Source organism: Triticum urartu, chromosome 4A (assembly GCF_056163025.1).
Source record: "Triticum urartu cultivar PI428250 chromosome 4A, HENAU_Tu73, whole genome shotgun sequence".
Taxonomy (NCBI): Eukaryota; Viridiplantae; Streptophyta; class Magnoliopsida; order Poales; family Poaceae; genus Triticum; species Triticum urartu.
In genome coordinates, this window is record NC_141876.1 from 98881623 (window position 1) to 98953711 (window position 72089).

The 72089-nt window shown below is 46.6% G+C and overlaps 2 protein-coding genes and 1 long non-coding RNA gene across 4 annotated transcripts; 2 read left to right on the forward strand and 1 right to left on the reverse strand.

Moving 5' to 3' along the window:
* The first annotated feature begins 9114 nt into the window (after positions 1-9114).
* LOC125550884 (transcriptional corepressor SEUSS) lies at positions 9115-17282 on the forward strand. 2 transcript variants are annotated; one of them, XM_048713993.2, is made up of 10 exons: positions 9115-9568; positions 9927-11166; positions 11276-11395; positions 11594-11642; positions 11720-11934; positions 12072-12140; positions 12256-12350; positions 13751-13844; positions 13967-14036; positions 15781-17282. In XM_048713993.2, exons 2-10 carry the CDS (start codon positions 10066-10068, stop codon positions 16761-16763), a joined length of 2796 nt encoding a protein of 931 aa, XP_048569950.1. In that variant the 5' UTR covers positions 9115-9568; positions 9927-10065; the 3' UTR covers positions 16764-17282. The 2 variants fall into 2 exon arrangements, with proteins under 2 accessions (XP_048569950.1, XP_048569951.1); XM_048713994.2 differs by having other exon boundaries at positions 9115-9515.
* A 1243-nt stretch (positions 17283-18525) lies between these two features.
* LOC147974972 (uncharacterized) lies at positions 18526-21028 on the forward strand. The gene is made up of 3 exons (XM_087520219.1): positions 18526-18907; positions 19004-19183; positions 20871-21028. Exons 1-3 carry the CDS (start codon positions 18526-18528, stop codon positions 21026-21028), a joined length of 720 nt encoding a protein of 239 aa, XP_087376345.1.
* Positions 21029-36715: 15687 nt separating this feature from the next.
* Positions 36716-40219, reverse strand: LOC147974973 (uncharacterized). The gene is made up of 3 exons (XR_015600438.1): positions 39824-40219; positions 38349-38420; positions 36716-37038 (listed from the first exon to the last, which is right to left on the reverse strand). It is a non-coding gene; the product is annotated as an uncharacterized LOC147974973 (long non-coding RNA).
* Positions 40220-72089: the final 31870 nt, after the last annotated feature.

Here is a 72089-nt window from a genome sequence, read left to right on the forward strand (position 1 = left end):
GACAAAGACCCGAACCCGAGAAAATAAAATAACTTAACGCCGGAAACGGCAAGAGTTGGAGTACAAATTGGGAAAGTTACATCCGGGGTGTTACATAGGTCAATTTGTCTCACCACCCCGGAGGGAAAAAGGATCAAGTACGTATCTAGGCATGCGCCAAGAAGTAGCCAAGTAAATACCCTCACGGGAGTTGTTCAGGAGGAAGTGCTTGTAGTAAAGGATTACCCGGATGTTTTCCCAGAGGAATTACCAGGCATGCCACCGGATCGAGACATCGAGTTTTTGATAGAGCTATTGCTAGGCACAGGGCCAATATCCAAGAGACCTTATCGGATGCCCGCGAATGATCTGGAGGAGATTAAGAAAAGGAGTTATTGAAGAAATGTTACATTCGACGGAGTTCATCACCATGGGGAGCCCCAGTGCTTTTGGTTGAGAAGAAGGATAAGTCCCTAAGAATGGTTGTTGATTATCGAGCCTTGAATGAAGTGACGATCAAGAACAAGTACCCATTGCCGATGATCAATGATCTGTTTGACCAGCTGCAAGGAGCCAAGGTGTTTTCGAAGGTCGATCTGCGATCAGGATACCATCAGTTGAAGATACGAGAGAAGGATATACCAAAGACAGCATTCACCACACGGTACGGGTTATATGAATATACGGTCATGTCGTTTGGACTGACTAACACCCCTGCCTACTTCATGAGCATGATGAACACAATATTCATGGAATATTTGGATAAGTTTGTTGTGGTGTTCATTGATGATATAATGGTATATTCAAAGAACGAGGAGGAGCACGAAGAGCATTTGCGATTGGTTCTCGAGAAACTCAGGGAACATCAGTTGTATGCCAAGTTCAGCAAATGTGAGTTTTGGTTGAAGGAAGTCGGATTCCTTGGACATGTTATATCAGGAGAAGGTATAGCAGTAGAACCCACCAAGATTCAGTCAGTCACTGAATGGTTGGCACCCACTTCAGTTAGTGAGATCCGCAGTTTTCTTGGACTCGCAGGATATTATCGGAGATTCATTGAGAATTTTTCCAAGATTGCAAAGCCAATGACGGAGTTATTGAAGAAGGATACCAAGTTTAAATGGACGGAAGATTGTGAGGAAAGTTTCCAGGGGCTGAAGAAACGTTTGACTACAGCCCCAGTGCTGACACTGTCAGATATACGTAAGGATTTCCAAGTGTATTGCGACGCCTCTCGCCTAGGACTTGGAAGTGTGCTTATGCAGGACGGAAGAGTTGTCTCATATGCCTCACGACAACTGAAACCTCACGAGTTGAATTACGCTACGCATGATTTGGAGCTAGCAGCCGTAGTGCATGCGTTGAAGACCTGGAGGCATTACCTTATTGGAAACCATTGTGATGTGTACACGGATCATAAGAGTTTGAAGTACATTTTCACACAGAAGGAACTGAACCTTAGGCGGAGGAGATGGTTGGAGCTCATAAAGGATTATGACATGAAGCTTCACTATCATCCAGGAAAGGCCAATGCCGTAGCAGACGCTTTGAGCCGGAAGAGTTATGCTAATACCCTAGAGAGCACGGGATTGCCGAAGGAGTTAGCAGAGGATCTCCGGGAACTTCGATTGGAGATTGTTCCTAGAGGTTTTGTTGCAACAATGGAGGTTCAGTCTACATTGTTGGGAAAGATTCGAGAATCTCAGAAGGATGACAAAGAGATTGCCGAGATAAAAGAGAGAATGAGCGAAGGAAAGGCCAAAGGTTTTCGTGAGGATGAGCACGACACCTTATGGTTTGAGGACCGAGTTTATGTGCCCAATAACACAGAGATCAGGAAGTTAATACTTCAGGAGGCTCATGACTCACCATACTCGATACACCCCGGAAACACCAAGATGTATTTGGATTTGAAGGAACGTTTCTGGTGGACAGGGATGAAGAAGGATATCGCCGAGTATGTAGCCGTATGTGATGTATGCCAGAGAGTGAAGGCAGCGCATCAAAAGCCAGCAGGATTGTTACAGCCTATGCCGATACCCGAATGGAAGTGGGATAAACTTGACATGGACTTTATCACCGGATTACCCAGGACCAAATCAGGATATGATTCTATATGGGTAGTAGTTGACCGCTTGACCAAAGTGGCACACTTTATCCCGGTAAAAAACAACTTATACTAGTGCAAAGTTGGCCAAGATATATATGACCAGGATCGTATGTCTGCATGGAGTTCCGAGGACCATCGTATCAGATAGAGGGACACAGTTTACCTCAAAGTTTTGGCATCAGCTACACCAGACTTTGGGAAAGAGATTGGAGTTCAGTACAGCATTCCACCCGCAGACCGATGGACAGACCGAGAGAGTCAATCAGATTCTGGAGGATATGTTGAGAGCCTGTGCGCTAGATTATGGATCTAGTTGGGATGACAATTTGCCTTACGCAGAATTCTCATACAACAATAGTTACCAAGTCAGTTTGAAGATGGCACCGTTCGAAGCCCTGTATGGACGAAGGTGCAGAACCCCATTGATGTGGGATGAAGTTGGAGACCGACAGTTGTTTGGACCAGACTTGATCAACGAGTCTGAGGAGAAAGTTAAACTGATTCGAGATAGACTGAAGATAGCTCAGTCCAGACAGAAGAGTTATGCAGATTCGAAATGCAAGGAGGTAACCTATGAAATTGGAGATAGAGCATATCTGCGAGTATCACCTTTGCGAGGAGTGAAATGTTTTAGAGTTAAGGGAAAGTTAGCCCCGAGATGTGTAGGACCGTATCGTGTTTTGGAACGGATGGGAGAAGTTGCCTACAAGTTGGAGTTACCTGAAGGACTGTCAGGAGTTCACGATGTGTTTCACGTTTCCCAGTTGAGGAAGTGCCATACTGAGATGGCCGATATACCGCTAAGAGATACCGTACCCTTGGAGGCGATTCAGTTGGACAATGATTTGACTTATGATGAGAAGCCAGTCAAGATTTTGGAGTTTGCCAGTCGAGTCACCCGCAGCAAGGTTATCAAGTTTTGCAAAGTTCAGCGGAGCCACCATACCGAGGACGAAGCCACCTGGGAACGAGAGGATGATCTTCGCAAAGAACACCCACACCTATTTTCTAGCCAACCCGAATCTTGAAGGCGAGATTCATCTTAAGGGGGGTAGGTTTCTAACATCCCAAATTTTCAATTTGGAATGTTATACATAGATCATTCTTGCATATCATATTTTATTGCATTTCGCCTCGCGATCCTCGAAATCCTAAGAAACTCAGGACCCTCGGAGAGAGTTGGGGATTTCCCCGGTTTTCAAATTTGATTTTATCAAATTTTGGAACGAGGATTTTTGGTTTTAATTATTTTTCTCTCCGAAAATATTTCATATTAAAGTATATGAGAGGAGATAATATGACTTCTCCAAAATAAATGAAATATAGGAGGAAAAATATTAAAATCAAATATTTGTTTTATTTGGATTTTATTGCAATTTTATTTGCATTAGAAAAATTGCACGTTTTCAAAGTTGCATTTTAGGGCCAAGAAAATGTTCATCTCGTTATAAATATTTTATTTAGACGGTGAAAAATTTGTTTTGGCATTTTTAGATTTTTATTTTATTTTCTAAAATTTCTTTTGTTTCGGCGGAATTATTTAAAAAAAAGCGTTGCGCAGTGGCTAACTAGGCCGAAGCCCAGCCGCCAGCCCGCCTCCCTCGCGACGTCGTCTCCCTCCAGGAGACCGGCACCACGTCGCGCCGCCTTGGACCAGGAGTCCGGCCAGGACTCCGCCTCCGCCGCCCTTGCCCCCTCCCCAAGCCACCCCCTCTTAAATACCCAGCCCCCCCACCGCCACCACCACTCGCCACCGCCGCCCGCAGCCCCGCCCGTGCCTCGCCGCCCGCTGCCGCGCCTCGCCGCCGCTGTCGCGCCGCCCCGCCCCGCCTCGCCGCTGCCTTGCCCCGCCGCATCTTGCCAGACCGACGAGGTAGCCGTTGCCGCCGGGTTTTTTAAGAAAAACAGATCCGTTTTTTTAAGAAAACCCTAGTTTGTTTTTTTTATCGCCATTTTTCCCGGTTTTTCTTTTTAGTGGACGTTCGTCCGTACGTTCGTTTTAACGAACGATTTTCGCCAGTTAGTTACAGACAATGAACTCTCGTTCGTTAGCCTGTTTGTCAGTTTTCTTTTATCGAATTTTTCCGCGATTATTTCTGATCGCGATTTCTGATCTGATTTTCGTTTTTGTTTTTCTTTTCGCTCGTTTGTCGGAATCAGGCGATTCAAGCGCCTAGATCTTCGTCTCGAGACCCTCTTTCTGTTTAACCAACTTGAACAAGCTTTTGCTACTGTAAAATTAGACCTAGGTCCAGATTAGTAAATGGGTCTTGTTTCTTTCGCCGTTTGAGTTTTGTTGCTCCGTTTGATTTGATTTTTTTTGCTAACTGGAGTTCTTAAGTTGAACTTTCTAGTAGATCTTCTTATTCGAGATTTATCCGTGCTTCTTTGCTTGATTGCTTATGTATGCTATTGTTTGTTTGTGATAGAATTCCCGGAGTGCGAAGCGTGTTATTTGGAGTCCCTAGGTTTCACGGATCGTCAGCAAGGCAAGTAACACTTTGATCATATCCCTTTATCACCCAGTTTTTATGCATTAGCTCCAATCCTCAAACATTGCATGGTTAGGATGTCATTAACATGTGGGTTGGGAAGTAGTTGATGAGGTAGAACCTATTGCCCTGTTATATTCAAACCTTGGGAGTTACTCATACGAATTGCTTATACTGCTATGCTATGCTCGTAGACGTGGTTTGGGTGAGTGAAATCCATGACAGATGTGAGATTGTTAATTAATGGTTCAACTTAAGGTGGCAACTTGAATACACATCTGGGTGGATTGAGGCACCTCGAGTACCCAGTGTTGCCTGTATTTTTGGAAATCCCGGGGTTCCGTGTGATTTTCCTATGGACCGCCACCCAGGCTCAAAGGGAACTGAGATGATTCATGCTAGAAACTTCTGTGTGCAGCCACAAGCTATTATGGGCTCTAGCATAGTTGAGTAAGTTACGTGAAGCTCTTGAAGAGGTGGATCAGCAGGTAGTGGGTTGTAGGTTTGGTATGGTCTGCCCGGAGTAGAGAGTTAATGTTTCTGAAAGACTGTGTCTCGGTCATCCGTTTCTCAAACATCATGTAGTGCGAGAAATCCAACGGAGGAAATCGAGTCTTGCGGGGAAAAGTGTGCAAACCTCTGCAGAGTGTACAAACTAATCATGGTTAGTCGTGTCCCCGGTTATGGACAATCTTGAGTATCTAGTACTTGGAGTATCTTAAGTATCTCATCACTTTTAACTTAATACTGTTGGGTTGATAATTACTTTAATTTGGGATTGAGTTGGAGTAACCTTCTCAATGATGTTTCAACTACCATGATAGTTAAATTAAAAATCTATTCCTTTGTTGTAGGAAAAAATTGGCTTTTCGCAAAAACTATAACCATAGAGCTTTCCACCAGCCAAATATGCATGTAGTGATAGCATTATTCTGTTCTTGCTCTACTATGCTACTTTGCCAGCACATTCCATGTGCTGACCCGTTTTCGGGCTGCAACGTATTATGTTGCAGACTTTTCAGACGAGGAGTAAGGTTCGTTAGGTCGTTGCCGTGCAACTCAGCTATGTCGTTGGAGTTGATGGACTCACTTTATCTTCCAAGCCTTCCGCCGTTATCGTATCAGATGGCCTTAAGCCATATTTATTGTAATAAGTTCTCTTTGGAGACATTTCGATGTAATAAGTGTGTGATTGCTACTCTGTTATAAATCCTCGAGTACTATGTGTGTCAGCATTACCGATTCAGGGATGACACTGAAGCACAGAGACTTGACCTTTTGAGGTCGGGTCGCTACAGAAAGTCATGGAGTAGTACCAGCAGAGGCAGAAGAGGAGGCGGGAAGAAGTCGAGGCCAATCGATTAGAAGCAGAGGCAGCAACAGAGGTGGGAGGCGGCACTCGTCCTGCGAGCAGGTGGGTGGCGGCGGCCAGAGGAAGCGCGCCGATGGAGGAAGCGCACCAGCCAGAGGAAGCGCACCGGCGGGAGCTCGGGCGTGACTCCTGTACGCCGTCTTTTCAATGGGTGGCATTACCTGTGCTGCACAGAGGAGAGATGGAGGCCGGCGCCGGCATAGGAGATGGAGGTCGGTGGTGGGGGGCTCCGGCGAGGTGGCGGAGGCCGTACACGTTATGCAGAGGTGATGCAGGTGAGCGGCGGCGGCGCAGGTAGGCAGAGGCGGCGCAGGTGGGCGGTGGCGCTTCTCCTGCGAGCTGGGCCGGCGGTAGCGCGCGAGGCCTGACGGCGGCTCCGCTTGGGGAAGCTTTCGACGGTGCCGATAGGGAAGAAGAAAGGTGGAGGCGGGGTGATTTGCACGAGAATTATATCCCTGAGGGGTTTTTTGCAAAAAAGAAAGTTGAACTACGGCTGGACAACTTTTTCCGGACGAAGGGAGTATTTTATATGATTTTTGGGACTAACCTATTAACCTAGAGCCCAGTGCCAGTTTTTGGTTTTTCCTTGTTTTAGAGTATCACAGAAAAGAAAAATCAAACGGAGTCTGATTGACTTGAAACTTCACGAAACTTATTTTTGGACCAGACGAAGCCCACATAGTATCGGAGATGGACCAGGAGAGTCCTGGGCTGCCCACAAGGGTGGGGGGCGTGCCCACCCCCTGGGCCCGCCCCCTGCCTCGTGGACAGCCCGAAGATCGACCGACGTACTTCTTCCTTCTATATATACCCATATACCCTAAAACCATCGGAGAGCAGGATAGATCGGGAGTTCCGCCGCCAGAAGCCTCCGTAGCCACCGAAAATCAATCTAGACCCATTCCGGCACCCTATCGCAGGGGGAATCCCTCTCCAGTGGCCATCTTCATCATCCTGGCGCTCTCCATGACGAGGAGGGAGTAGTTCTCCCTCGGGGTTGAGGGTATGTACCAGTAGCTATGTGTTTGATCTCTCTCTCTCTCGTGTTCTTGAGGTGATACGATCTTGATGTATCGCGAGCTTTGCTATTATAGCTGGATCTTATGATGTTTCTCCCCCTCTACTCTCTTATAATGGATTGAGTTTTCCCTTTGAAGTTATCTTATCGGATTGAGTCTTTAAGGATTTAAGAACACTTGATGTATGTCTTGCATGGGATGCCCGTGGTGACAATGGGGTATTTCCATTGATCCACTTGATGTATGTTTTGGTGATCAACTTGCGGGTTCCACCCATGAACCTATGCATAGGGGTTGGCACACGTTTTCGTCTTAACTCTCCGGTAGAAACTTTGAGGCACTCTTTGAAATTCTTTGTGTTGGTTGAATAGATGAATCTGAGATTGTGTGATGCATATCGTATAATCATACCCATGGATACTTGAGGTGACATTGGAGTATCTAGACATTAGGGTTTTGGTTGATTTGTGTCTTAAGGTGTTATTCTAGTATGAACTCTATGATAGATGAACGGAAAGAATAGCTTCGTGTTATTTTACTACAGACTCTTGAATAGATCGACCAGAAAGGATAACTTTGAGGTGGTTTCGTACCCTACCATAATCTCTTCGTTTGTTCTCAGCTATTAGTGACTTTGGAGTGACTCTTTGTTGCATGTTGAGAGATAGTTATATGATCCAATTATGTTATTATTGTTGAGAGAACTTGCACTAGTGAAAGTATGAACCCTAGGCCTTGTTTCAACACACTGCAATACCGTTTGTGCTCACTTTTATCATTAGTTACCTTGCTGTTTTTATATTTCTAGATTACAAAAACCTATATCTACCATCCATATTGCACTTGTATCACCATCTCTTCGCCAAACTAGTGCACCTATACAATTTATCATTGTATTGGGTGTGTTGGGGACACAAGAGACTCTTTGTTATTTGGTTGCAGGCTTGCTTGAGAGAGACTATCTTCATCCTACGCCTCCCACGGATTGATAAACCTTAGGTCATTCGCTTGAGGGAAATTTGCTACTGTCCTACAAACCTCTGCACTTGGAGGCCCAACAACGTCTACAAGAACAAGGTTGTATAGTAGACATCACCCCCGTGCACCAAGGACCGCCGGGCCACCTGTGAACGCCGCCGGACTACGTCGACCTTGTCAGTAACGACGACGACACCATCGGCTACTGAAGACGGCGACGGCCACGGCATGGACATGCGCAACAGGAGCGCGCGGGCAGCCTTTTGTTTTTATGTTAATTATGGAACTGGGCCGTTTAAGTGGACCGTCAAACTGGGCCGTTTTGTGGCCGTGACCCCTAAATATGTTTTAAGTTTTTTAACTGCGTTTATTTACTTTTTAGGCATTTTATTTAACTTTTTTTGTTTTTTATCCACATCCACCTCGGACATGATTTGGGGTGCGGCCGCGCGTTGAACGCACCCACGACCCAACGGACAAACACGGACATGAGGAACATATTGCCGCCCTAAAGAGACAAAATCCGGTCAAACCAGACGTCCGTTTGGGATCGTGCGGTGGAGTAGGCCTAATTTCAGGAATACATCACATAAGACATCCATCTTTTCCACAACGAAAAGTTGAGCGAAAGATAAACTTCACGTGTTCCATCAGTCTGTCCCTTTTAACTCATCAATATTTTTTCTTACATGAATGACAACTAATTGTAAAAACCTCTGCATTGTTTAGATGCTTTTATTTACTAGACTAGACTAGAAAAAAGTCGACCTATAGTATACTAAAGAAAGTCTGACTCGGAGTTTACTAAAGCTCCACCTGCGTTTTCATCGCAACGTGCGTGACAAGAGGAGGATATCCCTGGGCGGTGCCACACCGTTGGCCATGGCATGGGCACGGAGCACGCGCTCCATTGACTTCTTTTAACCTCAGCAGCGCATCACACAACCAAAACCGAAAACAAAACACCCGAGCAGAAAGAAAAACACCATCCTAATCAGACCCAGCTCCACCGCACCCACCCACCTACCCTCTCACCACCCCGCGGGCCCCCCGCGGGGCTGGCCCTACGCTTCGGCGACCGGAGCATGGAATCCTCGAGGTCGCGCCCCCCGGATCTTAATCAAATCGAATGGGAATTTTGACGTCCGCAAGGACAAAGCCTCAGAATTTTCTGCTTCCGCCTCCCTTCTCTCTCCCTCTCTCCTGTTTCGTCTCGCTTTCTCTCTCCTCCTCGCTCCGCCTCCCCTCCTCCCTCCCTCCTCCAGTCCACAGACCCAAATCCCGTCGCTCGCACACAGGGACGAGAGGGAAAGATTTTTTTAACGAACTGAATTTTTTTATCCCGCTGTTATCTCCCTCCGAGCGGCAGCGCAGCGGGGAAGCCTAAACCCTAGCCGGAGCGGAGCTTATCCGGCGCGGCGGCGGCGGTGGTGGTAGTGCTGCTCCTCGCGGCAGTGCGCGGCCGACGGCGCGTCCCTGCGGGCCTCGCCGCGCGATTTGGCGCGGGTTCGAGCTCTGGATCGCCGGATTCGGGGCGGACTGGATTTTGCTGGCTGGTTGCGCCGGTGAGCGGCGTCGGGTTCCGGCGTGTTTCGCTCCGTGGGTTTTCGGTGACGAGGTCGCTGTTGATGCTGCTGCTCCTTAATTGTTTTCTCATTTTGCGTGTTTGCGCTCGGGATGCTGCGATCTAGTCGGGGAGTTGGGGTTGCTTAATTCTGCTCGTGTCTGGTGCCTTGCTCGTTTTTTTTTGTGTGTGTTGGGTGGGGGGGGGGGGGGGGGGAGTTGGATTTGGTGCTGTTTTCTTTGCTTTAGTCGTGGCGGATTTGAGGAGTACAAGTTTGCTTTGGATGCTCGTTTATGTTCTTTCTATGGTTGATTTTGGGTGGTGTGGATTGGTGCTCAGTAGATTTGTGCTGGAGATACCACTCTAGATCCAATGCTTGTGTCCTAAAGCTGTAGTCTCTGGTTGTTTTCAGGGTTTGCTGCCTTGTTCCTGCCCAATTTTGGCGGATCTTGCGGCCGTTCCGTGCTGAAAGGATGGCGAGGTGAGTGGTGACGCGCTCGATCTTGGGAGTAGTTTCTGCTGAGTTCCTAGCTCTCCCATTGCCTGCAACGATGGTATCGTCAGGGCCGCCGAACCCAATGGGGCCTGGGCAGCCAGTAGGCGGTGCCTCACTTCTCCGGACAAGTTCTAGCCTGCTCAGTGGTGGCCAACAGGGAATGGGTGGGGGTGGCGGCATGCTTCAGTCGCAGTCCCCGTTCTCATCTCTCGTCTCCCCAAGGTCTCAGTTTGGTGGAAATGGCTTGCTGGGAGCAACCTCTAATGTCTCCTCCCTGCTTAATCGGTCATCGTTTGGAAATGGGAGCCCTGTTCCAAGTCCAGGACAAATGCCAAACGGTGGGCTTCCGATGAATACCCTTCAGCAGAGAGGGGGCCTTGATGGCGCTGGTGATTTTACTGGCACTGGAGGATCCGATCCTATGTCGTTTCCATCCTCCTCCTCGCAGGTTAGTTTGGGCAATCACCTAGGTTCAGATATCCTGCAGCAGCAGCAGATGGATGTGCGGGATTTGCAGCACCAGCAAGAGCAACAACATCAACAACATCAACTGCCGATGTCTTACAACCAGCAGCAGTTGCCGTCACAGCAGTCGCAGCCGCAGGCTGCAGTGAAGTTGGAGAATGGTGGCAGCATTGGTGGAGTCAAATTAGAACAGCAGATGGGGCTGCCTGACCAGAATGGCCCAGCCCAGATGATCCGCAATGCTGGAAATGTAAAATTTGAGTCGCAGCAGTTGCAAGGGTTGAGGGGTTTGGGTGCAGTCAAGATGGAGCAGTCGAGTTCCGACCCATCAGCATTCTTGCAGCAACAGCAGCAACAACAGCAGCACCATCACCACTTGTTGCAACTCACGAAGCAGAACCCTCAAGCTGCTGCGGCTGCCCAACTGAACCTCTTGCAACAGCAGCGTCTTTTGCATATGCAGCAGCAGCATCAGCAGCAACACCAACAGATTCTAAAGAATCTGCCTTTACAGAGAAACCAATTACAACAGCAACAGCAGCAGCAGCAACAACAGCAGCAGCAGCAGCAGCAGTTACTTCGTCAACAGAGTCTAAACATGAGAGCCCCAGGAAAGCTGGCTCCTTATGAGCCAGGTACCTGTGCAAAAAGATTGACCCATTACATGTATCATCAACAGAACAGACCACAGGTAAAAGATTTTGTTTGTCTGTTTGTTTGTTTCGAACAAGTAATTTTGTGCTCCAAGCAAAAGGCATGTACTTACAACTTAGGGTATTTACCCATTCCTTTTGATGCAGGATAACAATATAGAGTACTGGAGAAACTTTGTCAATGAGTATTTTGCTCCAACTGCTAAAAAGAGGTGGTGTGTGTCTCTCTATGGAAGTGGTCGTCAAACTACTGGAGTTTTCCCTCAGGTGGTGTCTTGCTCCGACTGCTAAAAAGAATATGCATCTCTTTCTCTTCTGTTCTCCTATATTTGATTTATGCAAGTAAATTCAGTTCTATTAGTTAGTCATAGCCTTAGAGAATTTGGAGTAACACATAGGTGTTTTGAGTATAATTTGCCTTTTAAATTCTTATTTATAACTTTCCTTATTTGTTTGCACCTCCAGGATGTCTGGCACTGCGAAATATGCAATCGAAAGCCTGGCCGGGGCTTTGGTAAGCATCATTTAATTTTGTGCATCCTCCTCTCTTACTCGTGTTTCTGGTTTGATCTTATGTTCTTATCTTTACAGAGACAACAGTAGAGGTCTTACCGCGACTATGCCAAATCAAATATGCGAGTGGTACATTGGAAGAACTATTGTATATTGATATGCCACGCGAATCCCAGAATGCATCTGGACAGATTATTTTGGATTATGCAAAAGCAATCCAGGAAAGTGTCTTTGATCAATTGCGCGTGGTACGTGAGGGGCATCTAAGGATAGTTTTTAATCCAGACCTCAAGGTACTGTTATTCAATTTTGTACGTTGTTCTTCTTCCTGTCATTATATCGGTTCTTCTTATGATACTATTCTTGAATAAGTGGTGTCTTTTGGACTAACATATATTGCACAATCCTGTACCATTTCCTTCGATTGAAGATTGCATCTTGGGAGTTTTGTGCTAGGCGTCATGAGGAACTGATTCCGCGGAGATCAATAATACCTCAGGTATGATTTTTTTTATCGCTAGACATATTTTTACTCACAGGTCATGGATCTTGTTATTTATATTCAATTTGGATTGAACATCTGCTATATTTTTGCACTGTGGTGTTTAATTCAGGTTAGTCAGCTTGGCACGGTTGTACAAAAATACCAGGCTGCTGCTCAAAGTTCAACGAGTTTAACGACCCAGGACATGCAGAATAATTGCAACTCGTAAGGAGATCGGCTCTGATGTGCTTAATATTTTTCATCTGAAGTTCTTTCCTGAATTCAAATTTACATATTCTCTTGTCATTTGGTTTAGCCAAACTGATGCTGGTGCTATCTATTATATTTTCGTTAATGGTTTGTCCACTTCTTTTCTTCATGTATACGTGTCTGTTCTGTTAAAATTTATTATCTGCCTTCCCTGTAAAGGAGCCATTTGTTCGGTGGAGCTAGTTTCCACAGTGAGTTGTTTTAGATGCATTGGACGTCATGGCAAGGTGAGAGCCAAGATAATGCGGACCTTAGTCCAAAACAAGATAATGTGGGTAGGGTAAAGGTCTGAAGACGGGCAAAGGCACTTGGTTTCAACAATCCCGCGGCATTGCTTGTCCCTGACGTTGAAGAGTGTCTCAGAGGCCTATTAACACCCATGCTATGCACGGACTGGGGGTACCTCTTTACTTTTTAGCCCATAACACAAGATGTATACATGTGGTAGCTCCTCTTGAGCCATTCAGTATTTTTGACTGCCATAGTTGACTTGGTTTTTATCATATCACCCTTTATGATCAAACCAAACCAACTGGATTTACTGTTTTAAGCAAAACAGGATGAAAAGGCTAGTGCTGTGTGCCAGCTTGTCTCAGGTCCTAAGGGCTTATAGAAGTTGTCAAATAAGTTCCTCTTGCCAAATAGGCACATGACTAGTTAAGTGTGCCCGGTGAGCTTTGCAAAAGTAAAGGAGTTGGTAATTCATCTCAGTCTTGGCGATGAGCACCCATGATCCAAGTGTTTGAAAGGGAGGACGACTACTGCAAACCTACATGCTATAGCTAGGTGCTACAATAACCCTTATCATGTGCACACGGGCTTCATCTGGCTAAAAATCGCATATTTTAGGAACCAAATAATTGATCATTATGATTATTTTCTATATTAGATATTTTTATTTTCATTTGTCAAGAATTTTTTTCTAAATATGTGCATTCTCTTGCTTGATGCGATGGAGGGGTTACCCAGGGTTTAAACCATGACCACCACCACAGCTCAATGATGAGATCTCAAGCACCTGGGCCTGTCTGACACAGCAGCAATAAATCAGGCCATAATGTAGAAAACTAGAAACACCACGTTAGAGATTATAATGATTTGTTTATATATTAGATATTTCCTTTTAGTTAGTTGCTATCCTTTTAGTTTCCTACTGAATATTACCTTTCACCAACTCCCATCAATTTTCATTGTACTTTTCAAGTTCATGCTATATAACAGGACACTTGTTCAGTTGTTCTTACTTTCCTTGCTGACTGTTTCTTTGAGTAACTATTACCTTTCACCAACTCCATCAATTTTCATTGTACTTTTCAAGTTCATGCTATATACTTATTGCAATCTTGTACAATTAGGTTTGTTGCATGTGCGCGCCAACTGGCTAAAGCCTTGGAGGTGCCTTTGGTAAATGATTTAGGATATACAAAAAGATATGTCCGCTGCCTTCAGGTACACTCTAATCTGATATAGTTTCCATTCATGTGTTATATTTTCTAAATTGTTTCATAAGTATGCACTTTTTTCTGACCATAAGCTCCTATTTTTTTCATGCAAAACGTTGATACTCTCAGATTGCGGAGGTGGTAAACTGCATGAAAGATCTGATTGACTATAGCAGGCAGACTGGATCTGGACCAATCAGTATGACATCTTAATCATTTTACTTTGTTGATTTATCACATCTCATATCATCAGGATGGCGCAAACTCCCGCATACCACTCTACACTCACAACACCGGAATTAGTGTTCTTTGGGCTCTATTTTTAATTACCATTATTTATTTAGTCAAGTTTCCTTGTGGTACATTTTCTACATGTGTAGGCATGCCTCTTAAATACTCCCTCCGTCTCAAAATGCAAGATCATTTTTGACACTAGTGTAAAAAATGAGTGTAAAAAATGATCTTACATTTTGGGACGGAGGGAGTACCTTAGGGTAGTTATAAGGTAGGTGAGCATTCGGTTTTGGTGAGAAATCACTGCAACTATCGTTTCATGCTGCCGTTATTCCATTCATCACTATAAAAGGCTACATTGGTATGCCTGGGAAAGAGTGGTGCCTGGCTTCAGCCTGTGATGTTGATTATTTTGCCTTGACCCATTAACTGGATTAGCCTGGGGTATAAGTGTTTGTTTGGTGACCTGGGCATGAAAGAGTACTGAGCGGTAACAAACATGGCGGGCTTTATGCCGATCACATCATTATATGTGCAGAAGAATTGTGGTTGGTAAGCCAGCTGCACAAAACCAAGCAATTAAGGAATGTATATGACAGTCATTAGGAGTTGAGATGTTAGGAAGTTAAGAGTCTTGCAGGGTACTAGCAGGTCCACCTAATTCATAGGGACCACCATGCTAGATATATATTATATACAGATAAGAGTTCGAGTTGGTTAGTCTATCCGCATGCATCCAGTTTTTGAGTTAAAGTCCAGTTTGGTTGATCAAGGAGTCTAGTACAGTCAAGGCTGTCTGACAAAGCGAGCTGGCATTGTGAATGTTGGATCAATCAGTAAGATAGCAAAACTTCTCAAGACTCGGAGCCTCTCTTCCATTTCAGGGATGAGAGATCGAGTGCTCTATCCCCTGTCTTTGGACCCTTTAACCTGCCCAATTAATCCACAATACCTACTGTAATGGCTCATAAACATCCTAATTGACCCATAACTCGCTGAGCATAACGAATAAAATATTCCCAACTACATCAACATGCGGCATGAAGAAATCCCAAATCTGCAGTGATAGGCATCAGTGGTGGGCCAGCCTCTTGGTGGCCGGATGGTCTCTCGTCGCAGCCTCTTGATGAGTGCTGGAGCTCGTATGCGGCAAAGGCAGGCCCTATAACGACAGAGCTTTGATGCGGTGGCGGCACACAGCTTGCTGCCATTGCTCATCTCTCCCATCTGCCTTTGTTAGGTCGGTATTAGCTCCCAGGCTGCAGCTGCCACACTCAAGGTGCTCAAACTCCTCAAGCACCTGAGCCAGGCTATCCAGGTCACCAGCCAAACACCTCCCACGCAGGTCCCATGGATGCTCTTTGCAAGGCATGACGTGGCCGGTGATTTCAAGTTTTCCAACCACTTCCGTAGGAAGGAAACTGTAATCACCTGATTACCATATAAACTATATAGTTAACATTGCATCTCCGGTAGGAAACAACTTCTAAATACTCCTAGACCATTGGTGCCTGCCCCTGATCCTCATGGGAATGGCTGGGGAACTGAGTTGCCTGGTTCCTGCTGATTTAGTTCCTAGTCACACAAAACACAGTAGCATGTTGGTATGCCATTCAGCAGCCTGTGATTTCTCGTCGTATTATGGCCTTCTATTTGCTAATTTATGTTTGTTTGGCCATATGTAACACTTGCTGTTATTTCTATTTCAGATAGCCTTCATAACTTTCCTCGGAGGAGTCCAGCAGGTATTAACCCTCTTCAACCACAGCAGCAACAGCCTGAAGAGCAGCAATCTGTTCCCCAGAGTTCAAACCAGAGTGGCCAAAATTCTGCTCCTATGGCTGGTGTGCAGGCTTCTGCCTCTGCCAATGCAGACGTGACATCAAATAGTTCTTTGACGTGTGCACCCTCTACATCTGCACCCTCGCCATCTGTTGTTGGGCTCCTCCAAGGTTCAGTGAATTCTAGACAAGATCATCCAATGGGCACCGTAAACGGTCTGTATAACAGTGGAGATGATGGCGTGATTCCCAAGGTGAACTCTACAAGTTCATTGCAGTCAAATCCGTCTCCCTCTTTCTCTTCCCAGGTGCCCACATCATCCAATAACAACATGATGCCCGCCCCTCAGAACACAAACCAACTCAGTTCCCCAGCAGTATCATCATCAAACTTGCCTCCAATGCAGCCACCTGCAACTCGGGCTCAGGAACCTGAGCCAAGTGATTCCCAAAGCTCGGTTCAGAGAATCTTGCAAGAGATGATGTCATCACAAATGAATGGTGTTGGCCATGGAGCGAATGACATGAAGAGACCAAACGGACTTGCCCCTGGTATTAATGGGGTTAACTGCTTAGTTGGTAATGCGGTCACAAATCACTCAGGAGTGGGAGGAATGGGATTTGGGGCCATGGGTGGATTTGGTTCAAATAGTGCAGCTAGTGGACTGAGAATGGCAATGGCAAACAATGCAATGGCAAACAGTGGGATGGCAATGAATGGCAGGATGGGGATGGGGATGCATCACAGTGCACATGACCTATCACAGTTGGGCCAGCAGCAGCAGCAGCAGAACCAGCACCAGCACCAGCAGCATCAGCAACAGCATGACATAGGAAATCAGCTGTTGGGTGGACTTAGAGCTGCAAATAGCTTCAATAATCTTCAGTATGACTGGAAACCCTCTCAATAGATTGATCGGAAATACAAGTTCAATATGATGATGGTGCAGCTGCCCTCACTGGGCTCATTGCTTATGGAGCGTCAATCGCTTGCTCTCTTGTGTCCAAGCATTGGTGCTTTTGCACCAAGGGTGCCATGGAAAGGAATCATAGGCGATGGCAAGCATCTCAGCTCGCGGCTGTATGTTGCAACAGTAGTTGGTTCCCTGTGTATTATGCAACTATGGTACTGGGCTACCTGCCTCGGTTATCTTACCGAAAGATAGAGTTAAAAGATTAGAATCTGCCTGCACTGGGCATGGTCGGTGTCAGTGTTTGGTGTTATTTCTCACCCGGAAAAGAAGTTTTCCCTCCTTTTTTTTCCTTAACGGATGACATCCGAACTGTAATTTATCACCGCCCTTGCTGTAGCAATCATATGTGCTGATATCTTCGCCTGAGAATTCTCTCGTTGTAGCCTTACTGTACTCTGTATAAGCTGTCATATTGACTCGTGGAAAAAGTATCAAGAATGTTTCTGTCGGGTAAAAGGTGCACTCTTCTATCCCAGATGTTTCTGTCAGTGATTTGTTCTTGAAATAAGTAGGCTCCACCATTTTAATTTGTTATGTCATAAGGTAGCTCGCTGAACACCTAGCGTGCTTTTCTGAATATTGTCTGGCGTGTTTGGCAGCACGGGATGTATAAGTTTTTTTCTTCTTGAATAGCGGGGCATAACGTGAACTCCAGTGCGCGACCTATCCTGTCCGGGTGGGATAGACGGGATAGAACGGATGAATAGTGTGGGCCAATGCGCGACCCCAAACGGACAAATGTTTGGATTTCGTCCGTTTTCAACCCATCATCGGTCTAAACTTGTGCCGAGTATGGGGTGAAATGGACATCACGCGGACGGGGTTGACGCACGCCCTTGTCCCCCCATGGCCCGCCTGTCGGGGACACTAGCAGTCCTTTTGCTTCCAACGCTTCCATCCTCTCTCCCCGCCCCACCCCGTCGCCGGCGCCGCCACTATTCTCCGGCTGCCTCCTCACTGTGCACCCCCCGGCACGCCCTTGCCCCCCCCCCCCGTGGCCCGTCTGTCGGGGACACTAGCAGTCCCTTCGCTTCCAACGCCTCCACCCTCTCTCCTCGCCCCACCCCGTTGCCGGCACCGCCACTATTCTCCGGCTGCCCCCTCACTGCGCACCCCCCGGTCGTCCATACCAAACCACATCTCGACATGGCTGCCACCACGCCTGCGCTTTCGCCGTAGTTTTGGCCGTTGATTGGAGGAGATTTGGCCGTCGCCGTAGTTTTGGCCGTCGATTGGAGGAGATTTGGCCGTCGCCGTCGTAGCCGGTGGAAGAGGGGATATGACCGCCGGTGATGTACCACGGCGGCCACGGCAGCTTCCGATGAGTGCTCCAGAGTAGCCAGTAGTCGGCCGCCAACCACCCTTGTTGCACCGAGGTGATCATCGCGGCCTCTTTGCCACCACGACCGCAAGGTGTTCGACGCTTTGCCCACAAAGGTATGGACAGTGGAGATGAATTTTTCTTCCACCACTTCATTTATTCATCGGACGATTCATCGTTGGATGATGAAGATCTTGTGGTGGCTGCACTGGTCGTTCAGGACCACATTGAATGACAGCTTCCTCAGTATAGGGGTCACTCCCTGGCCGTGCTCCTAACCTGAATTGCAACAGGGAGAGAGGCCACACCCTGCTCTATGCCGATTACTATGCGAACACCCCGCTCTTCAAGCCGGATAAATTCCGTCGCCGTTTTCATATGACAAGGCATGTGTTCAATCATATCCGAGAGGGAGTGGTTGCTCATGACCCATACTTCGAGTGCAAGACGGATGCCCTTGGCAAGCTTGGATTCTCCTCTTGCCAGAAATGCACCGCGGCCATCCGCATGCTTGCATATGGAATTCCAGGCGATCTGGTGGATGAGTATGTGCGTATGAGTGAGTCCACATGTCTGCTGTCACTATACAAGTTCTGCAAGGTCGTGGTGGCAGTGTTTGGCCCTGAGTACTTGAGGCAGCCAACTGTCGCTGATACAAAGAGATTGTTGGCAACCAACGCAACTAGGGGCTTTCCAGGCATGCTTGCCAGCATCGATTGTATGCACCGGGAGTGGAAGAGCTGCCCATTTGCTTGGCAGGGTCAGTACAAAGGGCATGTCAAAGCGTGCACTGTCATATTAGAAGCAGTGGCTTCGTAGGATCTTTGGATATGACATTCTTTCTTCGGCATGGTAGGTTCTCACAATGATATTAGCGTGCTGCAGCGTTCTCCAGTCTTCGTAAGGCTTGCAGAAGGCCACTCCCCATCTGTCAACTTTGAGATCATCGGCCACCAGTACAACCAGGGATACTATCTAGCTGATGGTATATATCCTCAGTGGTCAACTTTTGTGAAGACAATCTTGAACCCCCAAGGTGAGAAGAGAAAGAGATTTTCCCAAATGCAAGAGTGCTAGAAAGGATGTGGAACGTGCTTTTGGTGTGCTTCAATCCCGATGGGGTATCGTTCGAAACCCTGCACTGACATGGGATGAAGGGAAGCTTTGGGAGGTGATGACTGATGAAGATATGTACCTAGGGTAGGGTCATAGGCCTGACCTAGACACCCTCCCCTAAGACGTAACCCTAAAACCAGAAGCGTTCGAAGAGGAGTCATCATCCACTCGACCATGAGGACTTCCACTCGGAAGACTTGAAGTCACTCGACCGCGGAGACTGTCACTCGACCACCAGAAGGTCTAAGGTCGCCCCGGACTGCAACGGTCGGACATCACCTCATAGCTTTAATGATCATTACGTCTCTTTATTTACTAGTGTCACCAGTAACGTCTCCCCTTTAATGTACCTTAAACCCTTTGTAACATGGGCCGGCTGGGGTCCTGGCGCACTCTATATAAGCCACCCCCCTCCACAGGCATAAGGGTTCGCATCTTTTGTAAACACACACACACACACACACACACACACACACACAATACAGTCGACCGCCTCCGGGCACCGAGACGTAGGGCTGTTACTTCTTCCGAGAAGGGCCTGAACTCGTAAAACTCGTGTGTACAACTACTCCATAGCTAGGAACTTGCCTCCTCATACCTACCCCCATTCTACTGTCAGTCTTAGAACCATGACAGTTGGCGCCCACCGTGAGGCAGGCGTCTTAGCAGTTTATTGGAGAAGTTCGATTCTTCCGATTCCCATCATCATGGTTTCAGGTGGAGGATTGGCTGAAGGCCGCGAGATCTGTCTCGGCGCGCTCGTCTTCATCGCCGACGACTCCGCTTGGCTCCACGAGGCTCCACTCGACATCGGGGCGCTCCCCGTCCGCGGGGCGACACACTTCCACGCCTGCGTCCGCGGTGTCCTTCTTCGACAGTCGTCGACTCAGTATCGGTCGGCTCCTACGGCATCCTCGCTTCCCGTTGTTCGCCGGTGCCAGCGATCCGGTCGGTCGCGGCTTCAGCGGTGGGTGCCGCATGCGGTGGCTCGCCAATCGGCCACCCCACAAATCGCGGCAATCGAGCCCGATGAAACTCTCTACGGCCTGTTTGACTGGCTCCGTCGAGACAACATCCGAGTGCGACAGCAGCGACCCCGCGGCGGAAGTCTTGATGGTCAATGGACCACGCAGTCGTCCTGGCTTCACCCGTGAAGACGGTGGCGATGGCGTCAGCGATCCATCACATGTCCACGAGGAGTATCGCCCTGAACCCATCTCTTCACAGCGGAGGGAAGATCTTCGCTGCCGCAATATGGATGCACTTCACACTCCTATCGTTGGAGAAACCCCCGAGGCCCAGGCCTTGGAGGAGGCGCACCTGGCCAACTTGGCTGAGCGCACTCGACTGGAGAACCTCCAGCGCGCACTCGACGAGTGTGCTCGACAGCGGATTCCCGAGTCCAGTCGACGACAACTTTTTTCGCCTTCGACTCAGGTATACCGAACTCCGATCCAGAATCTCACAACTGCAGCTCGAATAGCAGAATCAATTCAACCTTCCCAGTCAGAAGCTGGCCGAGGTTTAATGCAGATCCGGGCTTTACTCCAGGCAGCGGGGGAGCAGAATACAACAGTATCTCAATCACGGAATATGATTCATAGCAGGTCTGTGGTGGCGGATACTGTCCAATCTGCTCACAGCCCAAGATCGCCTTCGCGGCGTGAGGGACGTGGATACCAGCAGGATCAGTACAGGAACCGTGGGCAGTATGATCATCGACTCGACCACGATGACCGTCGTCGATGTTGGAAATATGCCCTAGAGGCAATAATAAAAGGATTATTATTATATTTCCTTGTTCATGATAATTGTCTTTTATTCATGCTATAATTGTGTTATCCGGAAATCGTAATACATGTGTGAATAATAGACACCAACATGTCCCTAGTAAGCCTCTAGTTGACTAGCTCGTTGATCAACAGATAGTCATGGTTTCCTGACTATGGACATTGGATGTCATTGATAACGAGATCACATCATTAGGAGAATGATGTGATGGACAAGACCCAATCCTAAACATAGCATAAGATCGTATAGTTCGTTTGCTAGAGTTTTCCAATGTCAAGTATCTTTTCCTTAGACCATGAGATCGTGTAACTCCCGGATACCGTAGGAGTGCTTTGGGTGTACCAAACGTCACAACGTAACTGGGTGACTATAAAGGTATACTACGGGTATCTCCAAAAGTGTCTGTTGGGTTGACACGGATCAAGACTGGGATTTGTCACTCCGTATGACGGAGAGGTATCACCGGGCCCACTCGATAATACATCATCATTATGAGCTCAAAGTGACCAAGTGTCTGGTCACGGGATCATGCATTACGGTACGAGTAAAGTGACTTGCCGGTAACGAGATTGAACAAGGTATTGGGATACCGACGATCGAATCTCGGGCAAGTAACATACCGATTGACGAAGGGAATTGTATACGAGATTGATTGAATCCTCGACATCGTGGTTCATCCGATGAGATCATCGAGGAGCATGTGGGAGCCAACATGGGTATCCAGATCCTGCTGTTGGTTATTGATCGGAGAGCGATCTCGGTCATGTCTACATGTCTCCCGAACCCGTAGGGTCTACACACTTAAGGTTCGGTGACGCTAGGGTTGTAGGGATATGTATATGCAGTAACCCGAATGTTGTTCGGAGTCTCGGATGAGATCCCGGACGTCACGAGGAGTTCCGGAATGGTCCGGAGGTAAAGAATTATATATAGGAAGTGCTATTTTGGCCGTCGGGACAAGTTTCGGGGTCACCGGTATTGTACCGGGACCACCGGAAGGGTCCCGGGGGTCCACCGGGTGGGGCCACCTGCCCCGGGGGGCCACATGGGCTGTAGGGGTGTGCGCCTTGGCCTATATGGGCCAAGGGCACCAGCCCCAAGAGGCCCATGCGCCAAGAGATAAGAAAAGGAAGAGTCCTAAAAGGGGAAGGCACCTCCTAGGTGCCTTGGGGAGGAGGGACTCCTCCCTTGGCCGCCGCCCCCCTAGGAGATTGCATCTCCTAGGGCCGGCGCCCCCTCCCTAGGCTCCCTATATATAGTGGGGGAAGGAGGGCCTCTCAACCCACGCCTTTGGTGCCTCCCTCTCCCTCTCCAACACATCCTCCTCCTCCATAGAGCTTGGCGAAGCCCTGCGGGAGTACTGTAGCTCCATCACCACCACGCCGTTGTGCTGCTGCTGGAGCCATCTTCCTCAACTTCTCCTTCCCCCTTGCTGGATCAAGAAGAAGGAGACGTCACGCTGATCGTACGTGTGTTGAACGCGGAGGTGCCGTCCTTTCGGCGCTAGGATCTCCGGTGATTTGGATCACGTCGAGTACGCCTTCCTCATCCCCGTTCTTTGAACGCTTCCGCGCGTGATCTACAAAGGTATGTAGATGCAATCCGATCACTCGTTGCTAGATGAACTCCTAGATGGATCTTGGTGAAACCGTAGGATTTTTTTGTTTTCTGCAACGTTCCCCAACAGTGGCATCATGAGCTAGGTCTATGCGTAGTTCTCTTTGCACGAGTAGAACACAATTTGTTATGGGCGTAGATGTTGTCAACTTTCTTGCCGCTACTAGTCTTATCTTGCTTCAGCGGTATTGTGGGATGAAGCGGCCCGGACCAACCTTACACATACGCTTACGTGAGACCGGTTCCACCGACTAACATGCACAAGTTGCATAAAGGTGGCTGGCGGGTGTCTGTCTCTCCCACTTTAGTTGGAGCGGATTCGATGAAAAGGGTCCTTATGAAGGGTAAATAGAAGTTGACAAATCACGTTGTGGCTTTCACGTAGGTAAGAAAACGTTCTTGCTAGAACCCTTTTGCAGCCATGTAAAACTTGCAACAACAATTAGAGGACGTCTAACTTGTTTTTGCAGCAAGTGTTCTGTGATGTGATATGGCCAAAGTTGTGATGAATGATGAATGATATATATGTGATGTATGAGATGTTCATGCTATTGTAATAGGAATCACGACTTGCATGTCGATGAGTATGACAACCGGCAGGAGCCATAGGAGTTGTCTTTATTTTTTGTATGACCTGCGTGTCATTGAGAAACGCCATGTAAATTACTTTACTTTATTGCTAAACGCGTTAGCCATAGTAGTAGAAGTAATAGTTGGCAAGCAACTTCATGGAGACACGATGATGGAGATCATGATGATGGAGATCATGGTGTCATGCCGGTGACAAGATGATCATGGAGCCCCAAGATGGAGATCAAAGGAGCTATGTGATATTGGCCATATCATGTCACTTTTATTATTTGATTGCATGTGATGTTTATCATGTTTTTGCATCTTGTTTACTTAGAACGACGGTAGTAAATAAGATGATCCCTCATAATAATTTCAAGAAAGTGTTCCCCCTAACTGTGCACCGTTGCGACAGTTTGTTGTTTCGAAGCACCACGTGATGATCGGGTGTGATAGATTCTAACGTTCACATACAACGGGTGTAAGACAGATTTACACATGCAAACACTTAGGTTGACTTGACGAGCCTAGCATATACAGACATGGCCTTGGAACACAGAAGACCGAAAGGTCGAGCATGAGTCGTATAGAAGATACGATCAACATGAAGATGTTCACCGACGTTGACTAGTCCGTCTCACGTGATGATCGGACACAGCCTAGTTAACTCGGATCATGTTATACTTAGATGACTGGAGGGATGTCTATCTGAGTGGGAGTTCATTATAATTTGATTAGATGAACTTAATTATCATGAACTTAGCCTAAAATATTTACAATATGTCTTGTAGATCAAATGGCCAACGTAGTCCTCAACTTCAACGCGTTCCTAGAGAAAACCAAGCTGAAAGACGATGGCAGCAACTACACGGACTGGGTCCGGAACCTGAGGGTCATCCTCATAGCTGCCAAGAAAGATTATGTCCTACAAGCACCGCTGGGTGACGCACCTGTTCTCCCTGCAGAACAAGACGTTATGAACGCTTGGCAGGCACGTACCGATGACTACTCCCTCGTTCAGTGCGGCATGCTTTACAGCTTAGAGCCGGGGCTCCAAAAGCGTTTTGAGAGACACGGAGCATATGAGATGTTCGAAGAGCTGAAAATGGTTTTCCAAGCTCATGCCCGGGTCGAGAGATATCAAGTCTCTGACAAGTTCTTCAGCTGTAAGATGGAGGAAAACAGTTCTGTCAGTGAGCACATACTCACTATGTCTGGGTTGCATAACCGCTTGACTCAGCTGGGAGTTAATCTCCCGGATGACGCGGTCATTGACAGAATCCTTCAGTCGCTTCCACCGAGCTACAAGAGCTTTGTGATGAACTTCAATATGCAGGGGATGGAAAAGACCATTCCTGAAGTATTTGCAATGCTGAAATCAGCAGAGGTAGAAGTCAAAAAGGAACATCAAGTGTTGATGGTGAATAAAACCACTAAGTTCAAGAAAGGCAAGGGTAAGAAAACCTTCAAGAAGGACGGCAAGGGAGTTGCCGCACCCGGCAAGCAAGCTGCCGGGAAGAAGCCAAAGAATGGACCCAAGCCCGAGACTGAGTGCTTTTATTGCAAGGAAAGTGGTCACTGGAAGCGGAACTGCCCCAAATACTTAGCGGACAAGAAGGCCGGCAAAACGAAAGGTATATGTGATATACATGTAATTGATGTGTACCTTACCAGTACTCGTAGTAGCTCCTGGGTATTTGATACCGGTGCAGTTTCTCACATTTGTAACTCAAAGCAGGAGCTGCGGAATAAGCGGAGACTGGCGAAGGACGAGGTGACGATGCACGTTGGGAATGGTTCCAAGGTCGATGTGATCGCCGTCGGCACGCTACCTCTACATTTACCTATGGGATTAGTTTTGAACCTCAATAATTGTTATTTAGTGCCAAGTTTGAGCATGAACATTGTATCAGGATCTCGTTTAATACGAGATGGCTACTCATTTAAATCCGAGAATAATGGTTGTTCTATTTATATGAGAGATATGTTTTATGGTCATGCTCCGATGGTGAATGGTTTATTCTTAATGAATCTCGAGCGTAATGCTACACATGTTCATAGTGTGAGTACCAAAAGATGTAAGATTGATAATGATAGTCCCACATACTTGTGGCACTGCCGCCTTGGTCACATAGGTGTCAAACGCATGAAGAAGCTCCATGCAGATGGACTTTTAGAGTCTCTTGATTACGAATCATTTGACACGTGTGAACCACGCCTCATGGGTAAAATGACCAAGACTCCGTTCTCAGGAACAATGGAGCGAGCAACCAACTTATTGGAAATCATACATATTGATGTGTGCGGTCCAATGAGTATTGAGGCTCGCGGTGGCTATCGTTATGTTCTCACCCTCACTGATGACTTGAGTAGATATGGGTATGTCTACTTAATGAAACACAAGTCTGAGACCTTTGAAAAGTTCAAGGAATTTTAGAGTGAGGTTGAGAATCAACGTGGCAGGAAAATCAAGTTCCTGCGATCAGATTGTGGAGGAGAATACTTGAGTCATGAGTTTGGCACACACTTAAGAAAATGTGGAATAGTTTCACAGCTCACGCCGCCTGGAACACCTCAGCGTAATGGTGTGTCCGAACGTCGTAATCGCACTCTATTAGATATGGTGCGATCTATGATGTCTCTTACCGATTTACCGCTATCTTTTTGGGGATATGCTTTAGAGATTGCCGCATTCACTTTAAATAGGGCGCCGTCGAAATCCGTTGAGACGACACCGTATGAATTATGGTTTGGGAAGAAACCTAAGCTGTCGTTTCTAAAAGTTTGGGGATGCGATGCTTATGTCAAGAAACTTCAATCTGAAAAGCTCGAACCCAAATCGGAAAAATGCGTCTTCATAGGATACCCTAAAGAAACTATTGGGTATACCTTCTACCTCAGATCCGAAGGCAAGATCTTTGTTGGCAAGAATGGGTCCTTTCTAGAGAAAGAGTTTCTCTCGAAAGAAGTAAGTGGGAGGAAAGTAGAACTTGATGAAGTATTACCTCTTGAACCGGGAAAGGGCACAACTCAAGAAAATGTTCCTGAGGTGCCTGCACCGACTAGAGAGGAAGTTAATGATGATGATCAAGATACTTCTGATCAAGCTCCTACTGAAATTCGAAGGTCCACAAGGACATGTTTATGCAACTTGTGCATGTTAGTCGGTGGAACACAAAATAGTCGCCCAAGAAACCAGAGGAGGGAATTCCAGTCGGAAACAGAAGCGAAAAGCCGAACCAGCTGCTCCTAGTGAAGCTTTAGCTATTACCCAAGGAAAGTTCAAAGGAAAGCCCAAAGGGCCTTGGACTCCCAAAAAAGTTAAGGATAAAGATGGGAATGGCGTGTTGGATTTACCATGCCATATTCATACCAAAAAAGATGAAGAAGGGAACATCATTTACCCTAAACACACCACTCGACAGTGTCGTTTCATGACCCAGCAGTTTCGAGAGAAACAACCCAAGGAAAAGGAAAAGGAGTCGGACGGAGGTGAGGATAGGGAAGAAGATGATGATGGTTTTCCCAATGTCAATTCCACACTGATGATTTTTGCTGATGTTGAAAGCAAAAATCGATTGAAGGTTATTAACAGGGAGGTGAACATGGTTGCTCCAGCAACACCCAGTTATTTGAAGTGGTCCCAGACGGCCATCACGTTTGACCAATCGGACCACCCAACGCATATAGCCACCCCTGGGAGGCAAGCACTGGTGGTCGACCCAGTAGTCGAAGGCACTCGACTGACTAAAGTGCTGATGGATGGTGGCAGTGGCCTGAATATCCTTTATGCTGAAACCTTGAAGAGAATGGGCATTCCGATGTCCAAGATTAGTGAAAGCAACATGAGTTTCCACGGTATTATACCTGGCAAGAAGGCTCAGTCACTCGGCCAGATAGCCCTTGATGTGGTTTTCGGTGATTCTAAGAATTACCGCACGGAAAAGTTGATGTTTGAGGTAGTGGATTTCAAGAGTGCTTACCATGCCATTCTGGGGAGACCCGCTTATGCACGTTTTATGGCTCGACCATGTTACGTGTATCTCAAAGTAAAGATGCCTGGCCCCAGAGGAGTAATCACTATCACTGGCAATCGGCAAAAGGCAGAAGAGTGCTTCCAGAAGGGCTCAAAAATTGCCGATGCGCAGATGGCAGTAGTGGAACTGCAAGAGTATCAGAAAAACACAGATCCGAGTGATTTGCTGCGAGCCAAGAAGCCTGCGACAGACTCTGCATTTCAATCGTCAGGGGAAACGAAGCCGATTCATATTCACCCGACCGATCCCAATGCTACTCCGACCCATATCTCGTCAACACTCGACAACAAATAGGAAGAAGCGCTCATCCAGTTCCTCCGTGAGAACTGGGACATCTTTGCATGGAAACCCTCTGACATGCCGGGTGTACCCAGGGAACTGGCTGAGCATCGTTTGCGAGTCGACCCGAAAGTAAAACCAGTCAAGCAACATCTCCGACGGTCCGCCATCCAGAAGAGAAAAGCAATTGGCGAGGAGGTAGCTCGGCTCCTGGCAGCTTAGTTCATCTGAGAGATTTACCACTCCGAGTGGCTCGCCAATGTTGTCATGGTCCCCAAGAAGGATGATTCGCTTCACATGTGCATTGACTTCAAGCATATCAATCGGGCCTGTCCGAAAGATCATTTTCCTCTTCCCCGCATCGACCAAATTGTCGACTCAACTGCGGGGTTTGAGCGTTTGTCCTTCTTGGACGCCTATTCCGGTTACCATCAGATCCGACTGTATGGACCCGATGAGATAAAAACGGCTTTCATCACTCCATTCGGATGTTTCTGTTATGTCGCTATGCCATTCGGCCTGAAGAACGTCGGAGCCACATTCATGAGGATGATCCAGAAGTGTCTGCTCACTCAAATCAGTCGGAATGTGGAAGCATACATGGATGACATTGTAGTCAAGTCACGTACAGGTTCCGACCTGTTGGCTGACCTTGCTGAAACCTTTGCCAATCTCAGAAGGTATGATATCAAGCTTAATCCATCAAAGTGCACATTCGGAGTTCGTGGTGGAAAGTTACTCGGTTTTCTCGTTTCCGAACGAGGAATCGACGCTAACCTAGAAAAAGTTGGTACCATTCTTCGGATGAAACGCCCCGTGCGTGTGCACGATGTCCAGAAGCTTACCGGTTGTTTGGCCGCCTTGAGTCGATTCATTTCTCGTCTCGGTGAAAAGGCACTGCCTCTTTACCGACTGATGAAGAAGTCTGATAAGTTCGAGTGGACTCCCGAAGCTGATGCATCGTTTGTAGAGCTCAAAGCCCTGCTTTCCACCCAGCCGGTGCTTGCTGCACCAATCAGCAAAGAGCCTTTACTTCTTTACATTGCAGCCACTTGATAAGTTGTCAGTACAGTACTCACGGTCGAGCGGGAAGAAGAAGGAAAAACTTATAAAGTTCAGCGCCAGTATATTACGTTTCTGAAGTTCTGACTCCATCAAAGCAAAGATATCCCCATTATCAAAAGCTTGTTTATGGAATTTACATGACCACAAAGAAGGTTGCACACTATTTCTCTGATCATTCTGTTACAGTCGTCAGCGATGCTCCATTATCAGAGATTTTGAACAACAGAGATGCAACTGGTCGAGTGGCAAAGTGGGCGATTGAACTCCTTCCCCTGGATATCAAGTTTGAAGCAAAGAAGGCTATTAAGTCCCAAGCAATAGCTGATTTCCTCGCCAAGTGGATCTAACAGCAACTTCTGGCCCACATTCACTCGGAGCATTAGACCATGTTCTTCGATGGGTCCAAGATGCTGAATGGTTCCGGTGCTGGAGTGGTTTTGGTCTCCCCCCGTGGTGACAAACTCAGTTATGTTCTCCAGATTCACTTTGACTCCAATAATGAGGCTGAATACGAGGCACTTCTGTATGGATTGCGTATGGCCATTTCACTCGGCGTCCGTCGCCTCATGGTCTATGGCGACTCGGATTTAGTGGTCAATCATGTGATGAAGGAGTGGGACGTCAGAAGCCCAGCCATGACTAGTTATTGCAACACAGTAAGGAAGTTAGAAAAGAGGTTCGAGGGGTTAGAGCTCCATCACATCCCTCGACTAAAAAATCAAGCAGCCGATGATCTGGCAAAGATAGGCTCCAAGAGAGAAGCCATTCCCAGTAATGTGTTCCTGGAGCATATTCATACCCCTTCAGTTCAAGAAGATCCCTTCACCGAAGAGCCCCCACAGCTAAAGAGTGCCACCGATCCGACTGAAATCGAGATTCCAACCGTGGTCGACTTGATCATGGAAGTTTTGGTCATCAACCCTGATTGGACAATAGATATATCACATACATTCTTAGAAGAGAACTCCCAGAAGATGAAGAAGAGGCTCGACAGATCGTCCGTCGATCTAAGGCCTTTACTGTGATAAGAGGACAGTTGTTCAGAGAAAGTGTGACTGGAGTTTGCCAGAAATGCATAACACCTGAAGAAGGTCGAGTGATCCTCAATGATATCCACTCGGGGACCTGCGGCCACCATGCGTCCTCTCGGACCATTATGGCCAAAGCATACCGAGCGGGATTTTACTGGCCTCGGGAAAATGAGATGGCACAAGAAATAGTCGACAAATATGAAGGTTGCCAATTTTACTCCAACATGTTTCACAAGCCTGCGTCAGCCCTGAAGACCATTCCACTCGTCTGGCCTTTTGCTGTTTGGGGGTTGGATATGGTTGGACCTTTGAGGACTGGCAGGAGTGGATTCATTCATGTGCTTGTAGCAGTCGACAAGTTCACTAAGTGGATTGAAGCCAAGCCTATCAAGAACCTTGATGCCAGTACTGCTGTCGGTTTCATCAGAGAGATAACATTCAGATATGGTGTTCCACACAACATCATCACTGACAACGGGTCAAACTTCGATTCTGATGAGTTCAGGACTTTCTGTGCTTCACAAGGTACTCGAGTCGACTATGCCTCAGTCGCCCACCCCCAGTCGAATGGGCAAGCTGAAAGAGCAAATGGATTGATTCTCAAAGGACTGAAACCCCGACTGATGCGCGACCTCAAACACGCAGCAGGAGCCTGGGTCGATGAACTTCCATCAGTATTATGGGGATTGAGGACAACTCCCAATCGGTCGACTGGTAGAACCCCATTTTTCTTGGTTTATGAAGCCGAAGCTGTACTTCCGAGTGACTTGCTCCACAATGCACCCCGAGTCGAGCTGTTCACATAGGAAGAAGCAGAACAAGCAAGGCAGGATGCAGTTGACCTCCTGGAAGAAGAAAGAGAGATGGCCTTGATCCGATCAACCATCTATCAGCAAGACCTGCGTCGATTCCATGCCAAAAATGTGAGGGGTCAAGCATTTCAAGAGGGAGACTTAGTTCTCCGAGTGGATCAACAGAAACCACACAAGCTTGCTCCCTCTTGGGAAGGCCCCTTCGTGGTCACTAGAGTGCTCCACAATTGAGCGTACCACCTCTACGACGTCGAGCACAAGAAAGACGAGCCGCGCGCAGCAAGACCTGCGTCGATTCCATGCCAAAAACGTGAGGGGTCGAGCATTTCAAGAGGGAGACTTAGTTCTCCGAGTGGATCAGCAGAAACCACACAAGCTTGCTCCCTCTTGGGAAGGCCCCTTCGTGGTCACCAGAGTGCTCCACAATGGAGCGTACCACCTCTACGACGTCGAGCACAAGAAAGACGAGCCGTGCGCCTGGAATGCGGAGCTGCTCCGCCCCTTTTATACTTAAGCACTCAGTCTGTTGAGATGTAATAAGACCTTTATAGTTTGTTTATCAAAGACAAGAGTTTTACAGTCTTCTAAAAAGATTGTCGATTGTTTACGTTTGTTTCTGAAATCCCCCAGTGGGTGGCTTAGCTGCGAATCCGTTTCGCCTAAGTTTAAAAAATCCTACCGAGTTATGGACAAGCCTCTCACTCGGGGGCTTAGCTGCGGATCCGTTTCGCCTAAGTTTAAAAAATCCTATCGAATGATGAGCAAGCCTCTCACTCGGGGGCTTAGCTGCAGTCCAGTACTCGCCTAAGTTTTAAAAAAATCCTACCGAGTGATGAGCAAGCCTCTCACTCGGGGGGCTTAGCTGCAGTCCAGTACTCGCCTAAGTTTTAAAAAATCCTACCGAGTGATGAGCAAGCCTCTCACTCGGGGGCTTAGCTGCATTCCAGTACTCGCCTAAGTTTTAAAAAAATCCTACCGAGTGATGAGCAAGCCTCTCACCCGAGGGCTTAGCTGCAGTCCAGTACTCGCCTAAGTTTTAAAAAAATCCTACTGAGCGATGAGCAAACCTCACACTCGGGGGCTTAGCAGAAGTCCAGTACTCGCCTAAGTTTCAAAAACCCTACCGAGTGATAAGCAAGCCTCTCACCCGGAGTCTTAACCACGAACCCGTTTCGCCTAAGTTTCAAAAATCCTACCGAGCGATGAGCAAACCTCACACTCGGGGGCTTAGCTGAGGCTCGTGGAACACGGCGGCCGCGGGATCGACGGCGGCACAGAGAGGACCGCGCTCGGTTGTGAGCGAGGAGGGGGGAACGAGCATGGGCAGGGGATTGTGAGGCTAGGGTTTCACCAATGGGGAGAGGGCGCACAGGGGGTGGCCTTATCCATCCGCCGAGCTGCGGGATGGCCGGCACGGCGCCACCGGCGGCACGGATGGGCGCCCCGCCATCCCCCTGTACAGGAGGAAGGAGATGAGGAGGAGGTGGGCTGGGCCACGCACTGTTCGCATTGAAGCCCAACCAGATAGTGCCCCACAACTCCAGTTCTTTATTCTTTTATGTTTTGTCTTTACCTTTTATTTATTTTTCTTTTCTATTTTCTTTTAGTTTCCTTTTATTTTTTTGTTTTAGCAAAATACCAAAATGACACCTAATTTGATATTACCAAATGTGCCACTGGCACATTAACTTGCTACCCAAGCTAATTTGTTTTCATAATTAATTAATATTTAAAAGTATTTAAATAATAGTTTTCGCTACTGCTTTATTCGGCTTGTAGCATTTAAACATTTTATAAAGGTGTGGTTTCTCCACCATAATTACCTATGCAATATTTGGTTCACTCCGGACATTTTAGTTTTAATATTTGAAAACTTTTATTGTTTGCTTGATTTTGAATTGGTTTCGAACTAAAGCAAGATTAGCAACAATAATCGAAGTGACGCGACATCATTAGCAGAGGGTTGTTGTAGCTTAATTATCCGGGCGTCGCAATTCTCCTCCACTACAAGAAATCTTGTCCTGAGATTTAGGAGCGGGACTAAGGGGGAAGGGATTTGGTTATGAAATTCTAATGGGTCTTCTTGGTGTTGGTTTCTCTTCTCGAAGAGGTTGATCCATTACATTGTCGTTTTGATTCCTCTGTTTCAGGCCATCATGACTAAGTCGTCACCCTTTCTTCAGGAACTCCATCGTACTTACTAAAGGATAGGAGGGAAAACTACAAGGACAGATGTCTACAAGGTCTAATATTCGGTAATTAGCTCACGGATTTTGGCCCAAAGGTAACTCTCGAGTTGTAACTTAGGATAACATCGAGAGCAAAGTAAGAAGGTACAATAAGGAATCGGCCAGGCAATCGTCGATGCCTAATTAGAAGGTGAAAGGGGTTTCAGGGCAACGAGAATAAGTATTGCATCTGATACCAGAATAGATCACTAGGAAGGTGGCTCGCGAATTGCATATGAAACCAAATGCAAGGGATAACTTTGAAACAGGGATGTACAGGAGAGTCAGGTTTCGATCCTGTGGAACTGTGGGTTATGGGCCCACCATGTGGGTTACAAAGTAGGGAGGGCGCTTTCATCATGCACGGTCATGATAGCAAGGCATGTCTGAGAATAGATTGTCAGTTATGTCGGCAACAACATCGGTACCAAGGGCGAGGGACGAAGAGAACCATTTTCCTGCTTGTTGAACGAGGCATACCAATTGGCAAAGTTCTCGTCCATCGGTGGTTACAGGAAGGTCATCAACAAAAGTAACAAGGTCTTTACTGACAGAGTGGTACAAGGAGGTGCTCAACTAAGAAAGAACTTATTGCTGCTCAGCTAAGTCAGGTTACAAGAAAGGTTAAACAAAACAATGGAGAGGAAAATGCGATTATCAGATTAAATAGAACAAGGAAAAGACAATGTGTTTAAACACATATTTCAGGGGTATATCCTTCCCAAGGATAAGCAGAGCATGATATCCATGACAGGATATAAAGTAGAAAACCCTTTTAGGTAAGGGGAGAGAAATTTCATGACATTACCCATACAATGGTGTTTGGATAATTGATAAAGAAAATTTTGCATTGTGCTTCAATTGTTCTTATTGATGATCGGAGTATCACAGACATGCTTCGAGATAGCATTGCCATATTATTCAAGCAAAGGTCAGACTTTAGATACTCAAAGGATTTGTCAGGATCAACTTATAGATTAAGTCTTATAATTTCCTCATGGAAGAATGGATAACCCTGCTAAAAAGGAAACTATAACAATAGGGCCTTCAGCCAGGTGTGCTAGGCATGACATCACCTTATCGGGTCATAAAAGACCAGCGTTATAACTCTTGGAATTATGTTCCAACCATCATATCCGACCGAGATTCAGATTCGATTGGTGTCAGGATACCCCGGACTCTGGATGCCTGAGAAGAAGAGGTGCAACACAATTGACGAGATGTCATTATATGATTCTCGGGAAATGAAATATGGAAGCGAGTTCCTAACAAGGGTTCATCATTAAGCCAAGGAGAGGATGAGGAGGTGGCTGACGGACTCAGCGACATATCATCGAGATTTCCAAAAAGATGGATTTCTACAATTATGTGAACAAGGAGATAACATTTGTCATATCAAATGATATAATGATGTATGCTCAAGGAAAAACATACACAAATAAACATTGGTTGAAAAGTGCGCCCGAAATATAGCCTTAGGTAGCATGATCAATGTTAGAATGGTGATTCAATAATCAATAGTCTAAGAATGAACGGTCAACCAATAACTTCAATTCAAGCTACACCGTTCGCTTGTTGGTATCCCGGTTAGAATCAACACGGGGACCAAGAAGGAATGGTGATGGTGAGAAGTATCACTATACCAAGAATTTTGAAGGGGGTGGAGCAATCCTCACATCATTCTTGACATAAAAATGGTAATACTTCACGGTAGAACATAACATAAGTTGGATAGCAAGGAGCTCAAGGTACAACACAAAACAAGAACAAGTTTTGTGTTGGAGGGAATGCAATAATGTTTTCGATGATAACCCACATCATCAAGGGCAAAGGATGGTATTTCTCATCCAGAATTTGATAGATATCTTGGAAGAGCTCAGAATGTTGATGATGTGCACAACACATTTGTGGCGAGATTTCATGAAGATGTAATCGATCGGTGACGACATCAAGTCAAAGGAATGATGAAGCAAAAGGTTATTGTAACAAGGGGTACGACACAAACTCGAAATCAAGCTTGATGTTCAAGGCGAAATGATACGACGAAGAAGATCGGCGTAAGATTAGCTCACCGTTGAAAATTGTGGTACGGGAAGGACCAGGTAGCACGGTTAAAATTTAGCACGATAATGATATAGCAATCAGGCTAGGAATGACTTAAAGGATTATTAAACTCGTAAGCAATGAAAATTACTTAGAGTTATTGATTCGGAGTGCGGAATTGATTCACTTATCGGTGTCCTGAAGTGAATAACAACTCAGAACCCAGTGAAAATTGGAATTGACGAGAATTAATATTTGATGAAGAACTCATAAGAGGTTATGTAGTTTCGTGATAATCTCGAGATACCAGAGTGTAATACTCGACGTTAGATCAAAGTAAATGTTGGACATGTGCAATGATCTACAGAAGACAAGTACTTCAACTTGTCCGAGAAATGGAATCAAAGAGTATCAATATGGCTAGAACCATGGTTGCAAAAGATCAGATCCCAGATATAATATGAACTTATACCAAGAAAATAATTAATTTAAGAGAAGCTTCCATGATAGGATGTACATCGTGTCCATGGGCATGAACACAAAGTTCAAGGTCGACTCCCACTTATTCAATGTATAACCTTCCATTCACTTCTCGTGTTTCAAAAATGGCATTAGTTGTTGAAAGTTTTACCTGGTGCAATACCAGATAAGTATGGCCCGTGAAATCTTACAGGTTCAATCAGATTAGGGAAGGTGTTGGTTCAACCCATCAGGGCATCTTAGGAACATATACCGCAAACTTCAGGAGTAAATAACACAAGCTCGAAGGTAGAGCATGGTTGACAAAAGGAGAGGATACAATTTACCAAAGGCATTATGTATCCGAGGAAAGGCTCACAAGCTTATTGAATATGAAGGACATTGTCGGATAAATTTCTGACAAAGGGTCTGGTGGTCCACAAGGGATCTGATGTGAGCATTGGTACTCAACCAGAGGAAGAAATAATGCAAGGAGATCAGATTATAGAAGCAATTGACTAACTCAAAGCTCAAATGCAAAGGAATTATGAATTCCAAGACAAGGGATCAGAAGCAATGCTCTGGTTAGGGATGGATAAGTTGAATAGCCTTAGGGGTACAATCGAAGGCAATGTGATTGGTCGAGATCTAGCTCATGTTTAAAATGACGTCTGAGCCGGAAGGACGAAATGAAGGATCTGATTAACGATTGCGAGCATTCACAACATATTGATTCAACAGACTCAAACCGATAATGACTAAGGATGCCAATAAGATTACCATACTTATGGGATCAATCATAATGCAAGCGAGTAAGAATTTCAAGAGCAATAGGCTGTTGATGATTTTCAGGAGATCGAATGGTATTTCGAAGACCTTTGTGAAACACCTGAACAACTGGGGATGAGCGGATACTCGGTAAGTGCGAGGAAATATCCATAGGGGTATTCATGTGGTAAAGAACTGCAAGGCAGTAGGCACAAAGTATTCTCGGAACAGTAGAGAGAATTTTAAGGTATCTTATAATAACAAGATCAACGGGGAATGATTGTATGAATGACAAGTGTACGTGGTTATCCATAGGGGGTTTATCGACGAAAGGGAATTGCAAAAGCGATGGCACAAAGTCTCGAGAGAACATCGTAGACTATCTTAGGAATCTTCTGGTGCAGCAGGCGATCATCTGTAGTAAGGGGCTCTCCGGGTGGAGGTGATCGCGAGATCCTAATGTTAGAGTTAGTAAAACTATTTAAACCCGAATAGAAGAGAGATTAGAGTCCCAGAGTATAGACGAGGAATAAAAGATCCTACTACCACCCAATTGGCGACGTGGGCCCGTAAGACACACATCCATGTTAGTAAAGGTTTTGCAATGACTAGACTCAACTTCGGCCAAGGAGTTGGAAGGGGGATTCCTACAGGCAGTCGGCTTTGATACCAACTTGTGACGCCCCCGATTTGACCGTACACTAATCATAGACGTAAACGTGTACGATCAAGATCAAAGACTCATGGGAAGATATCGCAACACAACTCTACAAATAAAAATAAGTTATACAAGCATCATATTACAAGCCAGGGGCCTCGAGGGCTCGAATACAAGAGCTCGATCATAGACGAGTTAGCGAAAGCAACAATATCTGAGTACAGACATAAGTAAACAAGTTTGCCTTAAGAAGGCTAGCACAAACTGGGATACAGATCGAAAGAGGCGCAAGCCTCCTGCCTGGGATCCTCCTAAAATACTCCTGGTCATCGTCAGCGGCCTGCACGTAGTAGTAGGCACCTCCTGTGTAGTAGGAGTCATTGTCGACGGTGGCATCTGGCTCCTGGACTCCATCGTCTGGTCGCAACAATCGGGTATAGAAACGGGGAAAAGGGGGAGCAAAGCAACCGTGAGTACTCATCCAAAGTACTCGCAAGCAAGGAGCTACACTACATATGCATGCATTGGTATCAAATGGAAAAGGGGTATCATATGTGGACTAAACTGCAGAATGCCGGAATAAGAGGGGGATAGCTAGTCCTTTCGAAGACTACGCTTCTAGCCACCTCCATCTTGCAGCATGTAGAAGAGAATAGAAGGTAAGTTCACCAAGTAGCATCGTGTAGCATAATCCTACCCAGCGATCCTCTCCTTGTCGCCCTGTTAGAGAGCGATCCCCGGGTTGTATCTGACACTTGAAATGGTGTGTTTTATTAAGTAACCGGTTCTAGTTGTCATAAGGTCAATGTACAACTCCAAGTCATCCTGTTACCGAAGATCACGGCTATTCGAATAGATTAACTTCCCTGCAGGGGTGCACCACATTTCCCAACACGCTCGATCCCCTTTGTCCGGACACACTTTTTTGGGTCATGCCCGGCCTCGGAAGATCAACACGTCGCAGCCCTACCTAGGCATAACAGAGAGGTCAGCACGCCGGTCTAAATCCTATGGTGCAGGGGTCTGGGCCCATCGCCCATTGCACACCTGCACGTTGCATACGCGGCCGGCGAGCAGACCTAGCCTCCCTTATACAAGAGCAGGCGTTCCAGTCCAACCCGGCGCGCACCGCTCAGTCACTGACGTCACGAAGGCTTCGACTGATACCACGACGTCGAGTGTCCATAACTGTTCCCGCGTAGTTGGTTAGTGCGTATAGGCCAGTGGCCAGACTCAGATCAAATACCAAGATCTTGTTAAGCGTGTTATCTTGAAGTAACTGCGAACGCCGACCAGGGCCAGGCCCACCTCTCTCCTAGGTGGTCTCAACCTGCCCTGTCGCTCCGCCACAAAGATCCACCCAGAGGGCCGTCGGGACAAATGTCCTTTCAGCCCCCAATCTGTGAATCACTCGCGGGTACTCTACGAGCCGACCCATCTTTAGTCATCACATGTATCATATATATGTATATAAGTATATACCCGTGATCACCTCCCTATAGTATAGGATGGAAGACAGACAAGAATGTAGGGCCACTGATGATAAACTAGCATCCTATACTAGGCATTTATGATTGCAGGTAAGGTATCAATAACTGTAGCAACAATGACAGGCTATGCATCAGGATAGGATTAACGAAAAGCAGTAACATGCTACACTACTCTAATGCAAGCAGTAGAGATAAGAGTAGGCGATATCTGGTGATCAAGGGGGAGGGGGGGCTTGCCTGGTTGCTTTGGCAAGGAGGGGTCATCTTCAATGTAGTCGAACACACGGACATCGACAGCGGTCTCGGAGTCTACCGGAAAGGAGTAACGGAGGAGGAACACAATAAATAACAGAGCAATCAAATGTAACACAAAGCAAGACGCGACAATACTTGTGCTAGGGGTTACCTAACGTAGGGATAGGCGATACCGGCGAAGGGGGGAAACATCCGGGAAAGTATTCCCGGTGTTTCGCGTTTTTTGCCAGATGAACCGGAGGGGGAAAGTTGCGTGTTTGCTATGCTAGGGATGTGTGGCGGATGAACGAGCTGCATATCCGGATTCGTCTCGTCGTTCTGAGCAACTTTCATGTACAAAGTATTTTCATCCGAGTTACGGATGGATTTCTACGAATTTCCCAAGATTCAAACATCTATTTGGCATACTTGAAAATTGGCTAAGTCTGAGAAATTGTTCAGTTTTTAAACTTCACTTATCTGTTTTCCAAAGGCTATAACTATTGTTCTGCCCAACCTATGAATTAGTGCCTTATATCAATATTGACCACTTTCCTTTGATCTACAAAGATGGTATCAATTGCATCACTGTTAGAGTTCATTTGCTTAATCAAAATTTTGCTTGAAAAGTGTCACTTGTTGTTAAATTCCAAAAACTGCAAAAATATACGAACATAAGATTTTGTGATTTTCACAGGATTTAATTCCTGCCTTATTTGAATTTGGTCCAAGGGGGTAACTTGGAGCTTGTCAAGTGTACTACCTGCCCATATTTTTCTTAGCCCTGTTAACAATTATTTAGTCGCTGTTTAGGAGCTGTACAAAGGGCTAATCAGTGCAATATTCATAAAGCTAACCATAGCTACAATACTTATCAGTATTTAGTACAAGGGGTAATGGTGGCGGCTAAAGCAGGCAAGCAGCAACAGTTCGAGCTACGGACGGCGGCCGTCGCTGAAGCAACAACGGGCGGCGCGGTTAGTGGAGAGCAGCAGCGCACCATCAACAATATCAGCAAGATAGCCGGGGGGCACGCGGGCGCAGCGGGCAGCAGGGACGCGGGTGAGCGAGCGCGTGACGGCGGTTGCAGCCAGGAACGAGGCCGGGCGGTCGGGACTGGCAAGAGGCGTGGCTCGAGCGGCGGCCCGAGGCGGCAGCGGTGATGCCATGGGAGGCCGAAGGCGGGCACGACGGGGGCGGCGGAGCAGTACGCGACAGCTAGCAGGGACAGCGGCAGCATGCGACTGCGGGCGCGCGCGCGCACAACAGCAAGCACGGCCAAGCAGGGCGAGGCGCGGCCAAGACACACAACGCGTGCGTGGGAGTGCGGCCAGACGAGCAGGGGATTGAGGCGTGTGCCGGGTGCGACGCAGAGGCGCGGCGAGCGCGACCATGAGCGCGAGCTCCGGACGCGTCGGGGGTAGCGACGTATAGCGATGGCGATGATGGGGAGGAGGGGGTTCGATGGTGGGGCTTACAAGGATGCTCGTGGAGGGCTCGGGGCAGTCGGAGGGGATCGAGGTGCTGCGAATCAACGGCGACGTCGCGTGGCTGCCGAAGAAGAAGACGATGACGAAGGGTGTGATGTAGAGCGCTCCAGCATGAATCGCTCCTCGCAGATGATGTAGGTGACGGTGGCGCAGTTGCTGGACACCCTCGCGAGGCCCGTGGAACACGGTGTCCGCGGGATCGACGGCGGCACGGAGAGGACCGCGCTCGGTTGTGAGCGAGGAGGGGGGAACGAGCATGGGCAGGGGATTGTGAGGCTAGGGTTTCACCAACGTGGAGAGGGCACACAGGGGGTGGCCTTATCCATCCGCCGAGCCGCGGGATGGCCGGCACGGCGCCACCGGCGGCACGGATGGGCGCCACGCCATCCCCCTGTACATGAGGAAGGAGATGAGGAGGAGGTGGGCTGGGCCACGCACTGTTCGCACTGAAGCCCAACCAGATAGTGCCCCACAACTCCAGTTCTTTATTCTTTTATGTTTTGTCTTTACCTTTTATTTATTTTTCTTTTCTATTTTCTTTTAGTTTCCTTTTATTTTTTTGTTTCAGCAAAATACCAAAATGACACCTAATTTCATATTACCAAATGTGCCACTGCCACATTAACTTGCTACCCAAGCTAATTTGTTTTCATAATTAATTAATATTTAAAAGTATTTAAATAATAGTTTTCGCTACTGCTTTATTCAGCTTATAGCATTTAAACATTTTATAAAGGTGTTGTTTCTCCACCATAATTACCTATGTAATATTTGGTTCACTCCGAACATTTTAGTTTTATTATTTGAAAACTTTTATTGTTTGCTTGATTTTGAATTGGTTTCGAACTAATGCGAGATTAGCAACAATAATCGAAGTGACGCGACATCATTAGCAGAGGGTTGCTGTAGCATAATTATCCGGGCGTCACAATGTCTTTGGTCAATAGTTGGGTTGCCCGGCTCCTGTGCTTACTACCTTACATTCCGCTATATATATCGGTTAAGGTAGTAAAGGGAGAACTACTGCGATTGTGTCGTGGTTTATCCGGATGAGCACCTCAGTAGAGAAAGGTGAAAACTGACTATCATGATGCAGCGTGAGCCGGTCAGCTGTTCGGAGGTTACAAATCTTTTACAATTTTTTCCGCATTCTGCGACGAATCGGTCTTTACCCGATCAGGTGTTTACAATACCCTAGTCCGGACTCACGAATACTAGGGGCTGCGCCTAAATTTCTATTGTCATACTGCTATGGCTAAGTGAGGGTGATAAAGCCACATAGTCCGATTGCCTAGTTCGTTGTGCTAAACACCTCCTTCAAGGACCAAATTTCTGGATAAAGAGTGTTTAAATTCCATCCCAAACACCCCCGTACTACCTACATGGGGGCTGAAGCCGACGGCTGGCCAACTCTCAGATTTAATAAAAACGGCCGCACAAGAGGTAAAATCTTAAAATAACAAGCATTATATTACACATCAGTCTTGTTTTCATCATACAGGAAAGGACAATATGAATGATTTCATTCGAAGATAATGTCTTTTGAACACTTCCCTTCTACAATACGGGATCCCTTCAGGACATCTTCAAAATACCGCTCGGGCATGCGGTGCTCCTTGCCTGCGGGCGGTCCTTCGGTCGCGAGCTTGACGGTGTCCCTCTTCGCCCATTGTATCTTGACACGGGCGAAGGCCATCCGCGCACCTTCTATGCAGACCGATCGCTTGATGGCATCAAGCCGAGGGCAGGCATCGACCAGCCGCTTCACGAGCCTGAAGTAGCTGCTGGGTACGGCTTCGGCAGGCCATAGCTGGATTATCAAAGCCTTCATGGCTACTTCGGCCACCCTATGCAGCTCGACCAGTTGTTTAAGCTGATCGCTAAAGGGCACCGGATGTTCTGGCGCAAGGTATTACAACCAGAACAGCTTCTCCGTTGAGCTCCCCTCTTCGGCTCGGAAGAATTTCGCAGCGTTAGAAACACTACACGGCAGATCCGCAAATGCCCCTAGAGAACTCCAAATCAGGGTCAGTAAGAGATACCTCTTCTTCACATACTTGCTTTGCATAATGAAAGCCTTACCCGCCATGATTTTCTTGGCCTCTTGGATTTCCTGGAGGGCGCCTTGGGCTTCGGCCCGGGCATCTTGTGCGCTTTGGCAGACCTTGGCGAGTTCGTACTCTTGGTCCGCATTCTGGCGCTCCAAGGACTCGCATTTCTTCACGGCGTCCTGGAAATCCTGCTAGACCTCACCAACCCTAGCCTCATGCTTTTCATGGGCGGCTTATTCCTTTGCCGCTCTCTCCTCGGCCTCGGCCAGCGCCTTCTTGAGGGCCTTGTCGGATCACGGGTTCCGGCAAACCCTTGAGGTTCGAACACTGAGGTGCACACGAAGGTTTTCTCCCTATCGATCCACGCCCTAGCTCTCTAAGATCTTGCGGATGAACTCAACGAACTCATAACACAGAAAGACACAAGATTTATACTGGTTCGGGCCACCGTTGTGGTGTAATACCCTACTCCAGTGTGGTGGTGGTGGATTGCCTCTTGGGCTTATGATGAACAGTACGAGGGGAAGAACAACCTCCTGAGGTTGAGGTGTTCTTGTGCTTGGTGAACTTGTGTGGGTGAGATGATCTTGGATCCGCTCTCGACTTGTGATAAGGTCGATCCTCTCTCCCCCCTGCTGTGGTGGCTAGTTCTACTTATATAGGCCCTGGTCCTCTCCCCAAATATTGAGCGGGAAGGGAGCCAACAACAGCCAATTCTAAAGGGGACAACTAGTACAAGTTATCCTGACAAAAGGTGGTCTTCGCCTGCCAAAGGTTTTGGTGATGACGCCGTCTTGGGCTCCATGGTGACCTTCGTCCTACCGTCCTTCTAGTCTTGGTCTCGTTGCATCAATATGGAAACCATTGCTTGATGCCTCAGTACTCCGCGCCTGTGCTTGCCCCCTTAGCACCAAAGGGGAAACAAGGACACTGCGCGCGTTGGCACCCACCTGGGGCCCGCCTGGTCTCGATCGTCATGGCTCGCATCACGAGGACCTCACGAGGTTTGCCCTGCCTTGATCTACTGTGACTTTCTTTTCACATAATTGCAACGCTTACCTCAAAGCCTGTTATAAGGCTTGTGCAGGCTTCGGTCAGTCCGTTCTTCGCAGACTGAATCCTCTCAATCACCGCACCCATGAGGGTACGGTGTTCCTCGACAATGGAAGCACTTCGCAGCGCTTCCAGTAGAGTATCCGGTGCCTCTGGTTGGACAGAGGTCACCGGCGGAATAGGCATACCTCCTTCTTTCGAAGGAGGCTGCTTGCCGGATTCCGGAGCCGTATAGGTCTCCGGGGCCATATTCAGCTGGGGGCGAATTGGATATGGCCCCCATCGGTAGTCTCCATGGGGATTCACTCTCCCATGTGTCCGAAGGCCGAGGTTTCACCATATGGCGTCACCCTAATGGCCTCCTGCGTCTCCACCTGGCCCGGGGTCCTTCGGGACAACACCTCGGTGTCATCCATGGCCCTGGGAGAGGAGGCCGCCGGAAGGGACCTGAGGGAGTCCTGGATTAGGGGGTCTTCGGACAGTCGGACTGTTGGACTATGAAGATACGAGATTGAAGACTTCGTCCCATGTCCGGATGGGACTCTACCTGGCGTGGAAGGCAAGCTAGGCAATACGGATATGTATATCTCCTCCTTTGTAACCGACCTTGTGTAACCCTAGCCCCCTCCGGTGTCTATATAAACCGGAGGGTTTTAGTCCATAGGACAACATACAATCAGACCATAGGCTAGCTTCTAGGGTTTAGCCTCTTTGATCTCGTGGTAGATCAACTCTTGTACTACTCATATCATCAAGAACAATCAAGCAGGACATAGGGTATTACCTCCATCAAGAGGGCCCGAACCTGGGTAAACATCGTGTCCCCTGCCTCCTGTTACCATCCACCTTAGACGCACAGTTCGGGACCCCCTACCCGAGATCCGCCGGTTTTGACACCGACATTGGTGCTTTCATTGAGAGTTCCACTGTGTCGTCACCGTAAGGCTTGATGGCTCCTTCGATCATCACTAGCGATGCGGTCCAGGGTGAGGCTTTCCTCCCCGGACAGATCTTCGTATTCGGCGGCTTCGCACTGCGGGCCAATTCGCTTGGCCATCTGGAGCAGATCGAAAGCTCCGCCCCTGGTCATCAGGTCAGATTTGGAAACTTGAACTACACGGCCGATATCCGTGGAGACTTGATCTTCGACGGATTCGAGCCCATGCCGGACGCGCCGCACAGTCGCGACGAGCAAGACGTAACTCTGCCGTCGGACAGTGTTCGGGAGATCGCATCCGCAGCTACTCCGGCTGTTAAACCGGAGCAAATCGCGCCATCCGAGAGTGGAGGGATAGCCATGGAGGCCACACTCTCAGTGGCGATAGAGCTAGATACTGACTTCACCCCTTACGAGAGCCGTGTCACCGAACCACTGGATTCATCTTTGGCCACGGACTCCGAGCCGCTCACACCCGTGCCCGTCGAATCCGACTGGGCGCCGATCATGGAGTTCACCTCCGCGGATATCTTTCAGCACTCACCTTTCGGAGATGTGCTAAATTTATTAAGGTCTCTCTCCCTGTTAGGAGAACCTTGGCCGAACTATGTCCGGCTAGAATGGGATGCGGACGACGAAGAAATTTGCTGCCCACCCACCACCCACTTAGTAGCCACTGTCGACGACTTAACCGACATGCTCGACTTCGACTCCGAAGACATCGACGGTATGGACGACGATGCCAGACACAAACAGGAATCACCGCCCACAGGGCGTCGGACCACCACTTCATCACATGACGTATACATGGTGGATACACCCAGAGAGGGAAATGGCGAAGAGATAGCGGGGGATGTACCCTCCAAGCAATCCAAGCGCCGACGTCAGCGGCGCCGCTCTAAGTCCCGCCATAGCAAAAACAGCGATAACAGCGCAAGAGGGAATAATAGTCCACTCGACTCTGGAAGAAACAACAACTGCACCACCCCGGTGGCAGAAAACGATCAAGATGCAAACTGCAAACATAATACAGACCCGACGTCCGAACACGATGACGCCAAGGATAAGCCTCATCAAACCCCATCTGGGGAAGAAAGTAGTCCGGACGAAGATGCACACATCACCCCGGAAACACACTTGGAGCAAGAGAACCTCCGCAGAAGGCTTATTGCCACAGCAAGGAGCCTGAAGAAACAAAAGCAAAGGCTCAAGGTAGCACAAGATACGCTCAACAACAAGTGGAACAAAGTAACAAAGTATGGTGGAAGTTGATACATCTCCAACGTATCTATAATTTTTGATTGCTCCATGCTATATTATCTACTGTTTTGGACATTATTGGGCTTTATTATCCACTTTTATATTATTTTTGGGACTAACCTATTAACTGGAGGCCCATCCCAGAATTGCCGTTTTTTGCCTGTTTTAGGGTTTCGAAGAAAAGGAATATCAAACGGAGTCCAAACGGAATGAAACCTTCGGGAACGTGATTTTCTCAACGAATAAGACCAGGGAGACTTGGACCCTACGTCAAGAAACGAAACAGGAGGGCACGAGGTAGGGGGCGCGCCCACCCCCACCAGGCGCGCCCCCACCCTCGTGGGCCCCCTGTTGCTCCATTGACGTACTCCTTCCTCCTATATATATCCACGTACCCCCAAATGATCAGAAACGGAGCCAAAACCCTAATTCCACCGCCGTAACTTTCTATATCCACGAGATCCCATCTTGGGGCATGTTTCGGAGCTCCGCCGGAGGGGGCATCGATCACGGAGTGCTTCTACATCAACACCATAGCCTCTCCGATGAAGTGTGACTAGTTTACCTCAGACCTACGGGTCCATAGTTAGTAGCTAGATGGATTCTTCTCTCTTTTTGGATCTCAATACAATGTTCTCCCCTCTCTTGTGGAGAACTATTCGATGTAATCTTCTTTTTGCGGTGTGTTTGTTGAGACCGCTGAATTGTGGGTTTATGATCAAGTCTATCTATGAATAATATTTGAATCTTCTCTGAATTCTTTTATGTATGATTGGTTATCTTTGCAAGTCTCTTCGAATTATCATTTTGGTGGCCTACTAGATTGATCTTTCTTGCAATGGGAGAAGTGCTTAGCTTTGGGTTCAATCTTGCGGTGTCCTTTCCCGGTGACAGTAAGGGCAGCAAGGCACGTATTGTATTGTTGCCATCGAGGATAACAAGATGGGGTTTTCTTCATATTGCATGAGTCTATCCCTCTACATCATGTCATCTTGCTTAAGGCGTTACTCTATTTTTAACTTAATACTCTAGATGCATGCTGGATAGCGGTCGATGAGTGAGTAATAGTAGTAGATGCAGGCAGGAGTCGGTCTACTTGTATCGGACGTGATGCCTATATACATGATCATACCAAGATATTCTCATAACTATGCTCAATTATGTCAATTGCTCAACAGTAATTTGTTCACCCACCATAGAATACTTATGCTCTCGAGAGAAGCCACTAGTGAAACCTATGGCCCCCGGGTCTATCTTCATCATATTAATCTCCTACTACTTAGTTATTTCCTTTGCCTTTATTTTACTTTGCATCTTTTATCATAAAGATACCAAAAATATTATCTTATCATATCTATCAGATCTCACTCTCATAAGTGGCCCTATAGGGATTGACAACCCCTATTTGCGTTGGTTGCGAGGATTTATTTGTTTTGTGCAGGTACGAGGGACTCGCGCGTAGCCTCCTACTGGATTGATACCTTGGTTCTCAAAAACCGAGGGAAATAATTACGCTACTTTGCTGCATCATCCCTTCCTCTTTGGGGAAAACCAACGCAGTGATCAAGAGGTAGCAGCAAGGATTTCTGGCGCCGTCGCCGGGGAGGTCTACACAAAAGTCAACATACCAAGTACCCATCACATACCCTTATGTCCCGCATTACATTATTTGCCATTTGCCTCTTGTTTTCCTCTCCCCCACTTCACCCGTGCCATTTTATTCGCCCTCTCTCTCTATCCTCCCTCTCTATTTGCCTCTTCTTTGTTCGCTTGCTTTTTGTTTGCTTGTGTGTTAGTTTGCTTGCTTGTCACGATGGCTCAAGATAATACTTAATTGTGCGACTTCACCAATACCAACAACAATGATTTTATTAGCACTCCGATTACTCCTCTTACCGATGCTGAATCTTGTGAAATTAATACTGCTTTGCTGAATCTTGTCATGAAAGATCCGTTCTCCGGCCTTCCTATTGAAGATGCCGCTACTCATCTAAATAGCTTCGTTGATTTGTGTGACATGCAAAAGAAGAAAGATGTGGATAATGATATTGTTAAATTGAAGCTATTTCCTTTTTCGCTTAGAGATCGTGCTAAATCTTGGTTTTCGTCTTTGCCTAAAAATAGTATTGATTCATGGAACAAGTGCAAAGATGCTTTTATCTCTTAAGTATTTTCCTCCCGCTAAGATCATCTCTCTTAGAAACGACATTATGAATTTTAAGCAACTTGATCATGAAAATGTTGCACAAGCTTGGGAGATAATGAAATTAATGATACGTAATTTCCCTACTCATGGTTTAAATTTGTGGATGATTATACAAATTTTTTATGCCGGATTGAATTTTGCTTCTAGAAATCTTTTAGATTCGGCCGCGGGAGGCACTTTTATGGAAATCACTTTAGGAGAAGCTACTAAACTCCTAGATAATATTATGGTTAATTATTCTCAATGGCACACTGAAAGATCTACTAATAAAAAGGTGCATGCGATAGAAGAAATTAATGTTTTGAGTGGAAAGATGGACGAACTTATGAAATTATTTGCTAATAAGAGTGTTTCTTCTGATCCTAATGATATGCCCTTGTCTACTTTAATTGATAATCATAATTAATCTATGGATGTGAATTTTGTTGGTAGGAACAATTTTGGTAACAATGCGTATAGAGGAAATTTCAATCCTAGGCCTTATCCTAGTAATCCCTCTAATAATTATGGTAATTCCTACAACAATTCTAATGGAAATTATAATAAGATTCCCTCTAATTTGGAATCTAATATTAAAGAATTTATTACTTCGCAAAAGAATTTTAACGCTATGATTGAAGAAAAATTGCTTAAGATTGATGATTTGGCTAGGAACGTTGATAGAATTGCTATTGATGTTGATTCTTTGAAACTTAGATCTATTCCACCTAAGCATGATATCAATGAGTCTCTCAAAGCCATGAGAATTTCCATTGATGAGTGCAAATAAAGAACCGCTAGGATGCGTGCTAAGAAATATGCCTTTATAAGAGAGTGGTCTTCTAGTTGCTATGAAAATAAAGATGAAGATCTAAAAGTTATTGATGTGTTCCCTATTAAATCTTCGTTTTGCAATATGAATGTTGATAATGATGGGACTGAATATGACCCACCTTTACCTAGAAGGCGTTCCAAGAATTCGGAATTTGTTGATCTTGATGCTAAATTTGGTAAAAGTGGGATTGAAGAAATTAAAACCCTAGATGTTGCTAAACCCACTATTATGGATTTCAAGGAATTTAACTATGAAAATTTCTCTTTGATTGATTGTATTTACTTGTTGCAATCCGTGCTAAATTCTCCTCATGCTTATAGTCAAAATAAAGCGTTTACTAAACATATCGTTGATGCCTTGATGCAATCTTATGAAGAAAAACTTGAATTGGAAGTTTCTATCCCTAGAAAAATTTATGATGAGTGGGAACCAACTATTAAAATTAAAATTAAAGATCATGAATGCTATGCTTTATGTGATTTGGGTGCTAGTGTTTCCACGATTCCAAAGACTTTGTGTGATTTGTTAGGTTTCCGTGATTTTGATGATTGCTCTCTAAACTTGCACCTTGCGGATTCCACTATTAAGAAACCTATAGGAAGAATTAATGATGTTCTTATTGTTGCAAATAGGAATTATGTGCCCATAGATTTTATTGTTCTCGACATAGATTGCAATCCTTCATGTCCTATTATTCTTGGTAGACCTTTCCTTAGAACGATTGGTGCAATTATTGATATGAAGGAAGGAAATATTAGATTCCAATTTCCATTAAGGAAAGGCATGGAACACTTTCCTAGAAAGAAAATTAAATTACCTTATGAATCTATTATGAGAGCCACTTATGGATTGCCTACCAAAGATGGCGATACCTAGATCTATTCTTGCTTGTTATGCCTAGCTAGGGGCGTTAAACGATAGCGCTTGTTGGGAGGCAACCCAATTTTATTTTTTCCTTGCTTTTCGCTCCTGTTTAGTAATAAATAATTTATCTAGCCTATGTTTTGGTTGATTTTTTGTGTTTAATTAGTGTTTGTGCCAAGTAGAACCGTTGGGAAGACTTGGGGAAAGTCTTGTTGAACTTGCTGTAAAAAATAGAAACTTTAGCGCTCACGAGAACTGCTGTCATTTTTATTTGGAGAGTGATATTTAGTTAATTATTTTTGCAGATGATTAATAGATAAATTTCTCACGTCCAGCAATTTATTTTAGAATTTTTGGGGTTCCAGATCTTACGCTAGCTACATATTACTACAGACTGTTCTGTTTTTGATAGATTCTGTTTGTGTGTTGTTTGCTTATTTTGATGAATCTATGGCTAGTAAAATAGTTTATAAACCATAGAGAAGTTGTAATACAGTAGGTTTAACACCAATATAAATAAAGAATGAGTTCATTACAGTAACTTGAAGTGATCTTTTATTTTCTTTCGCTAACGGAGCTCACGAGATTTTCTACTTTAAGTTTTGTGTTGTGAAGTTTTCAAGTTTTGGGTAAAGATTTGATGGATTATGGAACAAGGAGTGGCAAGAGCCTAAGCTTGGGGATGACCATGTCACCCCCAAGATAATATAAGGACACCTAAAAGCCAAAGCTTGGGGATGCTCCAGAAGGCATCCCCTCTTTCGTCCACTTCTATCGGTAACTTTACTTGGAGCTATATTTTTATTTACCACATGATATGTGTTTTGCTTGGAGCGTCTTGTATGATTTGAGTCTTTGCTTATTAGTTTACCACAATCATCCTTGCTGTACACACCTTTTCAGAGAGCCATACATGATTTGGAATTTGTTAGAATACTCTATGTGCTTCGCTTATATCTTTTGAGTTATATAATTTTGCTCTGGTACTTCACTTATATCTTTTAGAGCACGTTGGTGGAATTGTTTTATAGAAACTATTGATCTCTCATGCTTCACTTAGATTATTTTGAGAGTCTTAAATAGCATGGTAATTTGCTTAAAATCTTAATATGCTTGGTATACAAGATTAATAATAAAACTTTCTTATGAGTGTGTTGAATACTATGATAAGTTTGATACTTGATAATTGTTTTGAGATATAGAGATGGTGATATTAAAGTCATGCTAGTTGAGTTGTTGTGAATTTGAGAAATACTTGTGTTGAAGTTTGTGATTCCCGTAGCATGCACGTATGCTGAACCGTTATGTGATGAAGTCGGAGCATGATTTACTTATTGATTGTCTTCCTTATGAGTGGCGGTCGGGGACGAGCGATGGTCTTTTCCTACCAATCTATCCCCCTAGGAGCATGCGCGTAATACTTTGCTTTGATAACTTGCAGATTTTTGCAATAAGTATATGAGTTCTTTATGACTAATGTTGAGTCCATGGATTATACGCACTCTCACCCTTCCACCTTTGCTAGCCTCTCTAATACCGCACACCTTTCACCGGTATCATACACCCACCATATACCTTCCTCAAACAGCCACCATACCTACCTATTATGGCATTTCCATAGCCATTCCGAGATATATTGCCATGCAACTTTCCACCGTTCCGTTTATTATGACACACTCCATCATTGTCATATTGTTTAGCATGATCATGTAGTCGACATCGTATTTGTGGCAAAGCCACCATTCATAATTCTTTCATACATGTCACTCATGAGTCATTGCATATCCCGATATAACGCCGGAGGCATTCACATAGAGTCATATTTTGTTCTAAGTATCGAGTTGTAATTGTTGAGTTGTAAGAAAAATAAAAGTCTGATGATCATCATTATTAGAGCATTGTCCCAGTGAGGAAAGGATGATGGAGACTATGATTCCCCCACAAGTCGGGATGAGACTCCGGACGAAAAATAAAAAAAGGAGAAAGAAAAGAGGCCATAAAAAAAGAAAAGGCCCAAATAAAAAAATGAGAGAAAAAGAGAGAAGGGACAATGTTACTATCCTTTTACCACACTTGTGCTTCAAAGTAGCACCATGATCTTCATAGTAGAGAGTCTCTCATGGTATCACTTTCATATACTAGTGGGAATCTTCCATTATAGAACTTGGCTTGTATATTCCAATGAAGGGCTTACTCAAATTGCCCTAGGTCTTCATGAGCAAGCAAGTTGGATGCACACCCACTTAGTTTCTTTTTGAGCTTTCATATACTTATAGCTCTAGTGCATCCGTTGCATGGCAATCCCTACTCACTCACATTGATATCTATTGATGGGCATCTCCATAGCCCGTTGATACACCTAGTTGATGTGAGACTATCTTCCCCTTTTTGTCTTCTCCACAATCACCATTCTATTCCACCTATAGTGCTATATACATGGCTCACGCTCATGTATTGCGTGAAAATTGAAAAAGTTTTGAGAATGTCAAAAGTATGAAACAATTGTGTCGTGGGTTTGTCACGGCAGATGTCCTCGTGAAAGGACTTAGTCGTGGAGCCATCGCAACGGGTTAGCTTAAAGGGGTTAAACCGGACAAGGGGGACACGGGAGTTTATACTAGTTCAGCCCCTTCGATGAAGGTAAAAGCCTACGTCTAGTTGTGATTGGTATTGCTAGGGTTTCGAAGGCCAGGGAGCGAATCCGCTTTGTCTGGCTCTCGAGTTGTTGTTGTCCGTCCCTAAACCGCGGCCGGGTCGTCCCTTTATATACATAGGTTGATGCCAGTCGGGCTACAGAGTCCCGAAGCCGGATTATAAACGTTTCCGGTTCGGCCTCTCTCTTTCTATCTTACTATACAAGTTACACAACTAGGCCGGTTTACATTTACAGACTGTAACCCGCCTTTGGGCCCTCCGTAAAGCGCCAGCATCTATACATCTTCATGGGCTTCTAATCTTCAAAGAGTCAACCCGGCTACATAAGGCCGGTTTACCTCCAGTAGTAATATCCCCAACATTAGGCCCCAGATTGGTTTGAACTTGTTCATGTCAATCTTCCACACTTTAGAAAAAAAATCTTCTCTCTTATCTTCATTTTTGATCTTGTAAACCGCCGTGACGTCATACTTCAAAATTACGATAAACCGCCGTGACGTCATCCATCCGTTGATGTCGGAGATTTCCTTCATTTAATATATATCCAGTCATCGAGGCGACACCTTTATTAACTTATCCATTTTTTGGGCTCCTCGATTCCCGTACTTGCCATTTTATCACTTCGCCTTATAAATAGGACCGAGGGGTCATTTTCACCGTTTCCCCCCATGCCTCTTCGCGTCGTCTTCCTCGTGCCGCTCAGCCTCTGGAGCTCCGCCGCCACCGTCGACCGTCGCCTCTGCTCCGACCTTGGCCGCTGCATCACCCTGAACGCACCAGAATACTGCGGCGCCCTTCTGCTTCCTCACTAGCTCCGGTAAGTTCTCTGCTTTTTTCACCATAGATCTGTTCTAGGGTTTCGACATTCTTTGCAGTTCTTCCAAAGTTCATCAGTGCTATTCTTCCCTGTTCTTCCTTTAATAGATGGACACTTCATGCTTGATGCATCTTTGCCGTAGCTTACCTACCATAGTCATCACAAATCCTTATGCGCAAAGAACTGATCTAGTCTGTCAAAAATTGCTTCAGTTCTGTACCCCTTCAAGACCCAATTATTTTTGCTTTTCTGTCTTAGCTTTAGATCCGAAAGTTTTATACATCACTATGAGATCTGTTTCTATGTTCCTGTGAGATCCGTTTCTCCTCGCACCAATATAAGCGGTTTAGCATTGTATAAATAGTCTATGCCATTAGCCCTCTGATAAACCGGAAGAGCATGTTACCTTCACAATTATGCTCCGGTTTAACAGTGTCTGATCAACCCTGTGCTAGCATTACCTTTCTCTCTCATTATACTAGTCTCCGGGTTGTACCATTTATCATATCAGCATGTTTCTTACTCCCTTGTCTCTTGTGTATAATCATGCGTAATTTATAAACCGGCCTTTCATTTTCAGTTTGTTCGCTTTGCAATGGCCAAACAATTCACTGCCTGCAACTGGGCTCGTTCCCGGGTTACTGAGGATCAATTTAATGAGATGGTTAGCATCGGCTCTCTGCCTAAGAAAACTGAGATCAAATGACGAGCTCCAGGAACAGAGAATCCTCCAACCCCAAGACAAGGAGAGGTGGTAATCTTTGTTGACCATATAGGCCGTGGTTTCAAACCGCCAGGATCAAAATTTTATCGAGATGTACTTGCCAACTTTCAACTGCATCCACAAGATATTGGTCCCAACTCAGTCTCCAACTTATGTAACTTTCAAGTCTTCTGTGAAGCCTATTTACAAGAAGAACCAACTACAGAATTGTTCCGGGATTTCTTTCACTTAAACCGGCGCACAGAGTTTGTGAATGGCCCGAACACAGAGCTTGGTGGTGTCTCGATTCAAAAGCGGAAAGAAGTGGAATTTCCTCATGCCAAACACCATAGCCACCCAAAGGAATGGAACCAAACATGGTTCTATTGCAGAGACACTTCGCCTGAGGATGAAAATCCCCTCCCCGGCTTCCGTGATCATAGATTATCCAATACTCACCCAATGCCACAACGCCTGAGCTCTTCAGAAAGGGCAAAATACGCTCCTCAAATCACCAAGCTCCAGGCCTTTATGGCAAACGGTTTAACATGCGTGGATTTTGTGCACTGTTGGATATCCTGGAGTATCTTGCCGCTAAGCCGACGTCCCGGTTTAATGTGCGAATATACCGACGAAGTTGACGATCCTCAACGCCACTGCAATATCCAATTATCTGAGGAAGAAGTTACCAAAGGTGTAAAGAAAATTCTGAATGAATCCAAACTGGTCTGTAGTCAAACCGGTCTGAGTCCCTTCTATACCAAGAACAAACCGCCTGTTGTAAGCATTACACTTCCTCTTCATCTCTAATATCTTTAACTTATACAAGCTGTAACCTTTCTTCTTTATATATATATATAGGGTGATGACCCTTTCTGGAAACGGAAATCCATAGAGAAAGCGGCAAAGCCAACTGGAGACAAAGTGGTCAAACCAACCCGCCCGAAGACCAAAGCCGTAAAACGGACGTCAAAGCGGAAAATGGCTGGCCGGATTAATATGGAACTTGATGATGATACTGATGACTCAGAAGTTGAGGTAGAACTTGACTCACTTGGCTCTCTTTTTATGCATCTTGTTAACAATGATCTTCCTCAGGAGGAGGCAGAAGCTAGTCAGGCTGATGACGTAGAGGTAATTACCATTTCCTCCGGTTCAGACTCTATGCCAACACAAAAAACTCACCAAGCAATCCGGAAAGTAAGCTTTTCTCATCCTCTTGCTCACTTGGATCCAACATTTATTTTGAAGACTCAACATCATGAAGCTCGCCGGACAACCCGGCACAGTGGCCAACAGGTCACCTCTACCGGTTTACCTGATACTCCGGTTCGGAAGCGCCGGTCTGAGGTCTCTCCTACTTCTGACCATTCTTACCCAAGGTAGGTTATTTCAGACAGCCTCTTAATCCATCTGATTCAAATTATCAGGTGACACCTCCTTCCTCTTCTGGTGAATCGACAGCAACTCAACTCCCCCTTTGAAAACTGTGGCCGGGTGAGTTATGAAAAACCTTTCCTTTCAATGCGCCCTATATCTTTTGAACAGGATGTTAATCCTTTTTAATTCTGTTTGCAGGGCCAAAGCCAGACCCAGCAAGAAAGCTCGGGTCACCAATCCGCCAGAAGACCCTGTTGCCGAAGAAGAAGAACCAAGAGGTGAACCGGAGCAGACTGGTGAACCGGAAGGCCTTCATCCTGAAACAACTTTTGATGATCCGCCCCTTGACGGCAATATACTGACAAACCAACAGATGCTGAACCTGCCGCCCCTGATACTGAATCGGCAGAACCAAACCGGGCTGATCCAATGAAAGACGCTGAAATTCCATCATCATCCACCAAAAATCCTGAAGGCCAAGGCGATGACGTTATTATTACTGGAACAGGCCACAACTCTCCTGGTCATCCCGTCATTTTGGCTCAGCATAGTGCCAAAGAAGAGCAAATTGCCAGGGATAAAGGTAAATGGAGCAGCGACTTATCAAACTATGCTCATCTTAACGCTGATGAACTTCATTCCGACTTCCTGAACCGTCTGCACTCAAACCGGGATTATGAAGCCGGTTTGGTGAATTTGATGAAAGAACGATATGAGGTAAATGCTTCTCCTTTGTAGATTGATTTATAGCTGAAATACTATTCCAAGTAGCCTCCAAGAGCTGTTTTATGATTGTTAATCATAAACCGGGTCTTTGTAATACTTCAAGCATCCCATCATTGATCCTTGCAAAGGCGTGTCCTCAATCATAGAGAAGACTCATGTTTGAAAAAAAATTAGATAACGTTCTGCAGCATAGCCTCCAAAGGCCGGTTTAACTTGGCAAGTTAATCCGGTTTTTAATCCACACCGCCGGTTTAGAACAAACGTACATTAGCCCCCAAGTGTCAAGGATAATGCTTGCATTGTTCTGGAGACTTGTATAGAGGGTAGTATTTGAGAGCAAATAGGTATTAGCCCCCAAGTATGAAGTGGATAACTTGTTATATGCTTTATACTTAGTGCATAAATATGTTGTTTTGTTGAATATACCTTCAATGTTGCAGGCTAAACTGAGAAGCAAAGATGCCCAAAACTCTGACTTGCAAGAAAATGTGAAGTCTCAACAAGCCGAAGCTGCAAAAACCAAAGAGGAGCTGACGCAGGCCCTGGCCGGAATGGAAAAATTGAAAGAATCCTTCAACCGAGATCGTGCTGAATGGGAAACCGAAAAAGCCAGTTTGACCAAAAGAGCTGTAGATGCCGAGGAAGCCCTGAAACCGGTGGTTGAAGAACTAACCGGTTTGAAGCGCCAAATCAATGCTATGACCTCTACTATCTTTGGTAAGTGTATGCTTATGAATGTTGCACCAGTCAATGAATCTTAAAACTGACCAAAATATTGATAAAATCTTTGGCAGGAACTCGGATCACTCATCTTGGTGCAGCTATGCGGATGAAGCTCAAAGCGACATATACATTGGTTGAGCAGCTATACTCTGGATCTCAGTGAGCCATTAGTACAGCGGCTTATAACAAACCGGCGCCAACGTTGATTAAGGAGACCCTTGAGAAGCTGGGCATGTTACCGGCGCGTATTGGCGAGTTGAAAAGAGCCGCTGCGAGAGTAGGAGCATTAACCGCCCTTATTCGAGCCAAGGTCTGGATTCCAGACCTTGAAGCGGAGGATATCATTAAAGGATAGCCAGGCGTTAAATAAGACGGTTCAAACTTTGACAATGATGATCTTCGGCGGCTGACCAAACAGATGCGGCCAGCGACCAACAAATTGGCTGAGGACACCGATTTGTCCCATTTTCAACCGTTTTATGACGCAGAAGGGAAAAGACAGCCGGCCGATATCCATGAAGTCGAAGAACTTGTGCCTCTGATTCGTAAGCACACTTATGCCCCTGATATTAACCCTTCCGATCTTATCCATGAGGAGGCAGTGTTCCAAGCTTTAACTAGAATCGACTGGTCAACGTCTGATTTCCAGTGGCTGGGGAGGGATGAAGAAGTGACAACACCAACTGATCCGCAACCGTCAAACCGTCGTGATGAAGAGTCCTGATTCGGTCGCCGGTTTATATGGCTACCATGAAAAACAATGGCACTGTTTGAACTGCTTTGAAGCTTCATGTAATAGGATAGCTGAAACTTTGTTTATCTGCCATGCCATCGAGCATGTTTCATAACGCTTTTTGACAATCTGTGCCATCCTTCAGGATATATTTTATGCATAGCCTACTTCCTGGGTCCAAAAAACTTAAAAGTGTCTAGCGGTTTACCGCTAAACATGTCATAATATCCAAGAAGTATATAGTACTTTAGTTGAATAATCAAGTGTTTGTACAAAAAATAATTTACACAACATACCTCATTGATTGACCAAACGTGTATACAGCAAAGGTGTTTAACACCAACCCGATACGTTTGGTAATTTCATCCTCATAATGCCGGTCTATCTATTAAACTGGACTGGTATAACTACCGGATTTTCTTTATAACACTGGTGATTTAGTCAAACCAGACCGGGTCAATGGCCACTGGTTTATAATTGATCATGTGCCAACAACTGGTGGTTGGAAAGCAAGCCGGGTCAAGGATGCCGGTTTATCAAAAAATGCTTATGATTGTCAACAAACAAAATTCAAATAGGAAAATATGCGAGGCTTTTTACGAGCTGCCAGGCTCCAAATCGAGGCTTTTCATGGGCTGCCAGGCCTCTGAGTTAAACCATTTAACAAAGCCTTTTAAGATGGTCCTCCAATTAACCAATCATCGTTTTAACTGTGACAAGTTCAGGGTCTGTAAAAGATTGACTTGTCAAACGTTCGATGGGTCATGCCAGGATTACCTGGATAGGAGTGGCTTACTTGATGAAGGCAGGTTAACCCGGGGTTTTAGGTGAATACACCAGGCTTCCAAGTCGTGGCTTGATAGCCAATTATGAGGGTCCTTTCAAACTCTTTGTTGCTTTGCAAAAAAGAGCCCCCAAGTAACTTTGTGAGCGATGCTCAGCGTGTGCCTATGTTTGAGTTTGTACTGTGTACAATACCCTCTTTGGCTCCACAAAATTTTCCTTGTGTGGTTGAAATTCCTATCAAGAGGTGTAGCTGTGGTTCAAACATGACCAAGCCCCCTAGTGATTTTCTTTATCTTTATGCAACTGCTAAAGCCGGTTTAACAAAGACTCCGCTTTGACCATTAACTTGTAAAAGCACACATATGATATAAAAAAGAACATATACCCCGCTTATAACGAAGGCTCCGGTTTATTATATGGTATGTACACTGTCATAAATATGTACAGGTGAAGAGCCTATGGCTTCAAGTATAGTAAGGCCGAAGGAGAGCTATGTTCCATGGCCGCTTTGTTTCCTCCTCCGATTGACGTGAGTCTTCATGCTCTCGAACATCAATGAGGTAGTAGGATCCGTTGTGCAGATTTTTGCTGACCACAAAGGGTCCTTCCCAAGGGGGGGATAACTTGTGCCTATCAGTCTGATCCTGGATGAGCCGGAGCACCAAATCACCTTCTTGAAAGGTTCTAGTTTTAACCCGGCGGTTGTGATAACGTCGAAGATCTTGTTGATAAATCGCCGAACGTGCTGCTGCAAGATCCCGCTCTTCATCCAACAGGTCCAGAGAATCCTAACGTGCCTTCTCATTATCAGCTTCAACATAAGCTGCCACACTGGGCGAATCGTGACGGATGTCACTAGGAAGGACCGCCTCCGCTCCATAAACCATGAAGAAAGGCGTGTAACCCGTAGACCTATTGGGTGTGGTGTTAATGCTCCATAACACAGAAGGTAGCTCCTCGAGCCAACAACCCGGCGTCCGCTTTAAGGGAACCATAAGCCTTGGTTTGATACCCCGTAGAATTTCTTGATTTGCCCTTTCCGCTTGACCATTAGATTGGGGGTGAGCCACTGATGCTAGATCAAACCGGATGTGCTCACGTTGACAGAATTCTTCCATCTCCCCTTTTGATAAGTTAGTACCATTGTCTGTTATAATGCTATGTGGAAAGCCAAACCGGAATATCACCTTTTTGATGAATTGAACCGTCGTGGCTGCATCACACTTGCTGACTGGCTCTGCCTCTACCCATTTAGTGAATTTATCAACTGCTACTAACAAATGGGTCTTCTTGTCCTTGGAGCGCTTGAAGGGTCCAACCATATCCAGCCCCCAAGTTGCAAACGACCACGTAATTGGAATCATCCGCAACTCTTGAGCCGGAACGTGCACACGGCGGGCAAACTTTTGACATCCATCACATCTTTTGACTAAATCCTCCGCATCAGCATGCGCCGTCAACCAGTAAAAACCGTGGCGAAAAGCTTTGGCAACCGATGACTTTGAACCGGCGTGGTGACCGCAATCCCCTTCATGAATTTCTCGCAAAATCTCACAACCTTCTTGAGGAGAAACGCATCGCTGAATTGCTCCTGAAACACTGTAATGATGTAACTCCCCGTTGAGTATGGTCATGGACTTGAACCGCCAGATTATCTGTCGAGCCAACGTTTCCTCAGCTGGTAACTCGCCCCGGTTCATGTAATCCAGATATGGATCGTCCAATCCGGTATGGCATGCAGAGCTGCCACCAACTGAGCCTCCGGATCCGGAATAGCCAAATCTTCTTCAGTTGGTATTTTGACTGATGGATTGTGCAATACATCAAGAAAGACATTGGGCGGAACCGGTTTACGTTGGGAACCAAGACGACTTAAAGCGTCCGCCGCTTCATTCTTCCGCCGGTCTATATGGTCCACCTGATAACCTTTAAAGTGACCAGCCACTGCGTCCACCTCTCGCCGATATGCAGCCATGAGTGGGTCCTTAGAATCCCAAGTGCTAGACACTTGCTGAGCCACTAGATCTGAATCGCCGAAGCACTTAACCCGGCTCAAATTCATCTCTTTAGCCATCCGAAGACCGTGGAGTAAAGCCTCATATTCAGCTGCATTGTTAGTACAAGGGAACATTAAGCGGAGGACATAACAAAACTTGTCACCTCGTGGGGAAGTTAATACGACTCCAGCCCCCGAACCCTCTAACTGTCTGGATCCATCAAAATGAATAGTCCAATACGTATTATCTGGTTTCTCCTCAGGTGCCTGTAACTCTATCCAATCGTTGATGAAATCTACAAGTGCCTGGGGCTTGATCGCCGTGCGGGGTATATATTTGAGCCCGTGAGGTCCAAGCTCAATGGCCCACTTGGTAATCCGGCCAGTTGCTTCTCTGTTTTGAATGATGTCACCCAGAGGGGCTGAACTGACCACTGTGATAGGATGGCCCTGAAAATAGTGTTTGAGCTTCCGGCTTGCCATAAACACCCCATACACCAGTTTCTGCCAATGTGGATACCTCTGCTTTGACTCAATGAGCACCTCACTGATATAATAAACAGGAAGTTGAACCGGATACTCTTTGCCAGGCTCCTTGCGCTCTACCACAATGGCTACGCTGATAGCCCGGGCATTAGCAGCCACATATAATAATAATGGCTCTTTATCGATCGGTGCTGCCAGCATGGGTGGTTCCACTAGCTGCCTCTTCAGATCTTCAAACACCTTATCAGCTGCCTCACTCCAGACAAAGTTATCTGTTTTCTTGAGCATCTGATATAAGGGGATGGCCTTCTCTCCAAGGCGGCTGATAAACCGGCTCAAGGCTGTAATCCGGCCGGCCAGACGTTGCACATCGTTAATACACGCCGGTTTAGCCAAGGACGTAATTGCTGCAATCTTTTCCGGATTAGCCTCAATGCCTCTGTTTGAAACCAGAAAACCTAAGAGCTTGCCTGCCAGGACACCGAAAACACACTTCTCCGGATTGAGCATCATCTTGTAAATCCGGAGATTGTCAAAGGTTTCCCGTATATCATCTATCAATGTCTCCTCATTTCTGGATTTGACCACAATATCATCCACATACGCATGAACATTGCGCCCAATTTGCTTATGAAGGCAATTCTGAACACATCGCTGGTAAGTTGCCTGGGCACTCTTGAGTCCAAAGGGCATGGAAACATAGCAGAAGGCTCCAAAGGGAGTTATGAAGGCTGTCTTCTCCTGGTCCTTAACTGCCATTTTGATCTGATGATAACCAGAGTAAGCATCCAAAAAACACAAACAGTCACAACCCGCCATAGCATCAATTATCTGATCAATGCGAGGGAGAGCAAAGGGGTCTACAGGGCAAGCCTTGTTTAAATCTGTGTAGTCCACACACATGCGCCAAGTGTCGTTTTTCTTAAGAACCAGCACCGGATTGGCTAACCACTCTGGATGAAAAACTTCCACAATAAACCCAGCAGCCAACAAACGGGCTACCTCTTCACCTATAGCCTTGCGTCTTTCCTCATTGAAACGGCGGAGGAACTGTCGGACCGGTTTGAATTTAGGATCAATGTTGAGTGTGTGCTCAGCGAGTTCTCTCGGTACACCTGGCATGTCAGAAGGTTTCCATGCAAAGATGTCCCGATTCTCATGGATGAACTCGATGAGCGCGCTTTCCTATTTGGGATCCAGGTTAGCGCTGATGCTGAACTGTTTGGATGAATCGCCAGGAACAGAGTCAACCATTTTAGTGTCCGTAGCTGATTTGAACTTCAATGCTAGATCATGTTCCGTGGTTGGCTTTTTTAAGGAGGTCATATCTGCCGGATCAACTTGCTCCTTATAGAATTTTAACTCCTCCGTGGCACAAACTGACTCAGCATAAGCCGCATCGCCTTCTTCACACTCCAAAGCAATCTTTCTACTTCCATGTACTATGATAGTCCCCTTATGACCTGGCATTTTAAGCTGTAGGTAAACATAACATGGCCTTGCCATAAACTTAGCATAAACCGGCCGCCCAAACAAGGCATGGTACGGACTTTTGATCTTCACCACCTCAAATGTTAATGTTTCTGACCTTGAATCGTAGTCATCTGCAAAAGCTACCTCCAGAGCTATCTTACCAACAGGATATGCAGACTTACCAGGCACCACACCATGAAATACCGTATTCGAAGGTTTAAGATCCTTATCTGTCAACCCCATATGGCGGAATGTATCATAATACAAAATATTGATACTACTTCCCCCATCCATGAGCACTTTAGTGAACTTGTATCCCCCAACTTGAGGGGCTACCACCAAGGCCAAATGACCTGGATTATCAATCCGGGGTGGGTGATCCTCTCCACTCCACAAAATAGGTTGCTCCGACCAGCGTAAATACTGAGGTACTGCCGGCTCAACAGAGTTGACTGCCCTTTTGTGAAGCTTCTGATCACGTTTGCACAAATTAGTAGTGAAGACATGATATTGCCCGCTGTTCAGCTGTTTAGGATTGCTCTGATAACCCGACTGCTGCTGCTGACTCCCCTGGTGGTTGTAACCTCCCTAGTTGCATTGGTGTCCTTGATTGACGTGTCCGGTTTGATTGCCCGGAAACCCTGAACCGGAACCACCACTTCCGTAACCCGGCCCGTGGAAACCTCCTCCTGAACCGCCGGGCGGGCCGTTGTCATATTGGAACATATTGGAATTCTTGAAATCCCGCATGATATAACAATATTTCCAGAGATGTGATGCCGGTTTATCCTTCGATCCGTGCTTTGGACAGGGCTGATTTAACAAACGCTCCAAACTGTTTCCTGGACCTCCACCCCTCTGGGCTTCTTGCCTTTACGGCACTGGCCATTCTCCTGCGCGTTGGTATTTGCGACAAAGTCCAAACCACTGTCGGCCTTGCGCTTACCAGCGTTTCCATGGCCTGCCGGATTATGTTGTTGGCCTTTGGCATTGTCGTTCTTCTTACCCTTCTCCGGTTTGTCCTCCTCTGAATCCGGATCCTTGGTATTATCTGAATCGGCATATTTAACTAAAGCGGCCATGAGTGTTGACATGTCGTTGCAGTGACGTTTGAGCCTTCCAACTTCTGTTTCAGCAGTTTGAAACGGCAATTGCCCTCTAACGTTAACACTGCGGTGTCTACATTGATACGATCTGATGAATGCAAAATCGCCGAGACCCGTTTGACCCAATGGGTCGTGGACTCCCCTTCCTCTTGGACACAAGCGGCCAGATCTACAATTGACATCGGCTGCTTACACGTATCCTTGAAGTTCTGGATAAATGGATGCTTCAGTTCGGCCCATGATCCAATAGAGTTGGTCGGCAAGCTCTTCAACCAAGTGCGAGCTGTTCCTTCCAACATCATGGTGAAATATTTAGCACACAACGCCTCATCCACATCTAACATCTCCATTGCCATCTCATAGCTCTCCACCCATGCCTCTGGCTGCAAATCGGTGGTGTAATTTGGTACCTTACGGGGTCCCTTGAAATCCTTGGGTAGTCGCACATTACGCAAAGCGGGAGTTAAACACGGTACCCCTAAGGAACTGAACATCACCCCGGGCTCCACGGAGGTGGTGGGGTGAACCGGAGTATGCTGTCGTGCTCCGTGTCAAGCTGTCAACTTAGCCTCTTGATGTGCGCGGCCATGGTCCACAACATCTTGCGCATTAGCACCTCCCCCAGCCGGGTTGTTCCCTCGTGGGGAATTTCAGTGACGTGCACTACTGGACATGGCCAGTTCGTCCTCCACGTGTCTGCTATAACTCCGGCTTGGACGGGGAGTGGAATGAATCCTCTCACGGCTGTGTGAATATGATTGCTGTTGATTTAGTGTTGTCTGAAGGAGATCCCTGGCCCAACGTGCTTCCACTGCAACTGGTGACTCGCCGTCGGTTGGGAGGGCCGCCAGGCGTGAAGCGGCAGCCACAATGTTGTCCAACGGGTTGGAATAATGCCTGGGCGGCGTTGATGGTACAATGTTGTTCTGGCAAGGTAGGTCCGTCGTGCGCGGCTGAACCGGCGGTCCTGCTCCCGGCGCCCCCGCCCGGTTTAGCGTGGGCTGGTTACCAGCTCCTGCGCCTGGCGTGTTGAAAAGATTCTGCGGCTCATAAACCGACGGGAGACGTGATTAGTACCTTCTTCTCATGACTTCCTCTGAAGCATTATGATCCAGTCTAATCCGGTAAGCCTGTGCTTCCAACTCGGCCTGCTCCGTAGCCATCCTGGCATTCTCTGCTGCCAGGTCCGCTTTAGCCTGGGTTATCTGATCTTTCACCTTTATAATCTCCGCATCGTGCTGATCCTTGGCTGCTGCGTCTACCTCCGCGGACATCAATGTTGCCAGAGCGTCGAACAAATCAGACAAGACTTGGGCCGGAGGTGGCGCTGAGCTTCCTGCTCCTGCTGGTGTGGCCGTCGCTGAACCGGAGAGCATTGCTGCGGCGGTAGATGAATGAGGCGCCGATTGTGTGCCGGCCATGAAGATGCGGCCCGGTTTGGCAGACTGGGGGAATCCGGAATACTGTTGCCCTTGGATCCTCCCTCAATCCGGCCGTCCTGCAACTGGTAGAGCGCTTCGGTTTCTCCAGAAGACTCGTCATTAGAGCAGACTACGGTTTCTCCATCAGACACCGGTCCGTCCTCGTACCCCGATCCATGGACGGCACCTACGAAAACATGCCTTGCCTCGGGCTGAACCGGCGAAGAACTTGCATGCCGAGCCGTTTCGATGATGTCGGTGCAGATGTCCGGCTCGGGGGCCGGTTCGCCAATCTTGCCGATGAAGACGTGAATCCCACCAAAGGGGACCCGGTACCCGTATTCGATTGAATCGGCCTCGGGACCCCATCCTGCGTTGTTGATGTAGAGCTTGCCGCGGCGACTCTTCGTCATCCGGCCCACAACGTATCCCTTGAGTCCATCGAAGCTTCCCTTCAAGAACTCAAAACCATCGTGCGATAGCCCCACGGTGGGCGCCAACTGTCGTGGGTTTGTCACGGCAGATGTCCTCGTGAAAGGACTTAGTCGTGGAGCCATCGCAACGGGTTAGCTTAAAGGGGTTAAACCGGACAAGGGGGACACGGGAGTTTATACTAGTTCGGCCCCTTCGATGAAGGTAAAAGCCTACATCTAGTTGTGATTGGTATTGCTAGGGTTTCGAAGGCCAGGGAGCGAATCCGCTTTGTCTGGCTCTCGAGTTGTTGTTGTCCGTCCCTAAACCGCAGTCGGGTCGTCCCTTTATATACATAGGTTGACGCCCGCCGGGCTATAGAGTCCCGAAGCCGGATTATAAACGTTTCCGGTTCGGCCTCTCTCTTTCTATCTTACTATACAAGTTACACGACTAGGCCGGTTTACATTTACAGACTGTAACCCGCCTTTGGGCCCTCCGTAAAGCGCCAGCATCTTTACATCTTCATGGGCTTCTAATCTTCAAAGAGTCAACCCGGCTACATAAGGCCAGTTTACCTCCAGTAGTAATATCCCCAACAAATTGCTTGGCTTGTCATCGGGGCTGTGCATGATTTAAATATTTTGTGTAGTGAAGATGGAGCATAGCCAGACTATATGATTTTGTAGGGATAACTTTCTTTAGCCATGTTATTTTGAGAAGACATAATTGCTTTGTTAGTATGCTTGAAGTATTATTATTTTTTATGTCAATATGAACTTTTGTCTTGAATCTTTCGGATCTGAATATTCATACCACAATTAAGAAGAATTACATTAAAATTATGCCAAGTAGCACTCCGCATCAAAAATTCTGTTTTTATCATTTACCTACTCGAGGACGAGCAGGAATTAAGCTTGGGGATGCTTGATATGTCTCCAACGTATCTATAATTTATGATTGCTCCATGCTATATTATCTACTGTTTTGGACATTATTGGGCTTTATTATCCACTTTTATATTATTTTTGGGACTAACCTATTAACCGAAGGCCCAACCCAGAATTGCTGTTTTTTTGCCTATTTTAGGGTTTCGAATAAAAGGAATATCAAACGGAGTCCAAACGGAATGAAACCTTCGGGAACATGATTTTCTCAACGAATAAGACTAGGGAGACTTGGACCCTACGTCAAGAAACGAAACAGGAGGGCACGAGGTAGGGGGGCGCGCCCACCCCCACCATGCGCGCCCTCCACCCTCGTGGCCCCCCTGTTGCTCCACCGACATACTCCTTCCTCCTATATATATCCACGTACCCCCAAACGATCAGAAATGGAGCCAAAACCCCAATTCCACCGGCGTAACTTTCTGTATCCACGAGATCCCATCTTGGGGCCTGTTCCGAAGCTCCGCCGGAGGGGGCATCGATCACGGAGGGCTTCTACATCAACACCATAGCCTCTCCGATGAAGTGTGACTAGTTTACCTCAGACCTACGGGTCCATAGTTAGTAGCTAGATGGCTTCTTCTCTCTTTTTGGATCTCAATACAATGTTCTCCCCCTCTCTTGTGGAAAACTATTCGATGTAATCTTCTTTTTGCGATGTGTTTGTTGAGACCGCTGAATTGTGGGTTTATGATCAAGTCTATCTATGAATAATATTTGAATCTTCTCTGAATTCTTTTATGTATGATTGGTTATCTTTGCAAGTCTCTTCGAATTATCAGTTTGGTTTGGCCTACTAGATTGATCTTTCTTGCAATGGGAGAAGTGCTTAGCTTTGGGTTCAATCTTGCGGTGTCTTTCCCGGTGACAGCAATGGCAGCAAGGCATGTATTGTATTGTATTGTTGCTATCAAGGATAACAAGATGGGGTTTTCTTCATATTGCATGAGTCTATCCCTCTACATCATGTCATCTTGCTTAAGGCGTTACTTTGTTTTTAACTTAATACTCTAGATGCATGCTCGATCGAGGTCGATGAGTGGAGTAATAGTAGTAGATGCAGGCAGGAGTCGGTCTACTTGTCTCGGACGTGATGCCTATATACATGATCATACCTAGATATTCTCATAACTATGCTCAATTATGTCAATTGCTCAACAGTAATTTGTTCACCCACCGTAGAATACTGATGCTCTCGAGAGAAGCCACTAGTGAAACCTATGGCCCCGGGGTCTATCTTCATCGTATTAATCTCCTACTACTTAGTTATTTCCTTTGCTATTTCCTTTGCCTTTATTTTACTTTGCATCTTTTATCATAAAAATACCAAAAATATTATCTTATCATATCTATCAGATCTCACTCTCGTAAGTGGCCCTATAGGGATTGACAACCCCTATTTGCGTTGGTTGCGAGGATTTATTTGTTTTGTGCAGGTATGAGGGACTCGCGCGTAGCCTCCTACTGGATTGATACCTTGGTTCTCAAAAACTGAGGGAAATACTTACGCTACTTTGCTGCATCATCCCTTCCTCTTCAGGGAAAACCAACACAGTGCTCAAGAGGTAGCAGAAGTCACCATAAAAATAGCTATCCAAAGCGCAAGCTATTACCGGAATTCGACGACGAGGCCTTAGAGCCTATACAACCGAAGAATGATACGGCCAACCGATCGGATACACCACCTTGTGAACGTGATAGATCGACTAACAAAGTCACGCTTAAGTCAACACACGATCTACGTGAGAACTTGCGTCAAAAATCCGGCGCGACCAGATCCATCTATGGATCTAGAAGCGCGCTACGGTACAAAACCAACACCGAATACTACAACCGTCTGAACACCATGGCACATCCCAATACAGGGGTGCCGCACACCCCCTATGTTTGACCGATGAGGTGCTGATCATGAATTCCCAGAGGGATTCAAACCGGTGAACATAGAGGCGTACGATGGGACCACAGACCTTGGAGTCTGGATAGAGGACTTCATCCTCCATATTCATATGGCTGGTGGAGACGATCTCCATGCCATTAAATACTTGCCCCTCAAGCTTAAAGGGCCAGCTAGGCACTGGCTGAAAAGCCTCCCCGAAAATTCAATTGGAATTTGGGAGGAGCTCGAGGACGCTTTTCGGGCTAATTTTCAAGGGACTTATGTCCGACCTCGGGATGTAGACGATTTAAGTCATATAGTCCAACAGTCCGGAGAGTCCACCCGAAAGATTTGGAAAAGGTTCCTCACCAAGAAGAACCAAATCATCGACTGTCCGGACGCCAAAGCCTTAGCAGCTTTTAAACACAGCGTCCGAGACGAATGGCTCGCCAGATACCTCGGCCAAGAAAAACTGAGAACGATGGCAGCCCTAACAAGCCTCATGACCCGCTTTTGTGCGGGCGAGGACAGCTGGTTGGCCCGTAGCAGCACCAGCGACCCAAGCACATCTGAAGTTAGGGATGGCAATGGTAAACCACGACGCAACAAAAACAAGCGTCGAAATAAAGAAGGTAGCCCGGATAACACGGTGGTAAACGCCGGATTCAGGGGCTCCCGACCAGGTCAGCGGAAAAAGCCTTTCAAAGGCAGCAGAGAAGGGCAATCTGGCCTAAACAAAATTCTTGACAAACTCTGTCAGATTCACGGCACCCCAGACAAACTTGCAAATCATACCCATAGAGAATGTTGGGTCTTCAAGCAGGCCGGTAAGCTAAACGCCGAACACAAAGGGGAGGAGACACCAAGCGAAGACGAGGATGAACCTCGCTAGCAAAGCACCGGAGGACAAAAAATTTTCCCACCAGAGGTTAAAACAGTAAACGTAATCCATGTGACACAGAGGAGAAGCAAGCATGCACTCCGATGCACACGCGCCATAGAGCTCGTCACCCATTGGTTCAACCCCTGGTTGGCCTGCCCGATCACTTTTGATCGTAGAGATCACGATACAAATATCCGGCGCGAAGGACTGATATCCTTGGTGTTAGACCCAATCATAAATGGGTACCATTTCACATGAGTCCTCATGGACGGCGGCAGTGATGTAAATCTGATATATCAGGACACAGTCCGCAAAATGGGGATAGACCCGACACAAATAAGCCACAGTAATACTACCTTTAAGGGAGTAATACCAGGCCAAGAGGCCCGCTGTACGGGATCTCTACTGCTAGAGGTGGTATTTAGTTCTCCCGATAACTTCCGAAGCGAAAGGTTAACTTTTCACATTGCCCCAGTCCGAAGTGGCTATCAAGCACTACTCGGAAGAACGGCTTTCGCTCGTTTTAACACAATACCGCATTATGCTTTTCTCAAGCTTAAGATGCCCGGTCCATGTGGCATCATCACAGTTAGCGGAAACACCGAACATTTTTTACGAACGGAAGATGACGCGACGGCTCTAACAGCCGCGAACTAGACGGCCTCACTAACCAGAAAAAATGGCAGGTCGTCAAAACCACGGACACGGTTAGATGAGTCTGGCGTTCCATCACATATACATGAGATGGGTTTGATGATCAAACCCTCATAAACGATACCAGGGGCTCCCCGCGTGTAATTAGGGCCAGCCCGGCTCAACTTGGCTTCTCTTGAATTTTTATAGTTCATTGATAATAACCAATTCTTCCTTTTTTGGCACGACAACTTTCACCTAAGTTCTTTCCTTTTATAGATGACAATCGTGCTACACCCGTCCAGGACACCGCACAACAGAGACATAGGCGCAGACGTGCAGCAGGGACCCGCCCAAAGGTTTGTTTTTAGATTAAGACCCTGCGTAAACCTTTTTTACTGTCTCTTGTTGCTCACATCCTCCGGATACTCCACACAACCGAGAAGGATGCTGGCGTTATTGGCATGTGGCCCCGCCAGGATTTTGCACGTACCTGGACACATGGGGTTTCTTATTAAGGGCATTGTTTAGCCCGGTATATGTTATAAAGACCGAACACCTTAGGGAGTGTTCGGCGTCGCGAGTTTGGCCCTATATGCATTAGCTCCGAATCATGTCTTTGGTCAAATGTTGGGTTTTCCCGCTCCCACGTTTTGGTACCTTACGTTCTGTTATATCGGCTAAGGTAGCACTGGGAGAACTACTGCGATTGTGCCCCGGTTCATCCGGATGAGCACCTCAGTAGAGAAAGCCGAAAACTGACTGTCATGATATAGCGAGAGACTGGTCAACCACTCGATGACTCATCGGAATCTTCGAGATTCCTCCGCATTAACGAAGGGCCGTTTCCCGGTCATGTACGAACGCACCCCGTATTCGGACGAGCGCAGAAGTACCAGGGGCTATATAGTAGCCCCACTGTCAAACTCCTATGGCTAAGTGGAAGTGTTAAAGCAATATAGTCCGATTGCCTCGTTCACTGTGCTATCACCTCCTTAACGGACCAAGACGTTGGATCAAGTGTGGATATGCATTTTTTGCGAACACCCCCGCATTATATGCGTGGGGACGGAAGCCGACGACTGCAAACTTTCAGGTTATATACATATATACATAAACGGCTGCACATGAGGCATCATAGTACTTTCAGGCAAAAGTATAAATACATCCTTAATGATTCAATAAAACATTTACAATGGGAATACATGTCACTAGAACATAATATTCTTCGAGCACTGAGCCTCTATCGAACAAGCGCCTTCAAGAACTTCTTCAAAGTAGTGCTCGGCAGCTACTCTGCCTACGGCCAAACCCTGTGTCGCAACAGTGGTGGCCTCCATCTCCGCCTAGTATGTATTGACACGGGCAAAGGCCATCCGCGCACCCTCTATGCACGCTGATCTCTTTACATCATCAATGCGTGGCACAACACCAAGGAATTGTTGCACTAAACTAAAGTAGCTATTCGGCCTTGGCCCTCCCGGCCACAGGTGATCCACAACGGACCTCATGGGAAGTCCGGACAACCTATGGAGCTCGGCCCACTCGGCCATTTGCTCATTCAACAGCAGCGGACGAACTGGAGCATGAAACTGTGTCCAGAACAGTTTTTCCACTTCGTGATCTTTCTGATCCTTGAAGTACTCTGCCGCATCAGCAGCGCTTGCAGCCAAATCCGCGTAGGCGTCCGCAGAACTCCATAGCCGGTCCAGAGGTGCATACTTCGGATCCCCGAACTTAGTCCGCAGCAAGAAGGGTTTCCCAGACATGATATCTGCAGCTTGATTCAGCTCCTCCTTCGTCGCTCTAATTTTGGAGCGGGCTTCCTTGGCAGCCACCAGGGCCTTCTCCAGGTCTGTCGCCTTCGCCCGGTTTTCATCTTCAAGAAGCTGGTAACGGTCAACGACATCTTTTAACTCTACAGCCATCTTGGCTATTTTTTCCTTGCTCTCGCAATGCGCGGCCTGTTCGGCCCTTAACTCTTCGGCCGCCTTTAGAGCGACCGCATTGCTGCTCCTTGCTTGCTCCTTGGCTCGGGCAAGCTCCGCCTGAAGGGTCTCCACGGTGGCAGCTCCATCTGCAGTCACAACATATTATAGATACTGGCATCATGCTACTCTTATTATGTGACAATCACCAGAGAAATCACTCACCCTGTGCCTCATCAAGCCACTTGTTGACAAGCACGATGTCGGCATCTGCCGCATCAAGTTGTCGCTTTAGCTCGGCAAACCCATCAGTCCAGCTAGCCACCGAAGCTTCAACCACCTGCACATAAAGGCGGTCTGGTTATTACCTGGGACTATGATCCTCTATTTTCCACCGTTTTCGACGACAACCAGAGTCTCAGGGGCTACTATCTGCATAGGGCACACCTAACGTGTGCGGTACTGTTCAAAATATACATTATTTCAGGTACCTCGAAGCCTTTCAACAGACTCATAAAGGCTTCATGCAAACCGCTTTCAGCGGATGAAATCCTTTCAATTACCGTACCCATTAGCGTACGATGCGCTTTCGAGACGGCCGCTTTCCCCAGAAGATCCTTCAGCACGTCCGACCGCACACTGTACGGACCCTTGCTGTCGCTCTCCTTAGGAGCCAGATACTGGGGATCCCGGGTAGCCAAAGGGTTATCCTCCGGCCTTAGTGGATCCGGAGATACCCTTCGCGACGACACTTCAAGGTCGCCCGCTTCATGAGGCGGGGTGTCGGGGGGAGGCGTTCTGCTCTCCATCATTTCCGGAAGAAGATCCCCCGAAGACGAACTCTGTCGAGACGGGCTACGATCCGGACTACAATTTATAAGCATTGGTTATTGTCTTCGGAAGTAAGGTAGGATATTTCCACTATTAAAGTACTTTTCGACTACTTACAGCTCGGTAGAGGGCTGATCCCCGTGCGGACATTGTGCGGCAAGAATACCCTCCGAGGCAGGACCGTCTGACGAAGATTTCTTCTCCCTTTTGGAAACCTTAGTTTCTGGATCTTCAGAGGTAGTCCTCTTCCTTCCCCGGGGAGCGAGAATGTCATATTCTTCCCTTTGGTTGTCCTCCCTCGCGGAGGCGCTCATCCCCCCGGTTGGAATGAGTAGCGAGTGAGGCCCACTTTCGCCCTCTCTCTTCCCCCATCATCTTCCTTTGAGGGCACTGGATAAGGCGCCGACTCGAGCATCTTGTCCAATATCGGATTGTCCAAGCCCTCGGGAAGGGGGGCCGAACACCTGATCATCATCGCCTTCGCTATCCAGTCCTGGTCAAAGAGCAGCTCTTTAGAATGATGCCATGATAAATAAAAGGACAGCAGGTTCGGCA

Bases quoted from the DNA above. Each gene is read 5' to 3' on its own strand.
- LOC125550884 (XM_048713993.2), top strand. From the start codon at position 10,066: ATGGTATCGTCAGGGCCGCCGAACCCAATGGGGCCTGGGCAGCCAGTA. The intron at 11,935-12,071 runs GTACTGTTATTC...CTTCGATTGAAG, and splicing joins TTTTTAATCCAGACCTCAAG to ATTGCATCTTGGGAGTTTTG. The intron at 13,845-13,966 runs GTACACTCTAAT...TGATACTCTCAG, and splicing joins GATATGTCCGCTGCCTTCAG to ATTGCGGAGGTGGTAAACTG.
- LOC147974972 (XM_087520219.1), top strand. From the start codon at position 18,526: ATGACAAGGCATGTGTTCAATCATATCCGAGAGGGAGTGGTTGCTCAT. The intron at 18,908-19,003 runs GTCAGTACAAAG...TCGGCATGGTAG, and splicing joins CTGCCCATTTGCTTGGCAGG to GTTCTCACAATGATATTAGC. The intron at 19,184-20,870 runs GTGAGAAGAGAA...GATTCATAGCAG, and splicing joins GACAATCTTGAACCCCCAAG to GTCTGTGGTGGCGGATACTG.